The sequence below is a fragment of the Lathyrus oleraceus genome, chromosome 7 (genome assembly GCF_024323335.1).
Source record: "Lathyrus oleraceus cultivar Zhongwan6 chromosome 7, CAAS_Psat_ZW6_1.0, whole genome shotgun sequence".
NCBI lineage: Eukaryota > Viridiplantae > Streptophyta > Magnoliopsida > Fabales > Fabaceae > Lathyrus > Lathyrus oleraceus.
Window position 1 is genome coordinate 415589268 of NC_066585.1, and position 72089 is coordinate 415661356.

At 39.3% G+C, this 72089-nt stretch overlaps 2 non-coding genes and 1 pseudogene across 2 annotated transcripts; 2 read left to right on the top strand and 1 right to left on the bottom strand.

Moving 5' to 3' along the window:
• The first annotated feature begins 13792 nt into the window (after nt 1-13792).
• On the top strand, nt 13793-13899 carry LOC127109994 (small nucleolar RNA R71). Its single transcript, XR_007797234.1, has one exon. It is a non-coding gene; the product is annotated as a small nucleolar RNA R71 (small nucleolar RNA).
• An 11770-nt stretch (nt 13900-25669) lies between these two features.
• Nucleotides 25670-25776, top strand: LOC127109221 (small nucleolar RNA R71). Its single transcript, XR_007796558.1, has one exon. It is a non-coding gene; the product is annotated as a small nucleolar RNA R71 (small nucleolar RNA).
• A 12887-nt stretch (nt 25777-38663) lies between these two features.
• LOC127106875 (G-type lectin S-receptor-like serine/threonine-protein kinase At2g19130) lies at nt 38664-41292 on the bottom strand (annotated as a pseudogene).
• Nucleotides 41293-72089: the final 30797 nt, after the last annotated feature.

Below are 72089 nucleotides of genomic sequence, written 5' to 3' on the forward strand. Positions count from 1 at the left end.
AGTAAATAAAGTAAAGCGTAGACAGAAAGTAAATAAAGTAAAGCATAGACAGAAAGTAAATAAAGTAAAGCATAGACAGATAGTAAATAAAATAAAGCGTAGACAGAAAGTAAATAATATAAAGCGAGACAAGTAAATAAATAAAATAAAGCGAGACAAGTAAATAAATAAAAGCGATAAAATAAGAACCTGCTCCAAACGGAGGCTTTAAATCTGGTACAAGGAAAATAAACCTCCGACTCTGAAGATAAAGACAACAACAACTCGAAGTGACACAACTCATTCTCACTAAGGTACGATAACCCCCCGATGTGATGGATTACCGCTTTTACAAATGATAAATATAGTCTTAGTGTTGTAAACTAAGTTGGATGATTTGAAAATGAAATGGAACGAACTATTTATAGAGGATTTCAGCAGCTTGCAAAGACCATGGTGCCCTCCAACTTCTCCTTAGGTGGAACGTGATTTGTAAAGGTGGTGCCCACCATCCCTTCATGGCGCCCGCCATGTGTGGAAATGGGAAAGATCATGGGAACGTGGCGGTTACCTCCTGGTTGAGGGCTGATGAGTCATGGCTTTTCCTATAACGGCCACCATGTGCAACGCCATGTGTACAATATTCGCCGAAAAAACCCTAATTTTAGGTCTTTTTGCTTCGTTTCTTCTAAAAGGGTCCCGAAAGAGCTAAATATCTGAAAACAACATAAAAGAGAGCATAATACACACAAAATGATAATAAAGTCCTAATAAACATGTGAAATCCGAGTCAAAAACACGGTGTGAATCAGTGTGATCAAGGATGCACAAGGACATTTACTTGGTTAGTGATTGTGAGCATGGCCATGATGGTTGTGCTATTTGTAGTGTCAACCCTAGAGGTTGTATGATTGTGAAGAGAGACATCTAGCGGTTGATGGATGAAGGCTTGATCCAGATCGTTCAATCCCGTCACATAGATGACGATGTCAATGTTATAGTACCGACTTTCAAGAATTCTGAGAGAGTGGTTATTCAGTATGACAGCAGCAACAATAACAGTAAGAGATCGGTATCAATGTTGGTTTTATGGTTGGTGAGTTCAGTCCTGTACGCATCCGATAAAGCTATTCCTTATCAGTATAATGCAACTATGGTGAAAGATGGTAAAGAGGTTCCTTTGCCGACGACCAGTTCTGTCGTAAGCATTGCTGATGTTACTAAGGTGACCCGTAGTGGTTGTGCGTTTGGGTCGGTGTTCCCAAAGAACATAGAAGATTTGATTGTCGGTAAGAAGGTGGATGTGCCTGTTGTAGAATCAGTCAGTGCTCCAAGGTGTCAGTCTGGTGAATCCAGCGGCTTGAAGCCTAATGACAATGATGAGGTACTCAGGCTGATTAAGAAGAGTGAGTTCAATATAGTGGAGCAGCTGCTCCAAACCCCCTCGAAGATCTCAGTACTGTCTCTATTGATGAATTCTAAAGCTCACAAAGAAGCACTGCAGAAAGTTCTTAAGCAAGCCTATGTGGAACACGATGTTACGGTGGATCAGTTCGATCATATTATGGCTAACATCACTTCCTGTAATAATCTCAGTTTCTGTGATGAAGAACTCCCCGAGGAGGCTAGGAATCATAACTTGGCTTTACATATCTCCATGAAATGCAAAGATGACGGTTTGTCAAATGTGCTATTTGACACCGGATCTTCGTTGTATGTGTTTCCAAAGTTAACATTGTCCAGGCTATCATATCAAGGAGCGCCTATGAGATATAGTGGCATGATCGTCAAAGCTTTTGACGGTTCGTGTAAAACTGTGATTGGTGAAGTGGACCTTCCGGTGAAGATAGGTCCGAGTGACTTCCAGATTACTCTTTAAGTAATGGATATCCACCCGGAGTATAGATGTTTTTTGGGAAGACCATGGATTCACGAGGCAGGAGTTGTTACCTCCACGTTGCATCAGAAGCTCAAGTTTGTTAAGAATGGAAATCTAGTTATTGTTGGCGGGGAGAAGGCACTGTTAGTCAGCCACCTGTCATCTTTCTCTTATGTTGAAGTTGAGGATGAGGTTGGAACTCCGTTCCAAGCCTTATCTATTGATGTTGAAAAGAGAGTTGGGGCACCTAAGTCCTCATTCAAAGATGCAAGGAAGATTGTTGAAGATGTAAATGTTGATCAGTGGGGGCAGATGGTAGAGGTCTCCGATAACAAGAACAAAACCGGTTTGGGTTTCCAACAAGGTTCGTCAGCTGTCAGCTCTGAAGATACACAACTTAGCTTCCATAGCGGAGGGTTCATTCATGGAAATGAACAACACTTAGTTGCTGTGCTAGAGGATGACGAAGAGGAAGACTGCACCAATTTTGTGACGCATGGAAAAGCTTGCAACAATTGGACTGCTATTGCTATTCATGTTATTATGCATCAATCTAAATAATTGCTTTTATTTGTTTTTGAAAATCCTTCTCCTAATCCTAAGGGAGAAGCGAACATTGTTTGGGCATTTTCAATTTGATCATTAATAAAATATAATTCTATTCATCCACATCTATGATGTTTTGTTTTTACTTTTTGCTTTATTCTGAAAATGGTAATCACAAAAAACATGAATAAATAATATAATTGTCCATCTACATGATATTTGGTCATAAATTCACTTCTCTAAAAATAAAATATCAAATCATTATGCAGGTTGGTTTCTAACCCCATTGAATACAATGATCCTTATCCTTCTCCAAATTTTGAATTCCCTGTATTTAAGGCTGAGGAGGAAAGTGATAAGGAAGTGAGTGATGAATTGCCTCGTCTTCTTGAGCATGAAGGAAAAGCCATTCAGCCATTTGAAGAGCAGATTGAGCTAGTCAACTTGGGTTGCGAATATGATGTGAAGGAAATCAAGGTTGGGTCTCGACTGTGTCCTGAAGTGAAGAAGGGGTTGATTGATCTTCTCCGGGAATATTCAGATGTGTTTGCTTGGTCCTATCAAGACATGCCTGGTTTGGATTCTGAGATAGTAGAGCATAGATTGTCGTTGAAGCCAGAATGCCCGCCAGTCAAGCAGAAGTTGAGGAGAACTTATCCTGATATGGCAGTGAAGATCAAAGAAGAAGTGCAAAAGAAGATTGATGCCAGTTTCCTTGTAACTGTCGAGTATCCGTAATGGGTGGCCAATATTGTGCCTGTTTCGAAGAAGGATGGAAAAGTCCGTATGTGTGTTGATTACCGAGATTTGAATAAAGCCAGTCCGAAAGATGATTTCCCTCTGGCACACATTGATATGTTGGACGACAATACAACTAAATTCAAAGTATTTTCATTTATGGACGGATTTTCCGGATATAATCAGATCAAGATGGCACCCGAAGATATGGAGAAGACCATATTCATTACATCTTGGGGAACATTCTGTTATAGAGTGATTCCTTTCGGGTTAAAGAATGCTGGTGCAACATACCAGAGAGCAATGACTACTCTTTTTCATGATATGATGCATAAAGTGATTCAAGTTTATGTCGATGATATGATTGTTAAATCCATCGATGAAGAGGAATATGTTGAGAATTTGTTGAAGCTATTCGAGCGTTCGAGGAAGTATAAACTCCGCTTGAATCCCAATAAATGTACTTTTGGTGTTCGTTCTGGTAAGTTGTTGGGCTTTATTGTCAGCGAGAAAGGTATTGAAGTTGATCCTGCCAAGGTCAAAGCAATACAAGAGATGCTTGCGCCTAAAACTGAGAAGCAAGTCAGAGGTTTTCTCGGGCGCTTGAATTATATCTCAAGATTCATTTCACACATGACTGCCATATGTGTGCCTATATTCAAGCTTCTTCGGAAAGATCAGTATTGTGATTGGACCGAAGACTGCCAGGAAGCTTTTGATAGTATCAAAGAATATTTGCTTGAGCCTTCGATTTTGTCTCCACCTGTTGAAGAAAGACCATTGATCATGTATTTGACTGTTCTTGAAGAGAGTATGGGTTGTGTTCTTGGTCAGCAAGATGAAACTGGAAAGAAATAATTTTCAATTTACTACCTTAGTAAGAAGTTCACCGACTGTGAGACTCGGTATTCTATGCTAGAGAAGACTTGTTGCGCATTGGCTTGGGATGCTAAGCGTTTGCGTCAATACATGTTGAATCATGCCACTTGGTTAATATCCAAAATGGATCCAATCAAGTATATATTTGAGAAGCCTGCTTTAACTGGGAGGATTGCCCGTTGGAAGATGTTGTTATCAGAAAATGATATTGAATACCTATCTCAGAAAGCGATCAAAGGTAGTGTCTTGGCTGACCATTTGGCTCACCAACCGATTGAAGATTACTAGTCAGTGCAGTATGATTTTCCTGATGAAGAGATCTTGTACTTGAAAATGAAGGATTGTGATGAACCATTGCTTGAAGAATATCCAGAACCTGGTTCCTGTTGGGGCATGGTATTTGACGGAGCTGTTAATCAGTATGGTAATGGCATTGGGGCGGTGATTATTACTCCTCAAGGCACGCATTTTCCATTTACAGCTAGATTGATCTTCAAGTGTACAAACAATATGGAAAAATATGAAGCTTGCATTATGGGGCTTGAGGAGACCATTGATCTCAGAATCAAGTATTTGGATGTCTATGGAGATTCAGCTTTGGTTGTAAATCAAATCAAAGGTGAATGGGAGACGAATCAACCCGGTTTGATACCATATAGAGATTATGCGAGGAGGATTTCAACTTTCTTTACAAAGGTTGAATTTCATCATATCCCTCGAGATGAAAATCGGATGGCAGATGCTCTTGCAACGTTGGCTTCCATGATTATGGTGAAATATTAGAATGAGGTTCCCAATTTGACTCTGATGCGTCTTGATAGACCATCTCATGTGTTTGCTGTTGAAGAGATCAAAGACGAAAAGCCGTGGTATTATGATATCAAGTGTTTCCTCCAAAGTCAGATTTACCCATCTGGGGCATCGTTGAAAGATAAGAAGACTTTGAGAAAATTAGCCGACAATTTCTACCTGAATGGTGATGTTTTATATAAGAGAAATTTCGATATCGTTTTGCTCCGATGCGTGGATAGACACGAAGCAGACTTATTGATGACTGAAGTCTGTAAGACCCCAATTTTTGCCCTAAGATCCCTCATGGCATCATAACATTGCATTTGCAAAGCCTCAAGGATCATGAGCATCTTGGTTCCCTTTGCCTTTGGGTGGGACCTCTTGTGAGTGGTTTGAGATCACCAAGCATGCTTGAATTGTATATAATTGCTTTTCTCATTTTATTTACTAAACAAAAGCACAAAAATATGTCACTAACATTTCTTGTTTGTAGCTTGAGCAATCACAAGGTCTAAAAAGCTTCTGGGAGATCCTTTGTACAATGATATGGTCAAGAGAAGATGAAAGAAAGCATGGTAATGGTTCCCAAAGCTCTTATCCATCAAATATGCCTCCCAAGTATCTCAATTCATCATTTTTGATTAAGCAAATCAAGGGGTTTGAGGTTTGTTTCCCAAGGAAACCCTAATTCATCTGATCATCAACAATGCCTTGCTCATGAAGAAACCCCGACCCATGGTCAAATACAATCAAGGGAAGTTCTTTAATTCATCATCTCATGCATATATGAACTTATTTGAGTGCCCTCAATCATAAATTCATCAAGATATGAGTTGTGGACTTGAGAAGTTGATCAGTCAATTCATCTGACTATTTTGAAATCCACTAAGACCTACCTTTTTATGTGTTGGTCAAATGGAGATGATCCCAAGATCCAAAATGTTCTTAAGGACAATATGAACAACTTTCATGTTCATAAAAACTTGATTTGAAGCTTGGAAGGTCATCATCTATTCCAAGACATTATAGGTCATTTTGACTGAAACCCTAATTTTGGGTCAACTTCCCAAGAACATAACTCATTCATTTTTCATGATTTTGAGGTGATACTTAATGAATTGGAAATATTATTGTGTCTACTTAAAATGTTATGTTGAGAAAAATTGCAAAATCTCAAAAGAAATACATGTGATAATGCAAAGCATTATAGGTCACTTTGGGCCAAATGCATTGAAATGTGAAAAAGTCCAACTTCAAGTGCCCATAACATATTCATTAAAAATCCAAATGATGTAAAATTTAAAACCAAATTGGTTGTCTTGAAAATATCTATAACTTTCCTGTTGAAGCTTTTATCATTTGGAGCTTTCATCATTGAGACAGAAGGGCTTGAACATTGGCCAAATTTGGAAACTTCACATATGCATGTTTTGCACCCTACACTTCAAGCTCAAATTTCACTAATTTCCAAGGCCCAATTGGATTTTTGATCAACATAGCATTTGTTCCTTATGCAACAAGCTTTCTAACCATTACTCATAAGGTAGCATTTAGAGTTTGGAAGCATCATTTTCGAAGACATGAAGAATTAAGTGCATTTTGTGAAAGCTATTCCAATTGCCATGCATGAGCTGATTACATTAAATGTACACGTCCATTTGCATTTCACATGAACTAAGCAAGTTGTTTCAGCCTTCATTGGACCTTCCACATGCTTACACAGACCCATGCAATTCAAAATCCATTTGCCATGCACACGAGTTAGCTCATGCATTCAGCTCTCTCCATCTATAAATACCATGCCTTGCCTTCACAATTCTTCAACCTAATGGCGCCTAAATCCCTGCTGAATTGAATCCCCACCCATACCAAAGGAACAAAGTTCATTTTTCTCCAAAAATTCAGATCTGAAATTCAATTACATTTTGTTGAATTTTAAGATCTAAAGTTCCTAAACCTTCATCATTTGATCCATTGAAGCTTCTGTTTGCAAAAGGAACCAAAGAGAGTGACTCAATTCTTCACAATTCAAAGGTTTTGCTCCACTGAAATTTGCTTCGAATCTCATCATACTTTGCTCCATTTGTCTTGATCTTGTGTTGTTTGAAGTCCTCTCTATAGAGGCATCATTATTGTGTGTTTAATTGTTGGAATCGAGTAAGTTTAGTTGAACACCACCAAACTTCCATCTCTGATTTCTCTCTTAATAGGAATCTAGAGTGGAATTGGGTGGCATAGGAGTGATGTACATCACTTCACCTTTCGAATGGTGCCTGGATCGTGCATTTTAGTTAACATTTGAAACTCTGCATTTTTTGGTCTCCAGCGGAGCTCACCGGAGAAGACGGTGGCGTTGGCCATCATCTGTTTGCCAGATCCAATCTGAGCCACACGATGCATTTTCCAGATTTAATCTCCATGCTCCAGTGTTATGACTTTTTCTTGGTATCCATGTGATTGCATTGACTGTGGACTACACTAGGCGCGCGCTTGTGGAGCCTTGGATCTGCCAGCTCAATTAATGAGCTCAGATCCAAGGGCTCGTGCTTTTTCCATTTTTAATTCTGATTTTATTTTCTATTTCATTTTTTTAATTACATTTCATTTTCTAATATCCATATCTCTTTTATTATTGGTCCAAAAAATATGGGACCAATTGCATTATTTCTCTTCTAATTTCTAGTTTCTAAAAATGATTTTTAATATTTTTTATTTTATCATTTGCTATTTTTTAATAATTTTCTCTTTTCTGGTTATTTTTAATTCATTTTAAATAGTTTTTGATATTCAAAAAATACAAAAAATATTTTTCTAACTTCTTTGAATGATGATGGATCTATGAAAAGTATTCTCATCAATTTATTAATTGATTTGAGATTTTAGTCCAATTAGGTTATTTTTCTTCATTTTTAACTGATTAAAAATAGTTTCTGACTTTTAAAAATGCTGAAAATTTTTGTCAAACTTTGTTTGACCTTGTTGAACTTGGGATAATTCACTTGGACTTTTCAAAGTTGATTTGAAGTGAATTTGAAGTTTGACCTTTCTTTAATATTTTAATTCAAGTTTATTTTCAAATATTAAAAATGCCAAAAATATTTTGTTTATTTCTTGACTTCCAATCTTCATCTCACTTCTGTTTTTTATGGTTTGACCTTGATCTTCCATATCGTTGGTCAACATATGTGGATTGGTACATTCCATTTCACTTAATGCACTTTATTTTCTTCATTTCAATTATCCATCTTCTTCTTCTTCTTTTCTCTTTGATCAATGAGTTAAAGGTTGATAGTTAGCATTGATTAGGGAGGTTTAATCTTCCTTGATTCAAATCTAATTCATCTTGATCAGTTGATCAAGTGAATGGCTTTGCATTAAGGATAGATTGCTTCTTAAATCATGCAAAGGACTTAAACCAATACAAGATCATTTCTCATCTTCTTTTTGGCATGGCAAGTTGTTGGAACTTGGTTCACTAATCAAGACTTCTAACTTGTGTTGTTGCCTACATTATTATTGACCGGCCTCAGATAGTTGTGACTTCTACATAAGTCCAATTACAATTGCTTAACATAGCGCTAAATTTGCCTTATGGCACACTAACCACTAACACTAATCATTAACTATTAACATTTACTTTTTTGCTCTTTACATTTATGCAATTTATTATTCTTGTACATATTATTCATTTGATTTTTCCTTTGCTCACTTGAGCACATGATTATGTTAATGCAATTTTCCTTTTGCTCACTTGAGCACATAATTGTGTATATATCATTGTGTTTGTGTTTTATTTTGATTGTTGTGGATAAAATGCAAAGAAATGGACAAATGGACTTAGTTTCTAGGACTTTCCCTATGCAAATTGGAGTAAAAGGACCTTAATGTTGAAGATGGATTAGAAGGACCAAACCTCTAAACTCACTCTTTTCCATTCTTGATTTACTTCATGGAACTTTTGATGTGTGTGCTTTTGTGCTAGGGAATCCCATGAGAGCTCAAATTGAAGAACCATTGCCATGTTCACCCAAAGTGAAAGATACAAGATGCATTGAGGATCTCTTAAGAGGCTTGTTTGATTGTTGCTTGAGCTTACTATTATTTTGCTTGCATATTCCAAAGGATGGGAGCTACTTGGATCATCAATGTGATCTCAAGAGAGGAACTCCATTTGCGGTCTTGTTTCTTATCCCTTATCTCTTGTATGATTAGGACTTTTGCCATTGTTCTTCTTCCCTCCACTCTAACCCAAGCCAAAACTTTTGTGCAAACATTTAACCCTTGTTTTCAAACATTAGAAACCTAAGCCTTATGCTTTTGATTTTCAAACTTTCTTTTCATAACACTTATTTTGAATTGAACTTTTAAGTCAATTTTGACCATATTTTGTACATACTTTTCATGGGTAAATATAATTCATTCAAATGTCTTTTTGTGGTTTCAATGGCCACTTTCTTATCAAAACTTTTCATAACCTTTAGCTATTAGGTTTGAGTTATCCTTGAGGTAGATGTAATACTCTCCTGTATCCTTAGTGATGGACAATGAGTCTTCCATGCTTATTATAGGGTTAACCCCTCACTAGCATGTTGAAGCTATCCCCACATGGTGGATTTGTGGTTTTAGGTTGAGTTTTCTCTCTTGGAGAACAAAAGACCTTAAGGCTTTTGGACCAATCAATTCACCAACTCATTTTTGAGATTTTTACCCCGAACTACGTGGTTTTGATCCTAATCATTTTTAAGATGGTACGTAGGCAATGGGTTTATCCATTCAAACACAAAATTGTAAATAACTTGTACATTCTCTTCTCATCTCTTTAATCATGTTTACACAAACAAATTTTCACAAAATACCAACCTTACAACAAATGTGAAAAGGGCTCCCTAGGAGTACCTAGGATGTTTTGGGTGCTTAAAACCTTCCCATTGCATAACTAACCCCCTTACCCAGATCTCTGACATTTTTACTAGTTTTTCATTTGATAAAACTTTTAGGTTTTTGTTCGCTTTCTAACCATTCCTTTGGATAAATAGAAGTGCGGTGGCGACTCGACTTGTATGGTTTACCTTAGGTTTAGTCAATATCTCTAATGGTAACGAATACCCCGCTACAGAAAAGTGGCGACTCTGCTGGGGAAATGATCGTTTGCCTAGTGGGTTTTGCCTACTTTTCATATTGTGTTGTATTGTATTGTATATTATTTTGTGACATATTTTTGTGCAATTTGGGATTACTGTATTGTATGTAATGATTGAATTGCTTGAATATTAATTCCTTGAATGCTTGGTGATCTTTGTGAGATGAGTTCTATACCCGAACTCGAGTGCACTTAGGATAGGAGAATGGCATAGTTTTGTTGACTTGTGTGGAGTTATTCCTTAGCAAGTTGACTTGCAAGTCCATTCACTTGGTGGAGGTCATGTTGGGATCAATAATGTCACACAAGTAGTTGTGGTTAGACATTACTCTTTCCAATATAGACCTTAGAAGCCAAGGACCTTAGTTTACCAAGCCCATCTTGGCCTATTCTTAGGATGTAGTGCGAAAGTCGTTCAAGTGTAAGATTTGATATGATTGTTATGCGATACTACACTCATAAGAATCTCTCTTAAGAATATTTTTGGAATACGAGTAGTCGTTTATCCGATAATATCTGAAAGATGGGATGATGACTATGGGAACCTCTTGTAGAACATGTTTGGAAGGTTTAAACCCTAGTACACTCCCTTTGGGTGGTTCTTAGCCGAGACTCCATGCTCGTGACTTGCAACAAACCCTTGATTCATGGTTGATCTGTTCATGTATCCTTAATATCAATGGAACTTGGGTGTTGATAAGGTGTAAACCATAATCCACCAAAATGGATGATTGATATTAAGGATGACATGATCCATCCCATGACCTTTGTTTGGTGTGCTTTGCTTGATCCTTGAGTGTGATTGTTGCATTCATGCATTCATGCACCCATTTGCATCCATATCATCAAAACAATAAGAAAATTTTCAAGGAACTAAAGGGGTCTATTTGCAAATTTTCAGACATGGAAAGACAAAAAGGAATACAAAGAAGTACAACTTCAAACAACCAGACCTGAAAGAGCTAAGGAATTTGACATTCTATGTATTAGATCCTTTGGGTTTCAAAGCTCGTTTTGAGAAGCTTCTTTCTCTTTTGACTACTCAGGTGGACGAAGGATTGATGAGTGTATTGGTGCAGTTCTACGACCCTCTGTATAGGTGCTTCACTTTTCCAAATTTCCAGCTTTTGCCTACACTTGAGGAGTATGCCTACCTTGTGGGTATACCTATTCTAGACCGGTTGTCGTTCAGTGGCTTAGAGATCATTCCTACTTCTCAAGATATTGCTGATCTGTTGCATATAGATGAATCTCTGGTTGGTACTCATATGACTACCAAAGGTGGAATTCAAGGTCTCCCTTCTGAGTTCCTTATCGCTCAAGCTACTATGTATGGGAAGGCCATGAGTGAAGACGCCTTTGAGGCCATATTTGTACTTCTCATCTATGGGCTAGTATTGTTCCCCAACATCGACAAGTTTATGGATGTGAACGCTATTAGGATTTTCTCTACTCTTAATCCCGTTCCGACTCTGTTGGGTGACACTTACTTTTCTTTGCATATGAGGAATGCAAAGGGTGGTGGTACCATTGTGTGCTGTTTGCCTATGTTGTACAAGTGGTTTATTTCGCACTTACCACAGACGGTCTCCTTCAAGGAGAACAAAGGATGGCTACGGTGGTCCACAAGACTTATGTCTCTCACTAATGATGATATCTTCTGGTACAACCGTGTGTACGATGGTGTGCAGATTATCGACTCTTATGGTGAATTCTCCAATGTGCCTCTTCTTGGTACATGTGGTGGGATTAACTACAACCCTGTTTTGGCACGTCGTCAGCTTGGGTTCCCCCTAAAGGATAAACCCAATAACATTCTGTTAGAGGGTGTGTTTTTTCAGGAGGATAAAGATCCCCAAGGCTTGAAGGGCAATATGGTCCGCGTTTGGCGCAAGATCCATAAGAAAGGAAGGAAGGAGCTAGGTCCGAAGAATTGTATCGCTTTGGAACCTTATACTTCTTGGGTTAGGAGGAGAGCTTCCGAGTACCTCATGCCTTACGAGTATCCGAAACCTACACCTTTGATTGTGGTTGGCCTTCAACTCTCCCTGACCAAGGAGTAGAGGAGTTGAGAGATGAAGATCGTTCACGTGCTTGGATTCGTGAACGAGAGGAGTTGCTTCAGCAAATCAAGGAGAAGGATGCTTTGATTGAATTCCTTGAGCATCAAGTCATTGATGATCCTGATGATGCATGGACTTCTCTACTTCCTCAATCTTCCAAAATTTGGAAGAGGAAGTACGATCGGCTCGCCAAGGAGAAAGCAGATATGGAGGCAGCCTATGAGGAGGAGGTGAAGAGGCTTCGTGCATCTTATCTTCCAGTCTCTCGAGCTTTAGATGATTGTTTCTAGGGATCCATAGGATGATCATTTTCCTTCTCTCTTGTATTATATTTGGTTACCAATGTTGTGCTTCTTTGGTGTAAAAGCATGTCCCAGATATTATTGATATTGTATTTCCATATGTGATAAATGTTTAATATTTGCAAATAGAACTCTAAAGTTCCTCTGATATAAAAACAAATCATATGCACAAGCATTGCATGCATCATGCACATAAGCAGGTTTTGCTCCAGGCTTCTTGTCCTATGGTCTAACTCTGTGTTCTTCATTTATTTCAAAGGCAAGCTGACTCACCGGTACTACACCAGAGCCAACTCATCGAAATTGATGGATCATTTGGAACAAGAGAACCGCGAGCTGAAGGAGGAAGTAGCCAGATTTACTGCCCTGATGGAGTCATTCATGGCTGCCTAGAGCCAGTCTTCTCCGACACCCTCAACTCCTCCCCAGAGGACGGTCATTTCTGAGATCGCAACTTCTACTGTGCCTGCTGCAACAGCCCACTTTGCGCCATCTATGTCGGCCGGGTTCCCGTGGGGAATGCCCGCCAATTTTGTGCCAGAGGGTTTTACTCCTACTCTTGCTTCTTTGCCGGCATCTAGCCCGGTCCTTTTAGTGCCACCTCCCGTTATGCACACATTACCAAGAGTTGAAGATACCATCTACCATTTTGAACCATCTGAAGGTCCAGATGTTTATGAGAAGATGGATGACATGAAAGACCAATTCCTTGAGCTTCGCAAGGAACTGAAGACTCTGAGGGGGAAGGACCTTTTTGGTAAAAGTGCCGCTGAGTTGTGCCTTGTGCCCAATGTGAAGATCCCTATTAAATTCAAAGTACCTGACTTTGAGAAGTATAAGGGAAACACATGCCCTCTCAACCATCTTGTGATGTATGCTCGCAAGATGTCGACGCAAACTGATAATGACTAATTACTCATCCACTATTTCTAGGACAGTCTGTCCGGTGCCGCTCTCCGGTGGTACATGGGTCTGGAAAGTTCGAACATCCGCTCTTTCAACGATCTTGGCGAGGCCTTCGTCAAGCAATATAAATATAATATGGATATGGCTCCTGATAGGGACCAGTTGAGGGCAATGTCCCAGAAGGAGAAAGAGACCTTCAAATAATACGCCCAGAGGTGGCGTGAGTTAGCAGCTCAGATAGTGCCACCCCTTGAGGAGAAAGAGATGACCAAGATTTTTTTGAAGACCTTGAGTTCATTCTACTATGAGAAAATGATAGCCAGTGCTCCCTCAAGCTTGCATCATGTCTATAGAGCTTAGTTCATGCACTCCTCCTTGGGCTTCCTTCTTCTCAATTGTCGCTCGTTCGACTCCCCATGATTGATGGTTTTGGGCCATATCTTCGATGAGGGCACTAGCTTTAGGATAAGGTTTGTTCATCAGAGCACTGCCTGCGGCAGCGTCGATGGTCATCTTAGTGTTATAGTGAAGTCCATTATAGAAGGTTTGAATGATTAACCAATTTTCTAAGCCATGATGTGGGCATGCTCTTAAAAACTCTTTATATCTCTCCCAAGCTTCGAACAGCGGTTCTCCTTGGTTTTGGGTAAATCTAGTTATATGGTTTCGAAGAACGGCGGTCTTACTCGGGGGAAAGTATCTAGCAAGGAATACTCTTCTAAGGTTATCCCAAGTCGTAATGGAATTGGGTGGAAGGGAATCTAACCATGATAGGGCTTTATCTCTGAGGGAGAAAGGGAATAATCTTAAACGGATTGCCTCAGGAGAAGCTCCATTGGTTTTAAAAGTATCTGCTAATTGAAGAAAGATTTTTAAATGTTGGTTTGGGTTCTCAGTAGCGAGACCTGCGAATTGTCTCTGTTGCACTAGTTGCAACAGGGAAGGTTTAAGTTCGAAATTATTAGCTGGTATGGTTGGGTTTACTATACTAGAACTAGGTTCTTCGTTAGATGGTTGAGCGAAATCCTTAAGAGGTCTTTGGTTTTGATCTTCGGCCATAGCTCTCATAATTCTATGAAATAATAAATGTGCGCGAGCATAACGTTCAGGTTTCACTAGAGGGTATACTAAGCTTATGGTGCTGCGAGTTCTTCGCATTGACCGGCGGGTAATAACCTAAGTCTAAACGATATAACAACAGGGTACAAAATTTGATGAAATTGGTCGCCGGCAACGGCGCCAAAAACTTGATGCGGTGCTTTTCGCAAGTATACGAACGCGTCAGAGTAATATAAAAGATTGTCGAATCCATAAAGACCAAGTGTCAATCTATCGTTATCTATTGTTATGGTATTTATCAAAGGTAATCAAAATAAAGGTCTTAGAGTATGCAATGAAAAGTAAAGTGTTGAATAAATTTCAATTAATAAAGACAGGCTCGAATGTAATTCACATAATCAATTAATAATCCAAGTACTTGCTAATAGAACTACTTATGGGCAGTGTTTCCTACTTTGAAAAGAACCAATTAAATAGGAACTGTCGCTTTCGCGTATTCAGAACCGAGTTGTACTCCATAATCAAAACCTCTTATTGTCACTTATAAAAAGGCGCGCATTGCGTTAGAGTAGTAAACCTATTTTTAAGAAATATAGTATCTTGACTAAGTTGAGAAGTATTTTAACCTGGATTTCTTAACCAAAAGAGGTTCTCAAGAATCAGACTCTAAACTTATAAACGCGTCCAAAAATAGTTTTAAAAACACTTTTCTTCTTAAGTTAAAAACTCCTAATGAACTAAACAAAGCACTTTCGTTGTATTTGAAATAGTTAAAAACAATTAAGTTTAAAAAGACGTTGGACGGCTTTCGATCTTACCCAACGGAAATTAAGTGCGGGAAAACTTAAGTTGAAAGTCAAAATAGCCCTTAAGCGTTTCTACGAACAATTGTACGGATTATCGGTTCAATTACGATCCTTACATTCTAACCTTATAGGTTTAGTTAGACATGGTAAAGTAAAGGTGCATTTAATTTAAATAAAAGTAGTGCGAGTGCGGAAAGTAAATAAAAGTAGTGCGAGTGCGGAAAATAAATAAAAGTAGTGTGAGTGCGGAAAATAAATAAAGTAAAGCGAGTGCGGGAAATAAATAAAGTAAAGCGAGTGCGGGAAATAAATAAAGTAAAGCGAGTGCGAGAAATAAATAAAGTAAAGCGAGTGCGGGAAATAAATAAAGTAAAGCGAGTGCGGGAAATAAATAAAGTAAAGCGAGTGCGGGAAATAAATAAAGTAAAGACAATGCGGGAAAATAAAATAGATAAAGGCAAAGTAATAAAAACCTGCTCCAATCAGAGGGTTGAATAAAATGCAAAGCGGAAATGAAAATGACGACAGGATTAACTTCCTTCCAAAGTGCTCCAAACTCGATTACAGACTCGATCACAAAACTCAATTACACAATTGTGGTAACACCCCAATGCGAAGCGATTACCACTTTAAAATACTGAATATATGCCTAAGTGAAACTAAATTTGCTCTGGATCTTCCTCTGCTTTAAGTTTGGGTGATTAAACAAATGAATTTGAGTTTCTATTTATAAGCAAGTAAAATGATGGAAATGACGAGGATGCCCTTCAGTTTAAAATTGGGAGGGAAAACTTTTCCTCTTGTAGCGCCCGCCATAAGTCCATGGCGCCCACCACAAGGCCAATCTGTGGCGCCTTAGTAGAAGTAGTGGGAAACGTGGCATTTGAGGGAAGTTGAGCTAGGACACGTCATGGCAAGGTCTATGGCGCCAGCCACAGTGGGAGCCACAAGTGTAAAATGCTGAATTTTAGGGTTTTTAGCTCATTTTCACTCCTTTTCTCGATCGGGGCTCCGATTAAAGTAAAAACCTGAAAACAAAGAAAAATATAGTAATAACACAACAAAATAACAATAAAACTACTAAAATGCATGCGAAATCGGAGTCAAAAATATGGTGAATTCCAGTGTCATCAAACTCTCCCACACTTAAGCCTTTGCTTGTCCTCAAGCAAAACACTAAAAAGCTCATAAAAGAAGAACAGGTGTCAACGATTGATTCGGGCTAGAAAGATTTTTAAGTTCAAGTCGGGATGCAGTGATAGGTACTAACTGAGTGAACTAAGGGTATCATGATGACACTTATCCGCAAACACGGACATAAACTTCATTCCTATATTAACCAACCCCATATTATCCCACAATACCTAGGCCTGCCTCTTCATCTCTTTTTGTGTCCTTTTCATTCAGGCGCAATCACATTAAGCCCGTTATCCGTACATGCTTCATAGCAGAGTGACCTGTTAGTGATTATGATCCGAACATGGGGTTCCTGGCACATAAATATGTGTAAACTCTTTTATTTGTCCCAACTGTAGTTGTGGGGGATTGGATCGTAATCCGTTCTACCGAGTTCAGCGCCAAATACCTCTGAACCAACTAACAGCGGGTAAGTTTTTTTTCTTTTTCTTTTTCTTTTTCTTTTTGTAGCAAATTTTTACAACTCTAAGGTTTAAATGACTTTGTGAGGGTCACCTATATCGGATTTGCCTTTTTGCTTTCTTTTATTTATTTCACTGGATCATTCACTTATTTTCATCGGTCCCGTACGTAGAGGATGCGTAGGCCGGAGCTGACTGCTGGGATAAACTACTAAGGACTTATACTGAAATGATGATTAAGGCCATGGTATATGGGGTTTCGGGAATGCTTCCTATATTTACGAAGTCTATGGTGCTAAGACAATACTGATGTGTCAAAAAGTTCTCCCAAGTCACCGCATCCTTACTAAAACTCATCTTTAAAACCCAAAAACTTTCAGAATAACATTGTTTTCTTTTGCAAAAAAAAAATTGTTTTGGTAGGGCTCAAGTAATGGGGAGATTAGACTGTACTAAAGATACACTATATTTGGTGACTCGTCAGACTCATGCATTATCTAAGACACTTAAACTAAAAGCGAAATAAAATAAAGTAAACAAAAAGCAATAAATAAACAAACTATCTAAAAACAGCAAAGAAAATAAACAAACTAACTGAAAACAGCAAAGAAAAGCGATAAAGAAAAGACGATAGAGTCTCCTCCCACACTTAAATCGAACATTGTCCCCAATGTTTCGAAATAAGATAAGGGGAGAGGTACCTGACAACCTACTGCTGACCACTGGTGCCTTCACCATCCTGAGGTGGACGACTGGATCGGGTACGACGACGGTCTCTCTGATCCATCCTGGCCTGTAAGGCATCCTGAGCAGTCCTCACCTCTCGAAGGTTACCCAAAATGGAACCTTGAGTGGCTTCGATGAGTGAAATATGTTGACGGTGGTATTGTTGCTGACGGGCTTGCGTGTCTGTGATCGTTTGCAGGGACTGTAAAACAGTGTCATAGGATCTATCTGTCCTCCGCTGCGATTCTTGCATGAAGCTCATGTTATTCGCCAGTTGTTGTTGGATGGTAGAGAATAGGTCGTCACACCTTTGCTCTCTAGCCATATGGTCACGCCACATCTCTTCTGTAATATAAAAGCCAGGAGCAGTACCTGCAAAAGAAGAAGATGGTGCGGTGTGTGGTGGTGAAGGATGATGGGGGGACACATCAGGTACGGGAGATCTCTCTCTCCGATCATATTCTTCATCAGTGTCATGTCCCGCCTCATCAGGAACATTAGGAGGAAGAGGACCTAAAATAGGTGGAGCATCTAAAACGTAGGTCCAATTTCTTTCATCTCGTACATCAGTACGTCTAGTGCATGGTAAAACAACAGATGGGATAGCTACACCATGAACCATAAGAACATAGCCTCCTTCTCTTCTCAATCGGCACAATTTCATATCTCTCAGAAATTTTAGGTTAATTGTGCAAGGAGGTAAGGGATCTAAGGTAGCTATCTCATTGTTCAGGTTAAGCGCCCGAGCAATAGACGTAATCAATCCTCCAAAAACAATCGGTCCCGCTTTATTTAAAGTTAAAGCCATATGTGCGAGCATGAACGGGACCGAATTAATTCTTCTATTTGTGAGGCTTCCTTGCAAAAATAGAAAGCTCTCTAGTTATGACCTTATTTGGATTCTCCCAGCCAAAAACAATACATGCCAACAGATATCTGAAAACTCTGATGGTCGGGTTATGGATAGTCGAGGCAAGAATTCCTTCAAAAGAATTTATGGAAGTGTTTGACAATCTCTGCCAGAAGGAAAACACCTCGACTGACCAATCCGTATCCAAAGGAGCCTCACAAATAGCACCGTCCCCATGAGGGATTCCTAACAAGCCTGCTAGTTCGTCGGTACTGAATTCATATTCAACAGCAAACATTCTAAATCGGATTGACAATATAGATTAAAGAACTTAAAAATTTGATTGTCAATCGCTCATAGGTAGGTTCTTTGATTGAAAAGATAATATGTAAACCTAAATTATCTAATAAATAAAATATGCTATGGTAGATACCCAAAGTGTAGAGACAATTTTCATCAACATACCTTGTCGGGAGGATCTCCCGATTTTGCAACCGTTCGATAATCTTCCTTTGCCTATCTCCCGGTTTCCCTCCTCGAAGAATGAATCCATTAAACTCCATTATGTAGCTCTTGCAATGTGGTGAAGAAGATGGAATGGGTTTGTAAAAAGGTTGGATTTTTATGAAACTCGACGGATGAAAATGAAAATGGAAATCGGAAAAATGATTTGTATGGTATGAGGATTAGAAAGGTGGGAGCTTTTGTGGGGTTCAAGGACATTTTTGCAAGGTGAAAAAATGGGTTTTGAAGGTTTGAAGGTGTAAAAATGGTGAAGAAAAGGAGTTTGCCCCGAGTTTATACAGACGCTGTGGCGGGCGCCACAGGGTCTATGGCTGGCACCACAAGGCAAAATTCGGCTGGGCCGGATTTTGGTCCTTTGGCTTGGGCTTCTCGTTGTCTTTTCGGTTGGGGGGTCCGGATAGCGTTTGTCTTGTAATTTCCTAGTAACATGAAGCTTGCATAAAAAAAAATTTAAATATTAGACTAATAAATAAATAAACAACTAATATAATTAAACTATAATAAAAATATAAATAAAATAAACAAACATAAAACATGAATATATAAATGTGGAAATATCAATATGCTGACATAGTCAAGAAAAATATCCCAAATGCAATGATATAAAATAAGTTATGTAAATGCGAGAAATATAAGCATAAAAAGAGATAAAATAAAATGAAATGGTCAGATCATATAGTAGGGGATTCGTCTTCCTGAGTAGATCCACGGAGCAAGGCTATCTCCTACCTAAGCTCTGCAATCTCCTGGTATAAACAGTCGGCCTCAGTAGCGTGTGTGAGATCAGATACTCCCATCTGTAAGGTGAGGTCAGCCACCTCCTGTCTAAGCTCTGCGATCTCTCTACGATACTCTGCAATCTGGGTGCGGATGTCTGGGGTCTGCAATGATAGATTGTTAGAGAATACAGTGATCCTGGGAGAAGGTGGTGTAGGCGTATACTCAACAATAGGTGGTGATCTCGGCTCCTCGATAGTCTCTCCCTGGCCCTCCAGAGCATAACCCCAGTTCGCTGGATCATGCACACTAGTCATCATAGGATCAGGTAGTGTAAAATAATGAATCGCCTCGCTTTCGACTAGCAATCTGAACTGACATGGGTGGAAGGAGGCTCTCCTCATCAACCCTCTGGTCAAACAGAAGTCGATATCCATGGTAGTGTACCCACAGTAGGTCCGGAGATGTAACAGCTTACGAGATAGACCTAGAGCGATAGCAATCTGTGTGATGATCCCTCCTACATGGATGACTCCCTCGTTCGATCTGGAAACACCGTTGAGGCCACATAACAGAAAGTTCCCACATGCTACTGGGCGAGACTAGGATGCACAAAATAGTAAAAAGATCTCCTCTTCACTCAGTAATGTCTCAGCATCCGGTCTTCCTAGGAAGGAATGTGCCAGTATCATCTGGAAGTATCTAAAAGCAGGGTTATGTATAGCCTGAGACAACTGCGTAGAAGGATTCTGACTCCCTCCACCTGATATATCACTCTAGAACTTTTCCCCCTTCTTACCTAGAAAGTATCCCATAGGTGTCTCGGGGGTAGCGTTAGGAGTGGTCTGGAAACCCAATAGGTCACCGAACTCTTTCTGGCTAAAAGAGTACTCAACTCCAAAAAGCCTGAAAGTAGCATACCCATCCGGTCCAGAGTACGAGTCATAATCAAATGAACTGAGGAACTCCAATGTCAAGTTCCTGTAGGTGTTACTCAGGTCGTTAGCGAACTCGTCCCAATGAAGCTGGTGGCTCAGAAATCGGATACTCGGCTCAATGCCCAATGCCTCCATGCAGTGTTGATCTGGATAACGTGTGGGCGCCATAGGGCACTGATAAAGAGCGATGTAGCGCTCTCTCTGAGCATCATCTCTATAGGCTACGTGCATATCGTCGAAATCCTGCATCCTGTAAAAGTTAGGAAAGGGATCCTGAAAATACAAACCATTCAAATATTTAGTCCCGGTGAAAATAAAAATAAAATAAAATAAAATAAAATAAATACGAAAAAGTAAAATGAAAAACCATGGGTTGCCTCCCACGCAGCGCTTGTTTAACGTCATTAGCTTGACGATCAGAATTTATACACTTGTAGTAGTAGGAATCGGTGGATCAATCAGAATGTGGCTTGAGTAGTATGCTAGAATGCCTCCTCCTTCGTAGAGCTTCAGTCTTTGTCCATTTACAATGAATGGACTACAGGTTTCGTTCTTGATTTCTACGGCTCCGGATCTCAGAATCTTGGATACTTCGAAAGGGCCAGTCCATCTTGAGCGTAGCTTCCCAGGGAAGATTCGTAACCTAGAGTTAAAAAGGAGAACAGGGTCGCCTATATTGAAGTTTTTCTTTACTATTATTTTGTCGTGTCAGGCTTTTGTTCTCTCTTTGTATATTTTTGCATTCTCGTAGGCAGATTGCCTAAGTTCTTCTAGTTTATGAATGTCAAGGATACGCTTTTCTCCGGCGGTCAGGTAGTCTAAATTCAAAGTTTTAATGGTCCAATAGGCCTTATGCTCTAATTCGAAAGGTAAGTGACAGGATTTTCCATAGACTAGTTGGTAGGGAGTTATTCCTATAGGGGTTTTGAAAGCGGTTCTATAGGCCCATAGTGCTTCTTGAAGCTTCTGAGACCAGTTTCTCCTAGATATAGAAACAGTTTTTTCTAGGATTTATTTTATCTCCCTATTGGATACTTCTACTTGGCCACTAGTCTGTGGGTGGTATGGTGTTGCTACTTTATGCCTAACTCCATATTTTCTTAAAAGTTTATCAAATATCCTCGATATGAAGTGTGATCCTCCATCGCTTATGACTAAACATGGTGTTCCAAATCTAGGGAATATATAGTTTTTAAATAGCTTGATCACCACCCTAGTGTCGTTTGTGGGTGCAGCTATAGCTTCAATCCACTTAGACACGTAGTCTACAGCTACTAAGATATACCTGTTTCCTAAGGATGGTGGGAAAGGTCCCATGAAATCTATACCCCATACGTCGAAGAGTTCTACTTCCTGAATGTTTCTTAGAGGCATTTCGTCACACCTTGAAATGTTTCCAATGCGTTGGCATCTGTCACATTTGACAATACAAGCATGGACATCACGCCACATGGTAGGCCAGAGTAGGCCAGCTTGAAGAATCTTAGCGTATGTCTTAGAGGTGCTCGCATGTCCACCATAGGGTGCAGAGTGACAATGCTCAATAATACTCTTTACCTCCTCTTCTGGAACGCAACGGCGAAAAATGCCATCTTTACCCAAAAGGAGCGGTTCGTCCCAATAAAAGTTTCTCACATCGTTGAAGACCTTCTTCTTGCGGTGGTAGTCAAGATCAGGGGGTACGATATCAGCAGCTAGGTAATTAACAAAGTCTGCATACCATGGTACGTTACTTACTGCTAAGGAATTTTGGAAGTGCTCATGAGTGCCTAGGTTATCGTCTTCAATGGTTTCTAGTCTAGCTATCAGTCTATCATAGGCGAAATCATCATTTATGGGTACTAAATCTAGTTTTAGATATTCTAGCCTAGAAAGGTGATCAGCTACTACATTTTCAGTGCCTTTTTTATCTCTTATGTCTAAATCAAACTCTTGTAGTAACAGAATCCATCGGAGTAACCTGGGCTTGGCATCTTTTTTACTTAATAGGTAACGAATGGCAGCATGATCGGTGTAAACTATAATTTTTGCTCCTACTAGATAAGATCTAAATTTGTCTATAGCGAAGACTACAGTGAGTAATTCCTTTTCAGTTGTTGTGTAGTTAAGTTGGGCAGCATCTAGGGTTCTACTGGCATAATATATTGCATGTAATTTTTTATCTCTCCTTTGTCCTAGAATGGCTCCAACCGCATAATCACTAGCATCGCACATTATCTTAAAAGGTTCTGACCAATTAGGTGGTTTCATAATGGGTGTAGATACTAAAGCTTGTTTTAAAAGATTAAATGCATCATTACATTTTCCATCGAAAATGAATTCAGCATCTTTCATTAAAAGTCCAGTTAAAGGTTTAGTTATTTTGGAGAAGTCCTTGATAAAACGCCGGTAGAATCCAGCATGTCCAAGAAAGCTTCAGACTTCTCTGATGGTTTTTGGTGGTTTTAGGTTCTTTATTACTTCTATTTTAGCTCTATCTACCTCTATACCTTTTTCGGAAACTATATGTCCTAAAACATTTCCTTCGGTCACCATGAAATGACACTTTTCCCAATTTAGCACGAGGTTCACCTCCACGCATCTTTCCAGGATTTTCTCAAGGTTAGAAAGACAATTGTGGAAATCAAATCCGCAAACCGAGAAATCATCCATAAACACTTCCATGATACCATCTAGGTAATCTGCAAAGATTGATATCATGCCGCGTTGAAAGTAGCTGGGGCATTACAGAGGCCGAATGGCATTCGTCTATAGGCAAAAGTTCCATAAGGGCATGTAAAGGTAGTTTTTTCTTGATCTTCAGGGTGGATAGGTATTTGGGAGAATCCTGAGTATCCATCTAGATAGTAGAAGTAAGAGTGTCTGGCTAGACGCTCCAACATTTGGTCTATAAATGGTAAAGGGAAATGATCCTTCTTGGTTGCTTTATTTAATTTTCTAAAATCTATACACATCCGCCATCCTCCTTCTAACCGTTTTGCTACATGTTCGCCTTTATCGTTTTGCACGACTGTGATGCCTCCCTTTTTAGGTACTACATGCACAGGGATCACCCACTTACTATCTGAGATCTGATAGATTATACCTGCCTCAAGTAACTTAAGAACTTCTTTTTTAACAACATCACTCATTATAGGGTTTATTCTTCTTTGATGTTCTCTGGAGGGTTTTGAATCTTCTTCGAGCAAAATTCGATGCATGCATACAGATGGGCTTATACCTTTCAGGTCAGAGATATTATATCCTAAGGCTGAGGGATATCTTCGTAAAACGTCTAAAAGTTGGTTCGTTTCCTCTTGGCTCAAAGTAGCACTGACTATAACTGGATGGTTCATCTCTTCATCGAGGAACTCATATCTCAGGTTCTTAGGTAGTTCCTTAAGTTCTAAGGTTGGTTTCTTAGGGCATGGCATAGGATCTGGGGTAAGGGATAAACATTCGTAAAGGTTATCATCGATGTAGGGTTTTCTAAAGTCATCATCTTCCAATATGAGGGTTGATGGTAACTTAATTGTTTTTATGATTTCTTCTTGTTCTAATTCCCTAAAAACGCACTCATCAATGATATCTAAGGCATAGCATGCGTCTCCCATCATAGGTGCCATAAGAAATTTCGAAAGTATAAATTCTATTTTCTCGTCACCTACCTCAAAGGTCAACTTTCCTCTCTTGACATCTATTATGGCTCCAGCAGTTGATAAGAATGGTCTACCTAGAAGGATTGGTATATCATTGTCCTCTTTGATGTCCATGACAACAAAATCAGTAGGGGTAAATAACTGACCTATCCTAACAGGGACATCTTCTAAAATGCCTATCGGATACTTAACAGATCTATCGGCTAACTAAAGTGACATCTTAGTGGGCTGTAATTCTCCTAAATTTAACCTCTCACAAATCGCTAAAGGCATTAAGCTCACACTAGCTCCTAAGTCTAGAAAAGCTTTTTCGATGACATGACTACCCAAAAGACAAGGAATGGAGAAATTTCCAGGATCTTTATCTTTTTTGGCTAACTTATTCTCGGAAATAGAATTGCATTCCAAGGGCTTCAGATCGTCAAGTTTACGTTTGTTGGTAAGGATGTCTTTGAGAAACTTTGCATAAGAAGGTATTTGGGTGATGGCTTCTGTGAAAGGGATTTCTACGTGAAGTTTTTCTATAACTTTAATAAATTTTTGATATTGGTTATTGATCTGGGTTTGTTTGAGTCTTTGTGGATATGGTATAGGTGGTTTATATGGCGGGGGTGGTATGTAAGTTTTACCTTTAGGTTTTTCTCCTTTTTCTTGACTTTTCTGGTTTCCAGATTCCTCTGGTTCCTTTGCTTCGTCCGGAGGTTCGGTATATTCCTTAGAAGTTTTGGGTTCACTCAATCTTGGGTTTGGTGGCTCATCATAAGCGTTCCCACTTCGTAGGGTAATGGCAGTGGCTTGTCCTCTCGGATTCTGTTGAGGTTGTCCAGGGAACTGTCCTCCAGGTGTGGTCTGGGGGGCTTGGTTTAAAGCTACCTGAGAGATCTGGGTTTCAAGCATCTTGGTATGAGTAACTATTTGGTCAACCTTGGTTCCTAACTGATTAATTAGTTCATTAACGTGAATGTTTTGGTTCATGAACTCCTTGTTTTGTTGGGTTTGAGCAGTGATAAAATTTTCCATAATGTTATCAAGGCTTGGCTTTGGTTGCATAGGTTGCATAGGTTGATTTCATCTTGGGGCTTGATAACTAGGTCTCGGAGGTGCATTATTTTGGATTGGGTTATTGTTCTTATAGGAGAAGTTCGGGTGATTCCTCCATCCAGGGTTATAGGTATTCGAATATGGGTTCCCTTTGGTGTAGTTCACTTGCTCAGAGTGGGTTTCGTTTAATAGACTGCATTCTGCAGATTGGTGTCCTTTGGTTCCATATATCTCACAATCCGACAAAACTGCGGCTACAGTATTCGGGTTTATGCACATATGCTCGACTTTGAGGGCTAATGCATCCATTTTGGCTTGCATCATGTCTATAGAGCTTAGTTCATGCACTCCTCCATGGGCTTCCTTCTTCTCAATTGTCGCTCGTTCGACTCCCCGTGATTGATGGTTTTGGGCCATATCTTCGATGAGGGCACTAGCTTTAGGATAAGGTTTGTTCATCAGAGCGCTGCCCGCGGCAGCGTCGATGGTCATCTTAGTGTTATAGTGAAGTCCATTATACAAGGTTTGAATGATTAACCAATTTTCTAAGCCATGATGTGGGCATGCTCTTAACAACTCTTTATATCTCTCCGAAGCTTCGAACAGCGGTTCTCCTTGGTTTTGGGTAAATCTAGTTATATGGTTTCGAAGAACAGCGATCTTACTCGGGGGAAAGTATCTAGCAAGGAATACTCTTCTAAGATTATCCCAAGTCGTAATGGAATTGGGTGGAAGGGAATCTAACCATGATAGGGTTTTATCTATGAGGGAAAAAGGGAATAATCTTAAACGGATTGCCTCAGGAGAAGCTCCATTGGTTTTAAAAGTGTCTGCTAATTGAAGAAAGATTTTTAAATGTTGGTTTGGGTTCTCAGTAGCGAGACCTGCGAATTGTCTCTGTTGCACTAGTTGCAACAGGGAAGGTTTAAATTCGAAATTATTAGCTGGTATGGTTGAGTTTACTATACTAGAACTAGGTTCTTCGTTACATGGTTGAGCGAAATCCTTAAGAGGTCTTTGGTTTTGATCTTCGGCCATAGCTCTCCTAATTCTATGAAAGAATAAATATGCGCGAGCGTAACGTTCAGGTTCCGCTAAAGGGTGTACTAAGCTTCCGGTGCTGCGAGTTCTTTGCATTGATCGGCGGGTAATAACCTAAGTCTAAATAATATAACAACAGGGTACAAAATTTGACGAAATTGGTCCCCGACAATGGCGCCAAAAACTTGATGCGGTGCTTTTCGCAAGTATACGAACGCGTCAGAGTAATATAAAAGATTGTCGAATCCACATAGACCAAGTGTCAATCTATCGTTATCTATTGTTATGGTGTTTATCAAAGGTCATCAAAATAAATGTCTTTAGAGTATGCAATGAAAAATAAAGTGTTGAATAAAGTTCAATTAATAAAGACAGGCTCGAATGTAATTCACATAATCAATTAATAATCCAAGTACTTGCTAATAGAACTACTTATGGGCAGTGTTTCCTACTTTGAAAAGAACCAATTTAACAGGAACTGTCGCTTTCGCGTATTCAGAACCGAGTTGTACTCCCTAGTCAAACCCTCTTATTGTCACTTATAAAAAGGTGCGCATTGCGTTAGAGTAGTAAACCTATTTTTAAGAAATATAGTATCTTGACTAAGTTGAGAAGTATTTTAACCTGGATTTCTTAACCAAAAGAGGTTCTCAAGAACCAGACTTTAAACTTATAAACGCGTCCGAAAATAGTTTTAAAATCACTTTTCTTCTTAAGTTAGAAACTCCTAATGAACTAAACAAAGCGCTTTCGTTGTATTTGAAATAGTTAAAAACAATTAAGTTTGAAAAGACGTTGGACGGCTTTCGATCTTACCCAACGGAAATTAAGTGCGGGAAAACATAAGTTGAAAGTCAAAATAGCCCTTAAGTGTTTCTACGAACAATTGTACGGATTATCGGTTCAATTACGATCCTTACATTCTAACCTTATAGGTTTAGTTAGACATGGTAAAGTAAAGGTGCATTTAATTTAAATAAAATTAGTGTGAGTGCGGAAAGTAAATAAAAGTAGTGCGAGTGCGGAAAATAAATAAAAGTAGTGCGAGTGCGGAAAATAAATAAAAGTAGTGCGAGTGCGGAAAATAAATAAAAGTAGTGCGAGTGCGGAAAATAAATAAAGTAAAGCGAGTGCGGGAAATAAATAAAGTAAAGCGAGTGCGGGAAATAAATAAAGTAAAGCGAGTGCGAGAAATAAATAAAGTAAAGCGAGTGCGGGAAATAAATAAAGTAAAGCGAGTGCGGGAAATAAATAAAGTAAAGCGAGTGCGGGAAATAAATAAAGTAAAGACAGTGCGGGAAAATAAAATAGATAAAGGCAAAGTAATAAAAACCTGCTCCAATCAGAGGGTTGAATAAAATGCAAAGCGGAAATGAAAATGACGACAGGATTAACTTCCTTCCAAAGTGCTCCAAACTCGATTACAGACTCGATCACAAAACTCAATTACACAATTGTGGTAACACCCCAATGCGAAGCGATTACCACTTTAAAATACTGAATATATGCCTAAGTGAAACTAAATTTGCTCTGGATCTTCCTCTGCTTTAAGTTTGGGTGATTAAACAAATGAATTCGAGTTTCTATTTATAAGCAAGTAAAATGATGGAAATGACGAGGATGCCCTTCAGTTTAAAATTGGGAGGGAAAACTTTTCCTCTTGTAGCGCCCGCCATAAGTCCATGGCGCCCACCACAAGGCCAATCTGTGGCGCCTTAGTAGAAGTAGTGGGAAACGTGGAATTTGAGGGAAGTTGAGCTAGGACACGTCATGGCAAGGTCTATGGCGCCAGCCACAGTGGGAGCCACAAGTGTAAAATGCTGAATTTTAGGGTTTTTAGCTCATTTTCACTCCTTTTCTCGATCGGGGCTCCGATTAAAGTAAAAACCTGAAAACAAAGAAAAACATAGTAATAACACAACAAAATAACAATAAAACTACTAAAATGCATGCGAAATCGGAGTCGAAAATACAGTGAATTTCAGTGTCATCATGCAACAAAAACGATTTTAATTCGAAATTGTTGGCAGGAATAAGGGGGTTTACTATACTCGAACTAGGTTCCTCGTCAGAGGGTTGGGGAAATTCCTTAAGCGGTCTCCGGTCGCGATTCTCGGCCATAGCTTTCCTAATTCGGATGAGTAAGAGGCATGTACGAGTGTAACGTTCGGGTTCCGCTAAAGGATCTACTAAATTTCCGGTACTACGGGTTCTTCGCATTTACCTGTTAATAATGCCTTAGTCTAGACGGTGTAACAAAGGGTACGAAATTTGACGAAGTTGGTCCCCGGCAACGGCGCCAAAAACTTGATCGGTGAATCCGCAAGTGCACGAATCGCGTCAAAGTAATATAAAAGAATATTGATCCCACTGAGACCAAATCGTCAATATATCAATTACTATCATTACGGTGTTTATCTAAGGCGGTATAAAAGAGGTATTCGTGTTGCAAAACAACGGTAAATAATAAATGCAGTGTAGATAAAGACAGGTTTGAATGTATTTCACGTCAGTTAAGTGATGTTTCGATTGTCTAAATAGAACTACTTATGAGGCAATATTTCCTACTCTTGAAAAGAATCCATTTAATAGGAATTGTCGCTTTCGCGTATTCAGAACCGAGTTTATCCTTAAATTAAGGCCTTTTATTGTCACTTATAAAAGGTGCGCAGAATGCTAAAGTAGTAAACTTATTTTTAAGAAATAAGACTCGTAAACTTAGTTCAAAAGTGATTTTGATTTGGAAAGTTTATCCAAGGAGTTTCCTGATTTTAAATCTATCAACGCGTCCGAAAACAGTTTCAAAAATAGTTTTTCCTTAAAGTGATAAAAATTCCTAGTTACTAAGCCAGGGGGATTTCGCACTCCTTGAATAGTTAAAACTAACCAAGTTTGTTTCAGAAAACTCAAGTTAAAAATCACAACAACCTTTAAGTATTTCTACAGATTCAATATGTGAAACATCTCTTTAACCGCGATCCTTACATTCTAACCTTTAAAAGATTTAGCCAGACATGGTAATACCAACAAACACAACGATATTGATCATGATGAAAAGTTGTTTTAGAATGTGAGGTGTAAGGGATAAGTAAAACGTGTAAAAATAAAGCGTGGACAGAAAGTAAATAAAGTAAAGCATGGACAGAAAGTAAATAAAGTAAAGCGTAGACAGAAAGTAAATAAAGTAAAGCATAGACAGAAAGTAAATAAACTAAAGCGTAGACAGAAAGTAAATAAAGTAAAGTGTAGACAGAAAGTAAATAAAGTAAAGCGAGACAAGTAAATAAATAAAAGCGATAAAATAAGAACCTGCTCCAAACAGAGGCTTTAAATTTGGTACAAGGAAAATAAACCTCTGACTCTGAAGATAAAGACGACAGCAACTCGAAGTGACCCAACTCAATCTCACTAAGGTGCGATAACCCCCCGATGTGACGAATTACCGCTTTTACAAATGATAAATATAGTCTTAGTGTTGTAAACTAAGTTGGATGATTTGAAAATGAAATGGAACGAACTATTTATAGAGGATTTCAGCAGCTTGCAAAGACCATGATGCCCTCCAACTTCTCCTTAGTGGGAACATGATTTGCAAAGGTGGCGCCCGTCATCCCTTCATGGTGCCCGCCATGTGTGGAAATGGGAAAGATCATGGGAACGTGGCGGTTACCTCCTGGTTGAGGGCTGATGAGTCATGGTTTCTCCTATAGCGACCGCCATGTGCAACGCCATGTGTATAATATTCGCCGAAAACACCCTAATTTTAGGTCTTTTTGCTTCGTTTCTTCTAAAAGGGTCCTGAGAGAGCTAAACATCTGAAAACAACATAAAAGAGAGCATAATACAAACAAAATGATAATAAAGTCCTAATAAACATGTGAAATCCGAGTCAAAAACACGGTGTGAATCAGTGTGATCAGTTGCTAAATATAATTGAGGGGAAAATAATTCAGGACATGCTTTTAATCCCAGTAACAATAGTTTATGCTTTTACTTCTTTAAAAATGGTTCCTTTCTTTTTATTTTTATTTTTTAAATTAATGATCTATACCTCCGGTTATACTTAGTAACTGAGAGATTAGATTATCATATTTTACTATAAAAACACTTGTTAATCAGATTTTACCCTAAATTTAATTTATATGTAACCTCTCCAAAGTTTTACGCATTATTCTTTCAGATGGATTGCAAGATAGAAAAAATCTTCAATGTTGTTAAATCTTGAACAAAATATTTTTTTTCTGCCCATGCAATCTATCTCGCATAATGATGTTCATGTTGCTGTTGTATTTTTGTAATAACCTTCCTATGTCGTCAATCAAAGAAAATATTGGGAAATTTATTGTTTTCCTAGGTTGACAACATTGAGAAATTTATTCCTAAACACAATCACCCATTTCTCTTTCATGTTTTCTATCATGTAAAGCATTTGTCACGAGAACACTTACACAAGATAATGAAATCTCTCTGGGATGGATTGCAAGTACAAAAAAAAATTCTCTTAGTTGGAACAGATAACTTATAAGAAATTTGAAAAGATATTTTGTTCTCCAAGAATCCATTGTCAAAATCTTGATTTGTTTAAACAATTTATTTTAATATTCTGTGTAAACAATGTAGATATAAAAAACTGTTTTCCCCTCGATTTTTAATAGAAACCGAGAGGTATGTGGTACTTGGGGTGAAACATATTTTATTGTATTTTTTATCTAAAAAGAAATGCATTTTACATCGGTTTTGAGTAATAAATAAGGTAAAATATAAGTGTATTTCTTCATCATCCTTAAACAAATTTTTATCGTCCATTTAATGAGTATCAACGCTCAAGACACTATCACTAGTGACCCTCCTGAAACCTAAAACTCTCATTATAAAAGCATTCTGAATATTAAAAATTGATAATGAAACATTTAACATGAAAACTTTGAAACTTAAAAAGGCATTTATTTTGTTTGGGAAAAGTTCTCAAGGATGGATTGCAGGAGCAGAAAATTATTTGGGTTTAAGTTTTGTGTTCTTAAATAATCGTATAACTGAATATTTATTTAATTTATCTAAATTTTTTATTTGTTTTATATCAGACATTTTATCTTCCTCAAGATCAATGAAACGAGGATCCCCAACTTTAATCTTCTCCAAGATATCCAACATTTGTTCTTCACCGACAGCGATGATGATGAATCAGATTCAACATTTTTACTTTAATATTACGTGTAAACAATATAATATTATGTGTAAACAATGTAGTTTGCAAACAAATTAGTTTATTAATATTATGCCTAAACAATGTAATGATATTTTAAAAAAAAAGAATATATATTTCCCCTCGGCTTTGTTATTAAACCGAAAGGTATATGGTACTAGTTTGGAGAATATTAAAAAAGCTATTGCTGGGGATCAAATCCATAACCATTTCAACTAACCCCTCGGTTATTCTTAAACTGAGGGGTAAAGTGGCAGCTTTTTATGATGCCCTTCAGTACCTAGCCTCTTTAATCGAGGTTAAATCAACTTCGCGTCCGAGGTTACATGTGTTTTTTGTAGTAGTGAAAGACCATAAAGTTACATACCTTATTAAGGGGGCGTCGAATAGTGACTCCCTTAGAGATTTCTGAATAACATTCTGAATAGGATGGTCCTTTTTCAACCTCCATTATTTTGGAAGATCTTGATGATCAAAAGGAGTATCTATATTTTGATCTTTAATTGGTTCTTCATCTATGACTTGATTCCGACTTTGATCTTATTCTGCTTGATCATTTTTTTTTTCAGATTTGTCTTTTTCAGAATACATGCACAAGTAATAACTTTTAATTCTAATCGTTTGGGGTTAGTTTCATCAAAAGTAACCTGGATCGATTCTATTATCAGGTTTCTTTTGTTAAATACTCTAAAGGCTTTGCTCGGCATGGAATATCCTATGAATATCCCTTCATCAGCTTTTGTGTCAAACTTTTCGAGGTTATTTTTCTTGTTGTCAAGGATAATAATTTGCATCCAAAGACTTGTAAGTGATAAATATTAGGTTATATTCCTTTATATAGTTCATAGGTAGTCCACTTTAAAATTGGTCTTATCAAAACACAAATCATGACATAACAAACAGTGTTTACTGAATTAGCCCAAAAATATTTAGCAAGGTTTTTCTTATTGAGTATTGTCCTTGCAAGCACGTCTAGAGATATATTTTCCTCTCTACTACCCCATTTTGTTAGGGGAGTCAATGAAGTGAAAAAAGTATGCAAAATACCGTTCTCGTTACAAATATTTTCGAATTTCTTATTTTATAATTCTCTACCATGGTCCCTTCTAATGGACGTAATGATTATTCCATTTTCATTATGGATAACATTCGATAGTTTTCGAAATACAGAAAACACGTCTCTTTTCTGAGATAAGAATAATGTAGGGGTGTAGCGAGAGTAGTCATCCACAACTACATGGGCATAGACATTTCCACCAATACTTATAATTCTGGATGGGCCAAAAAGATCCATGTGAAGAAGATGTAAGAGTCAATAAATTGAAATATATTTTTTTGCTTTACAAGAGGTCCTTACTTGCTTACCATTTTGGCATGCATCACATAATCTATTCTTTTTAAAATGCAAGGTCGTTTGTCTACGAGATCCTTGCGGACCAACTTGTTTAAGTGGTTCATGTGGACGTGAGCTATTCTCTTATGCCATAACCAAGATTTATCCTCGTTACTAAGGAGACATATATCACTTGAAGGGATTTTATTTAAGTTTATTGTGTAGATATTTCAACTTTTTGAGCTTATGAATAGAATTTAATTTAGATTTAGATTTTATAACCATGCATTCAAAAGAATCAAAGGTTGTACTATTACCTTTATCACATAATTTACTTATACTAAGCAAGTTATGGTTTATCCCTTTAACTAAAAGAACTTCCCCAATCGTTGGATTATGGAACTTACCACCGGTACCAAAACCTAATATTTTTCTCTTATTATTATCACCATAAGGATAAAAACTCCATTCTAATGAGAGTGTAGGTTTTATCACCAGTTATATGCCATGAACAGTTTCTATCATGGTACCATTTAGCATTCGAGACTATAAATCACTCATTCAATAAAATACTAGTTCTTAACTTTAGGTACCCGTATCATCTTGGGTCCTCTATTGTTAGTTTCATAAAAAATCTTATTATTGGACTTTATATTAGAGACACAAGTATACGATGGAGCAAATGAATTTTTCATTTTAGGATCACAATGTTTTTTATAAAAGTATGAAGGAGGATGTCCTTCTTTTCTCTCATGACTTTTCTTAATAAAATAGAACATGGCAATATAACCATCTTTATTATAGTAGTTGCATTTTAAGGTTTTGCAATGTGAGGTGGATTTTGCAGTAAATGTTACTAAAGTTCTTACTATTATTGTTGGCTTCACATCCAAGGTTGGCTTTATTGTAGCATGCTTTTTGGTTTCCCAAAAAAATTCAAGTTGTCTCTTCCTTTGGTGAACTTGACAAGTGTCTTTTGAAGATCATAAATTTCTTTTTTTGAAGTATCACATTCATTGTACTTGATAGGTTCATCTTCTTCGTTAAAAGTGAAAGAGTTTTGGACTGGATCATTTGTCTTTCTCTAAGAATTTCTATTTATTTCTCAAGTTTTAAATTTTAAGATTCAAGAGAAGAAATAGTATCCTTGGATATAGAGGCAATTTGTTCCAATTTACTTGATTCTTTTGTTAGCTTCTTACAAATGCAAAAAATATATTGATAAGAAAAGTAAGAGGTTACCTCATCATCTTGATGATTTTCCATGAGACAGATGTTGATTTCTCCTTCATCATTCTGAAGATTCCATATCGCTATCCTCCCATACGATGTAAGATTTTTTGCCCTTTTTTGAGGTTTCTTAGATTTCTTCTGATTTTGATTTTCACTTTTTGCTAAAGGACAATTTGGCCTGATGTTCCCTTTCTTTCCATATAGGTAGCATTTAGGAGTGAATGAAGCTTTTTCCTCCTCTTTTTCTTTTTCCGCTTTTTTGTTTCCAATGTCTTGGGAATCTTTTGAATTTTTTAACTATAAGGGTCATGTTACCTTCAGAGTTGGAATCTTCATCTCTGAACGCTAGACTCTTTCTTTTCTTTTATCCTTCCTCATCTATGGAAAGTATCTTCAGTTCCATCTCGTGTTCTTATAATTTTCCAAAGTGTGTGTGTGTGTGTGTGTGTGTGTGTGTGTGTGTGTGTGTATGTGTGTGTGTGTGTGTACTTAGTTGATAAATCCCTAGATTCATAAATAGTAGTGATTTTAAGTTGCTAGTTATGGTTTTAGCATTTAAAAATTTTCCTAGCTAATTTCTCATTTGAAAAATTCCCCCCAGAGTTCTCATATGACTCACGATATGGGTAAATCGTGTTTGCATCTTATTTATGTTCTTTTCGGGTTTTATTCTGAAAAGTTCATACTCATGAGTTAATTTATCCAATCTTGCCCTATTTAGATCAATAGTTCCTTCATGAGTAATTTGGAGGATGTCCTGCATTTCTTTTGCAGTCTCATAGTGAAAAACTCGCAAAAATTAATCACTATCAAGGCCGAGAGCGGTAGTGATAATGGTTGTTTCCTTCAAACTGCACTGCATGTTTTCTTTATCATCTTTGGTCTAATCCTTTTAAGGTATGTTTACTAAGACACCATAGACTTCGTGTGTAGGAACAATTGGACCTTCCTTCACAGCATCCCAAATACCACGGTCCATCCCTTCTATGAAAAACTTCATTTTCTCTTTCCACAAACTATACCCTTATCCATTGAAGGACGGGGATTTGTTTAGTGAATATATTGAATTCATTTTTCTCCCGGGATGGTTAGTCTTTAATGGGAGTTAGGCTTTGTTGCCACTTGTTGGAAAAATGACTCTAAGTACAATAGACGAGGTGAATTGTACTATTCAAAATTCACGATTAATTCTGAGGTTTTATTAGTTAAAAGGAAAATTGTGTTAGTATTTTCAAGATCATAAATAATAGAAACAAAAAATAAAACAATAAAGTAAATAACATGAATTTAAAAGAAAGAGATGACACTAGAGAATTATTCAAGTTTGGCCAAACGTTGGCCTAGTCCTATCCCAAGAGATATTCTTGAGATTTCACTATAATATTGAGTTTTTATAGGTTAAGCCCGCGAACCTTTGATACAAGAGAATTAAGATATTTTACATTGGCTTATCCCAACCAAAAGAGAGATTTTATAGGTTGATCTCAATAATCAAACAAAACTTTTTAAGGCTGAGTTATATAACAAAACAAAAGTTTTCAAATGGATAATCTCAACAATCAAACTCAATTCTTCAATAGTATCGCAGTCTTGAAAATATAAACAGTAGCACAACACCAATACAACTTTTTTCTCACAAACTATTATCACTCACAAGGCACTAAGGAAGCTTTAGTGAGGAGAATGTTTAAAGGGAGAGAAGAGAGAGATAAATTGTAAACAATTAGGAAGACTCTGAATTTTCGTGTGAAATGAAGTGAAGAGAGACGTCCTTTATATCGGAAAAAAATTGGCTCAAAATGGAAACAATATAAGGAACGAATTAATGGCCTAATTGACTAAATAATTGATTAGGTGCATCTAATAATTGATTATTTGGGCCGAAAAATGAAGGTTTTGATATATATAATAGTTACCAATCATTAAGAGAATGTCATAATTGATTATGGACTCAATTAGACATCATCTGATCTATTAGGCATATAATCTAATCGATTAGACAATTTAAAAAATTGTCCTAATCAGGAAGACAGACCCCTAATGAACTAACTAGACCTTGAAAATATTTTTAGGTGATTTTGTTAAGTGAAGAGATGCCTTAAAAATATTTTAAGTGTTTCTGTGTGTATGAGTTGTCTTAGTATCTTAGGAGTTACTTTCCTACTTACTCTAGTCTCTTAGACAAACACGACCAGTCGAGCTTTTACACTTCCTCTATTTCAAAAGTATGAAGCTTTCAAGTTCCTTTTCCAGATGTACTGCTCATATAAACACTTTAATGGAACCTTGAATCTTATACTTGATACGTCCTGAGATATCATCAACTTAGTCACCATCATCAGAGAGTTGATATCACCACAAACTTCAACATTCATTAGCTTTGTCATCATCAAAACATTAGGAAGATTGTCCATAGAATCATCAGCTTCACACCTACAAACACATAGATCTACAGAGCGGTTGGACGCAGGGATGAATCTGCAAGGTTAGCACTCCAATTCCCAAGTCAGTGGATGAATCCATAAAAAAGTATAGTGAAGTATGAAAAGTGTGTGTGTTTTACCTTGAGCCTTACGCATGTGAAAGTATATATATATATATATATATATATATATATATATATATATATATATATATATATATATATATATATATATATATATATATATATATATATTTTGGGCCAAATAGTCATGGGCTTTACTTTGTAACAATCAATGGGCCTCTTTTATGGAGTTTTAACCGGTCTAGAACCAATACAGATGACGTTCTTAGAACATCCCTTTCCATTTAGGGATAATGATCTGGGTCGGCAGAAAGCTCGAGATCGCGCAATCCTCTTTAAGCCATCTCATTTTCACTGTTAACAAATAAAAAATCACGACTATGAGTTATAAACTTTCACAAGATTCAAGGTACTTATCGTTATAATCACTAGGTTCCTTGTCGTTCAAGGTCCTTAAGTCTTTGATTTAAGTCCTCCTCAACCATTTCTAATTTTAACGCAGGTACCTTTGGGAAAGCAAAGCCATAATGAACCTCCTTAATATCAACCATAAATGGGTTGGCTCCCTTATCTTCCTCTACGGGAACTTCTAGGTTCTTGTCGCCTTAAAGACCCTATGTTTATCACCATCATCATCAGAACTCCTCCTAGAATCAGAGTTATCACTAATTTCTATAAAATTTACAAGAGGAGACAAATCTACGGTCAAAAAATACAGGGAAGTCTTAAAGATGAAATAAACGGTTGAAGAACGAACTCGAGATCAACACGTCATTTGAGTGCACACAAGTGTTCTAAGTGCATTGTCACTCCCTACCCTAGGGACCTAGGGGCCCATGTAAGGTTTGTGCTGCAAAACTTTTCAATTACAAGACAAGCATTTAAGGTGCATGTACCTAAAGCCACCTACTCCCACACAACAAACTCTTTTGCTCCCCTTCTCCAAACCGAAAACATACCTTGGAAACCCAGGGCAGTGAAGATGAACGGCCCAGAGGCCAACCCTAAATTCTCTAATGCTATCCCCGTTTCACTAGTGGTAACAAGGTCTTAAGGAGAAACTATTTTGGGCTGACCAAGGACCTAGTAAAACAGTCCCAATTACAAAGGCCCAATCCATAACATCATTTCAAAACACTGGACGAACAAGTGGAACCTCGCCACAGAGTCAGATACTAGATCCATGCTGACATCAACCATCGTCAGACCCGATCAGACGACTCACCGCGACACATGCTGGATCAAACAATGATGATTTATACAGTTTGTCATATATAAGTCCTGCAACGCGCTATAACAAGTATTATCCACACTCTTACAAGTTACTTTGCTATTACCTCACTGATTTTTAGGCGTTGGAGTGCTAACTTTGCAGGTTTACTCTGCTCCACAGCACCAGAGGTTATTGTTGTCATACCGGAAGGACTTTCTTCTTCGTCTGACCAATCTCTTGTTCTGTGACCAAAATAATTATTTATAAACAAACAAACGCTTCTCTAACAATGTGATTTTCATCATTTATATATTAACAAATTATTGCTTGATGTACCTAACTTAGATACTTTGTCTGATATCCCAGTGAAGCGTTGGCAAACAAATATAACGCAGATATCAATTCTCATTTGAGATTATTTAGGATGAAAGCCACGTTGCAATAGTTCATCTAAAGAAACTATGCATTGCAATTTAATACGATTTTTTTTAAAATAACCATATTTTTCAAATTTAATACTGAAATAACCATTTTTTCAAAAAAAAAACGAAAATAACCACCTTTCCAAACAGATGCTCCAGTTGATCTGACGCATCCATTTAATATTAAGAGGAGGCGCCAACTCCCTTGACGCATGCTTCTAAAACATTGCATGGAGGCGTCAGGATTGCTGACGCATGCATGTGTCTTTAGCACATGCGCCCATGCATCTGGCGCATGCATGTGGTTGTGTGTTTGACACCTCCTCTTAGGGACATTTAAAATTTTAAAAAAAGAGAATTAAGGTGTATGCGCCAAATACATTGGCGCATACACCAATGCATAGACACATGCGCCAGCAATACTGACGCCTCCATGTAATGCTTTAGAAGCATGCGCCAAGGGAGTTGGCGTCTCCTCTTAATATTAAATGGATGTGTCAGATTAACTAACGCATCTGTTTGAAAAATTGGTTATTTTCGTATTTTTTTTGAAAAAATAATTATTTCAGTATTAAATTTAAAAAATATGATAATTTTATAAAAAATTCATTTAATACTTTAATATCAAAACTATCGCACAACTTATTGTAACACAAGCAATTGACAGAAACCCCTAAAACGTGTCCTGATGTGTGCTATGAGTGGAGTTTGATTTAGTGACGAAAATACTGTCCTCATGGTCATCAACAAAAGCTAGAAATAATCTAGGAATTGGAGGCAAATCCACATCCAACACCCCTTCAAGTATTTGAACTACTTGACCCATGGATGGCCTATCAGTTTCGGCATCTTGAACACACCAAGAAGCAACTTTTATGACTCTAGTGATCTCCTCAACATCACCATCACCCTCCAATCTTGAGTCTAATAGGGAAATCACATTCTTGCCTTGGTGTAATATGTTTGCAGCCAATGTAGGAAAGAAACTAACTTGGCCATCTTTATAAGGATCGGAGTTTCTTCTTCCCGACACAAGCTCAAAAAGCACCTTTCCGTAGCTGTAAACATCGGCTTTAGCAGTTATAGCCACCCCTGAAATCCATTCTGGAGCTAAATAGCCTAATGTTCCTCTGATGGTAGTTAGGACTCTGCTGAAGTCCCTTCCAACAAGCTTTGCAAGGCCGAAGTCTGCAATCTTTGGGCGAAATTCAGAATCTAAGAATATTTTCTGGCTTCACGTCGCAGTGAATGATACATTCTCTACACTTTTCATGAAGATATGCCAATCCTCTAGCTATTCCAAGAGCAATTTCGAATCTAACTTTCCAATGCAACACCTTGGAGTTCTTAAACAGATTTGAATCCAAAGACCCATTTGGCATGTAATCGTAAACCAGAAGCCTTTTGTCGCCTTCGGAACAAAAACCGCGAAGCCTAACAAGGTTGACATGTTGAACAGTTCCAATGGTACTGACTTCTGTTCGAAACTGCTTCTCGCCTTGGCTAATGCTTTCAAGTTTCTTCACTGCTATGACACTTGAATCAGGTAATATTCCTTTGAAGACAGAACCAAAACCTCCTCCTCCTAGTTTCACTGAGAAATTCTTTGTTGCATTTTGCAAATCTCTGTATGCAAATGCTATCAAGGAGCCCTCAACTGAAGTTCTTGCTCCAGTTAGTATCTTTCTTCGCCTAATCACGAGAATTAGAACAAGAGCAAGGAGAATCATTATACCACCAACAGCAACACCAGCAATACCAATGGTTGTTCCATTATTGCTTTTCGAATCATGAAACTCAGATGCTGCAAGTTTGAGAAACAGTGTTTGTCCATTTCTGTCATCTTCAGAAAGCTGTTGCAGGTTCAAGAATTCTCCCCTCCAAATGAAACAACCACTACTGTTAAAAGCATATGCGGTGCAGGAACAGTTACTCAAACACGTCGATTCACATTCCTCTCTCAAACCAGCTTCCACAACACGCCGTGCCTGTTCAGGCAAAGCCAAATTCACTTTGGTTAAGAACCTATCTTTGGCTCCACTAGAAGGATCAGAAGATAGCTCACATTGAAATTTGTTTGTTTTCACACACCCATTTGAGTAATCACCAAGATCCCAACCAGATTGTAACTTTGGCTCATAACCATTCAAACAATTGCAGTATGGCTTTGAGATCTCATTGCAGCTACCAAATGCACCACAGAAAGCATAAACCTGACACTGTCCTCTTGGTTGTGACCAAAACAAATTCCATTGCTGAGTACTTTCCAGCCAAGTAAATTGCTTGACCTGCCCCGACACATCCATCACGAAACGGGATATAGTAGAATTGTTCTGCAAAGAGAAGGTAAAGTAGCTCTCGTTATCGTTTGACACAAAGGCGAAATTGAAGACATTGTTTGACCACATTATAGGAACCATGACGAATATCTGCCCATTCCAAGAACCACTTGTCCAATACTGTTGCGTGTTATTCCAAAATATCAAATATGAATTGGTTCCATTAGGATCTAATTTAAGAGAGAACAAACCAGTTGCTGGATCTTCGCTGTTCTTCCATGCAGTAAGATGCTGAGTCTTATTTGTTATCTTATCAAGTTTAAGTTTGGCACCAGGAAGCCATGTATCTGTTGGAAAATCAAAACTATGCCACAAAGCTTGTGATGCTGATGCATGAGGCCTATTACTCAATATAAGATTACCAGTATCTAAAAGGACAGCAACTACAGAATTTGAACTAGTAGAACTCAAATTTGTTGACCAAACTAGATTTTTAGACTGATCTAAGAGAACTAAATTACCATCAGATATAACTAACTTAGATGATGTTTTATCAGAAACTGGGTAATCTCTATTTGCTACCCAAACATATGTCCTTGTAGATATCTTTTTGTACCACATGCCTATGTAGTAGTTAGAGGAATTACCAATATTAAAGAAACCCAATTCAAAGTTGCCATCTTTGGAAACAAGAGTTTGATCACCAGAGAGAGGTTGGGTTGATGAGATGATGGTCAAAGCAGAAAGTGGAGGGAAGGTGTGCAAAGAGAAGGAGATGATAAGGAGAAAAAAGGAGAAAAGTGGTTTTCTCTTCATGATGTTAATGTTGTTTATCATTGCTAGGTGGAGAATGAGAAAAGATGTGATTCAAAAATTGGTCTAACGAATGACTTGGTCTTGTTGAAGTGATGATAATAGTGACTGAATTTGACCGCAATATATACCATTTGGTGTTTTTTTCATGATAAAATATTTTAGGATCTTAAGTCTTAAAGTCTAGAGTATTCTAGTTATATACTCATGAAAAATCAAGCAAAATTTTGCACACATTTGAGGTGTAATAAAATACAAGCAAAAATTAGTTTATTTTTTCATTATACTTAATGATAATATATCAAAGATGTCATTTGTTACAAATGACTTTTTTTAACACATTTAGATGAGACCATAGTTTAGATAGACGATGGTTCTACAATTATCAATGTCTCTATGATAGTAGAGAAAGCTTATGACAAACTAAATTGGAAGTTTGTTAATCAATGTCTATAAGGTAGGTTTTTCAAAGAATTAGTTAATTTAATTTATCTTTGTATTTTCTTTTCGTCTTTCAAAATTTTAGAGAATGGACACAAGCTTGATAGCTTTACTCCATCAAGAGGTATTCGTCAAGGCGATTTCCTATCTCCTTATCTTTTTGTTATTTATATAGACAGTTGTCACATATTATTGTTAACTAGGATGATAACAATTATGGAAGTATATGCATGTGTCGCATTACGCGAAAAAACCGGCGGGAAAAGAAAGAACAACAGAGCCGCCACCGTGCGTTATTTATCCCAGAAGAGGGAAAGGAAACGCTCAGAGTAAACCTGGAAAAGAACATGGTCTCGCGACCAAAGAGTATGGGTTCGGGAGTCGGTTATGCGAAGGGAAGGTATTAGCACCCCTACGCATCCGTAGTACTCTACGGGATCCACGCACACTAGAAAGGAAATTGGTTGCTAAACACTGCTCAAATATTCACACACACTGGCTGAAAGAAACGAAAGAGACTGACTGAAACTGGACTCGGCAGGATGTCGCATCCTGGGCCTACTTAGTCTATCAGGCATAGACATCAGAGTCAAAGTAGTTCGGACTAGGGAAACGACACATGCTCGCTAGGGTGTCGCATCCTATGCATACGTATCTTCTCGGACGAGAGAAGAATCAGAGCATTCGTAGCTCGGCTGACACGCACACAAACAAACAAACACGGGCAAACATGGAGCCCGACTGCCAATCACTGGACTTATGTCAGCATCCGAACCTAGACACACGCAAAGAGGCAAACGTGGAGCCCAAATGCCAATCACTGGACTTACATTGACATCCGAACCTAAACAACACAACAGATAGATAGGGAGTCGGGGACTCAGCCTATAACTGTCAAACACACACAAACAAGACAGACAGCAAATGCTAAGGAGTCACGGACTCGAGCCTAGCAAAGGTCAGACAACACAAAAAAAGAAAAAGGGCGCCCGGAGAGATCAGCTCAATCTCCTGCCTACATACTTCATCTGGTATGAAGATCAGGGCGATGTAGTTCCCCTACGCAGGGACAAGGATCTAGCCTAACCAGATAACAGAGGGAGACACAACTCTAGGGAGACTACGACTCGAGCCTAGATGTTGTCATGCAAAATCAACCCTAAGTTATGGTTTCTAGCTAAACGGCACGCGGGCCAACCTATCCTAAGCATGGCTCACACAGGAAGCAAGCCACACACACACTTAACTTGCACAGGGAGCAAGCCAAGTAAAACCTACTTGCACAGGAAGCAAGTCTAAACTAATCCTAACTTGCACAGGAAGCAAGTCAAACAATCCTATCTTGCACAGGAAGCAAGTCAAACTATCCTACAAGCACAGATAGCACACGCTATACACAAACAAGTGGCTCAAACAAGGGTTGGGTTTTAGTCAAGGGGTCATATCAACCTTGACAAACAAACCTCTGGAATGGGGTGAATGTTGCTCTTAACCTTGCCATTGAGAGACTAAGGTGAAGCAGATGAAAGGATGAAGTGAGGATGAGACCTCACAGCTCTTATCCCTGGCCTGGGAGAGCTCAAGACAAGAATGTGTGGGTTCAGAAAGTGGGAACCCTTCTACACATTAAAACTGACTCAACTGTACAGTTGTACAAGATCTTGGGTTTGTATCTGCAATGCATCAACACGATGGTGTGAGCAAAGCAGATGACACACTGAATAGTGGGGGATAGATTGCATATCCCTACCTTCCACCAATTGCCTCTTCACTTAGGAGGTCTTTGACTCTATGCAAGGACAAAATTAAACAGTCACGAACATTGCCTCTTAAGGAGGACTTCAGACAGTTGCCTGGCCAAGTAACAGGCCAGGTCTTCCAGACTACATGAAGTAAAAGAGACATACCTCAATGCAAATTGCTTATACAAGCAAAGCAAAGCAAAAAGTTCACAAAGGAACTAAGCAACTAAAGCACCTGAAACAGTCAAGCAGATGTTAGTATACAACTTCAAACAAAACAAACAGAAACAGAAACCAACAGTCCATTAGAGGCACATGGATGTGCAAGGCACAAGGCTTAAGGCATGTGAGCCAAGCCACCTACAAAACAAACAAGTTAGACAATGATATTTAAGCAAGCTCAATCAAAAGAATTGGTCTCAATGGCCCTTTGATGGTCAACCTGAAATCACAGACTCAAAGGTGAGTAACAGGACCACTAGGGCAAGCCTAGGGTCAAGGATGGAAAAAAGTCAAGGCAGCAAGGATAAATCAACTCAAAGTCAAAGTCAAACAATTAGAAAGCAATCACAATTGGGCCCACAATCATATCATGCATCATTATCATTTCATGAACATTTGAAATCAAAGTAAGGCAAAGGAAAGCATACAAAAGTCAACAGAATGACTTGCATCAAAAGTCAACCTAAACAATCCCAAAAATCATCAAATAAATCACACTCAATCCTAACATCTAACATGGTAGACATGTAAAATTTCATGGCATTTGGATGAGAGGAAGGCAGTCAATGAAAATCAGAAAGTCAAAGCAATTTTGAACATGCTTAAGGAAGTCAACCAAACATGCATCAACTTAGAAAAATCATAAGTCAATAATGGTGTATGATAAATGAATGGGACTAAAGCCATGGCAAAGATGAGGATGTCTAGTTATCTCATGCCAAATTTCATGTCCACCCAATAAAGTATGAGAATTTCACAAATGAAATGGGAACATGTGTCACACAAAGTCAACATTTGACTAGGCAGAGAAAGAAAATCTCAAACAAATGGAAAATAGTTCAATTAAATCCCATAAAAATCACAAGTAAACTAGACATACAAGAGTAGGCTCATGCAAAATTTGGGGTCATTTGGATGTAAGGAAGTATGTGAACAAAAATTGTGAAAGTGTATGTTATCCATGTAGCAACAAATGTAACACATGACTTCAAAAAATCATAACTCTCAATCCACAAATGATAAATGCACAAACTTTATATGGAAATGAAGGTCAATGTGTCTAGTTTCACCACAAAAAATTTCAAGCTCATTGGATACAACATGACAATTTCACAAAAGGAATGGCTCCATGTATCATTTTAGCATACATGTTGGGAAATCATTTATCATTTAAAATCCAGGCCATGGAAAATTAATTAAAAATCATGATTAAATAAAAGACACATTCATGAACATGTGAAAAAAAATTCATAATTTTGGAATAAAAATGAATGAGAAATTAAATGTGGAAGATGGATGAAATTATGGGTGAAGTATGAACAAACTACAAGGCAAAGGTGGTCAACGCAAGTCAACGGATGGCAATAGTATAAATATGCGCTTCATTTAGCAAAGCGCTGCGTTTCAAGGCCAAGTGATGAAATGTTCTGATTGGCTCCTAGCCAATAGAACAGTGGATATGCAGGAAATTCAATCAAAAACAAACATCAACCAAGTTCAACATTCTGGGCAATGGCTAAGGTTCATGACTCGACAGCATGCATTCAACATCATCAAACAATCATCATCAATCATCCAAACAATCATCAAGCAAGCAGCATGGTTTTAGCAGCCACATTGTGTGTTCATCATTTGTAAAACAAACTTCCAGCAAAAACATAACAACATGGCATTGATAAAGCAGTTCATGCATCAACATCATGCAGCATTAGGGTTTGGCTTCATGCAGCAACACGATTCAGCATCCAACATCATAAACATGGAATCCAATCAACATGAGATAAAAGGCATGGCACACAGTAAGTTCATGCAACACAATGCATCAATCAAGAGACCACAAACAAACATGACAAACACAAATCAATGTAGATTTTCTTGGATACTCAAAACAGCAGCAGGGCACTAAAACTTCATTGAGACTCATCACCAGTCTGCAGCATGGCTGACAGCATAGCAACAACAGTAGCATTCATCATCCACATGTTATCATCATGAACAAAAGCAAGCAAACAGTATGGTATTCAACATGGTATCACCAACACCACCCTCAATTGAAATTCAAATAAACAACTAACATGGCAGCATTTAAACATGTTTTACATGGATTTCTAGGCATGGTCATGAGGTTTCAATGTAACAGCATGGCAGCACATGTTATCACCAGCATCAAAACAGAATGACTAGCACACAAACAAACACATTATTCAGCAATACACAAACACAAGCATGAAAAATTCTGGACAATTTATGGTTTAACAGCAGCAAGGTTATGCATCAAGTTCATGGTATCAACAACATCAAACATCATTAGAACAAACATGCTCATGGGAAATCCTGTACAGCTTAAGGTTTCAAAATAGCAGCCTATGTTCGTCATACATGTAATCATCATCAATTGAAATTCCATCATGGCAATCCTCATGGTAGCTAAACAACATCATTATGCACCATTAACAACAAACCAACAAAATCTTGAGAAAATTCTGGGCAGGACAAAGCTTAACATGAGCAGCATTCACTATCATTATCCATGCTCATCATTTAAATCACCAACACATAAACAACAGTGTCAAACAAAAATCCTGGCCATGAAATATCATCATGAAGCATCATTAATCAATAGCAACACACAGTATGGTGTCCAACATGGTATCACCAACATCAACACAAAACCACTTGGCATGGTAAACAAGGTTCTTCACGCAAAATTATAAACAAACAAAACAACAGCAATCAAGAAGAATTCTGGGCAGAGTGTTTGGTTTCAAACAGCAAGGCAACATACATTCATCATCATGTATCTCAAAATTTAATGTGTCCAGAAATTGCAATCCAAGGCACCAACAGCATCATTAAACATCAGGTAACACAAAATATGGCAATGGTTTTCACTGAAGCAACAACAAACGAGCAAATCGAAGGAAACTAGGTTTGAGCATGCAAAGTGAAATCCAAATTTTTCATGATATGTGTAACCAATCAGCATGACTCAAGTTGCACAAGAACAAGCATGGAAAGACCTTTTAACAAACATAACATAGCAAGGCAAAAGAAAGGATTCAAAAGCTTACTTGGTTGTGAAGAAAAATGGATGCAGGGCTTTTTCATTTCTTTTGTCAATTTTCAACAAAGTTGGGATCTGCAGGATGCTGTCTTTTTGATGCTGTAGGATGTTGGTTGATGTTGGTGAGGTTTTTGATCATCCAAGGCCAAAAGGCTAAGTCCAATTTTTAGAGAGTGTATTGGTTTGCTAGGTTTTGTTATGACAGTAAATTGCAAATGGCAAGGTTTGGTTTTGGTTGGAATAACATGGTTGGTCCTGCTATGTGGCTGCTAGCAAGCTTTTGAAACATGGCTAAAATGCAGTTAGGTGGTTTTAGAAATTACAAGGTTTTGTTGGTTAGCAAGGCAAAATAGGGTTGGCTATGCTACTGGTTTGTTTTGACAGGGAAATTTGATGGAAGTGTGCTGTTGTGGTTTCCTTCTTAACAGAAAAATCTCCTTTCAAAACCTGCTATTAGCTGTTGTTTTTTTGGTGGCAAGGCAGGTTTTTTGGATGCTGCAGGCAGTTGATTATTATGGCTAGCTGGGATTAATCTTGTTATTTTTTTTTTGTTTCGACAGAAAGATCAAAATGCAAATCATCAAGGGTTTTGGTTGGTCATGATTCTTTGAGAGAAATGCAAAGCAAGATGGCAATACTCATGACAGAAAGAAAATGAAGGGTCTGCTGTCATGATCGCCTTCTGAAATTGGACAGCAAGTTATGCTGTCTTGTATTGTGCCAAAATCCTCTCCTCTTTGGAGTTTGACAGCTTGCTTGATAAAATGCCCAAGCCAAGTCAATCCAATCCTCTTCTGCTGTCCTGCTGCTGTAGGTTTTCTAAAATGGCAGAAAAATGATGGAATGGATGCAGGTTAGGTTACTAGGGGCTTGGACAGAAAAAAATGCAAGGTGGTGTGGTTGGAAAATGAATGAGATTGGTTTTTGTTTTGTTTTTGGTTTGGTTGTTGCTCATGACAGCAAGAGGGCAAGGTGTGTGCAGTTTTTTTTTTAATCCAAGTCAAAAATGAAAATGCTGTTGTTTTTGGTGTCCTCCTTATGCTGCTACCAGCCACAGCACATTACAGCCTTGGTCTGCTGTGAGCAGTACCAGACATGGCAAGGCCCATGCCTTGGGTGCTTTTGACAGCTCCTTTGGAAAAAGAAAAGCCAAAGTGTTTTTTAGCTTCCCTCCATTTCTGTTGGTCTTGCTGCTAGTAATGTATCCAAACAATGACAGAAAGAATGCTGCTCCATTGCCACTAGATCTGCTGTTGCAAGTACAAGGTATGGTTCAACAATTGGATGTTTGAAACAATGTCCTTTTTGCCAAAATTCAAGTGAGCAAGCATGGCTATATGTACCATTGGAGTATGGCTGCACAATGAGGCTCATCATGACAGAAAAAATGATCAAGAATGCTGCATAATGGTGCTGGTACAAAGCATGGTTGTGGCAAGCAAGGACAAGCATGGTGCAATGGTACTTTTCTTGTAATTCAAGCCACCAAGCAAGATTCACATGTTCTGCATAATTTGGCTTTGCAAACACACTTAAAATGACATTTATGAGCTTTCCCAATTGGCCAAATGCTGAAAAAATGTTTGAGTCAAAAAGTCAACTCTTGGTCAAACTTTGAATTTAAATGAAAAAGGTCCAAAAATGCCATTTTGATTGGTAAGGTTTTAGGTCATGAAATTTATATTTTGGAAAGAGGATGAAAAATGTGGTTTGTAGGAAAAAACCCCACCAAATTAGGCCAAACAGTTTGGGAGATATGGCCCTTTGAAGTTCAAGATTTTTTGAAATCGATTCGATCATAACTTGCCAACCACACATGGGAATTGAGAGTTCTAGGACTTTTTGGAAATGGGAGAACAAGATCTTCAACTTTCATGTTGGGCAAAAATTCATTTGAGGCTTGTATCATGATGTAAGTTTGAGGATCAAAACTTTCCATTTATGGCAGGTTTCAGTTACAGGCCCAGTTTCCGTTTTGGGAAATTCATGATCTGGCTTCAAATTCTTCCATGATGGTGTTTGGCATGATGTATGATGACTATTTGGACATGAATGAACTCCCACAAACCAATTCCAATCATCCAATCACTGATTAAATGGACAGTTGACCAACAGTTGACTTTTAGGGTTTCTGACTGATTGTGCATTGACTGATGAATTCCAAACCCTGATTCCTTGAGAACTTGACTTCAAATGATGTCCCAAGTGGCATGAACTCTTGATTATTGACCATGGTGCCCAAATTCCACAAGAATGACCACCATCCACTGCTTTGACTGACAGTTGACTTTTCTAGGGTTTTTGACTGTCTGGGCACGAACTGCTGACCTCTGAGCCCTTAACCCTTGACATGAACACTTCAAATAGACCTCCAAACCATGTGCACTTGTTGGACAAACCCCAAGGCCTTGATTCAATGAGGAATTCCTTTGCTTGCTTGGTTGACTGATCAGGAGATTAGTTTGACCTAATTCTTGACTGCTTGCACTTGAGGCAACTGAGGAACAATGCAAATGCTATGCAATGGATCATGACATGCTATGACCTAATATGAAAATGTATGTATAATGATAGGTGCAAATTTGAGGTGCTACAGCTGCCCCTATTCAATCAGCTGGGAACCCGAATGGATGATAGCGATGGCTGTCAGACTTTCAGGGTAAACAGGGATTGAATACCAAAGAACCGTAGAATTTGCACAGACTGGATATAATACAAAAGAACCATGTCATTTACCGATGACAAACTGCATGACAGCTTTAGAAAAGCAAAACCATTTACCGATGGTTGGAGAACTGGAAACTTGATATTTACCGATATCAACTTCAGTACGACCATTTACCGATGGCGGCTGGGGAAAAACAAACTTCTGAAAGTCAAAACCATTTACCGATGGTTAGAACTTGATATTTACCGATATCAACTTCAGCCAGACCATTTACCGATGGCTGCTGGGAAAACAGATTCGATGTTGAAAGGAAGCAAGACCATTTACCGATGGTGGCTTCAAAGAAACTTGACATTTACCGATGTCAACTTCAAACTGGCCATTTACCGATGGCTACTGTAACTGGGAATTCGACATTTACCGATATCGAAGAAATACGGGGCCATTTACCGATGGCATCTCCACTTGGGGAGGAACAAAATCTTTGTGGTGATACCAGACAAGACGTTTACCGACGACTTCTGGGGATTTTGATTTTGTTGACCAGACATTTACCGATGACTGGGATGGGACACGATGTTTACCGACATCGAAAGATGATGTTTACCGACATCCAAAGAAATGACCAGACATTTACCGATGACTGGGAATGAGAAATTTATTGGGGAGATACGAATATTTGCAACTGGAAACCAGATAGGACATTTACAGATGACTCTACTGGGGATTTCTAGCTGGGGATTTATCAGACATTTACCGATGACTGAAAGAAAAACTCGATGTTTACCGACACCGAAGCAATGGCGTTTACCGACACCAAAAATGACCAGACATTTACCGATGACTGGGGTGAGACTCGATGTTTACAGACACCGAAACAATGGTGTTTACTGACACCAAACAAAGAAAACACACGCGGGTGCTGTCGTGACACTGACTGGTATCACAAAGTACAATATCTGGGATATGCTGATGCAAGGCTGATCACTTGCTGGAGGGTCTCACTGGGGAGAAACAAGCTTCTGTCATCATCGGGTGAGGAAATAAACCTCTGTCACCATCGGGTGAGGAAATAAACCTCTGTGGGGAATAAACAATTCTGAATACTGTCAAGAGCAACTGTAGCAGTCTTGCTTTGCTGATGTTGAATGAAATGAGCTGTCTCTGCCGGGGATACAGTCTGGTGCAGTTAACACATGAATGCATATGTTTGAATTTTTCTATGGCGTAATGCTCCATATTTGAATGGGGAATGCTACGCAATTTTTGAGGATGCAATGATTACTACATGCAAAATGCAAATGAACCCTGGCTAGGGGGCCGAAATGATCAGATACTCTGACTCTGTGGGGAGACTCCTCTTGGGGAAATATTCTGCGGGGAACTCTGCTTGAGGAATGGTAAAGCGACTTCACACTCATGTTGAAGAATAGCACTGCTGCTGGGAAAAGGTAAACTCCGCTGGGGATATCCTTCAGTCCACAGGTAGGATAAATACTGGAGATAAAATTCAATAAACCTGCCTCACTCGGGGAGGAAATTGGCAAATACCGGCCTGCTGGGGATAGGCAATCCTTAGATCTGCTGGGGAATAAAAGGCACTATCCACAGACGTCTTTGCGGGGGAACACAACTCTGATAGCTTCCCAACTTGCTCGGGGCAAATATCTGTTGAGGAAACGTCCTCACAGACGCCGATCTGAAAAACAGCACAACAAAAAAATGCCTCCAAGGGATACATGGACAAGATACGCTCAAGTGTCCTCAACATTCAAAATGATTTTCAAATGTTTCACATTTCTGCATGTTATTGTATAACCTCCATGTTTTTATATGCAATGCTTATCAAAAATTCGGACATTTCGCAAACAAAACAGTAAAAATAAAAACAAGAGAGCTATTTATCTGAATAACGACTTTTATTGATTGAAAATGTGCCTGAAGAGGCAAAATACATTTGGGAAGCAATTCCTAGAAAGAGGTAATTGCGCACAAAAGGAAAAATCTATCCTAATGGCAATGTGAACGCGGCATCCACTATTTCCCAATTCTGTTATAACTCATAGATCATCAGTTTTCCTCCCAACTCCTTTGCTTTCTGAGAAGAATGACTGGACCGATCACATCTTTCGAGATGGCAGACGACGAAGCGCGATGAAGTATAGATAACTCAGACTGTAGTCTTCGCTCTAATCCCTCTTTTGCCTGGATCGCCCTTTCGGGTTTTCAATCCACCGGGATACCCATTTTTGCCTAAGCCGCCCTTGCGGGTTTTCGACTTACCAGGTGTACAAATTCTTTTCAATTTTATCCCTAATTTTTGCCCGAACCTTTTCTTTCTGTTTTTTTCGGTTCGCCGGGATGCCCTTTTTTGCCTGGACTCTTTTATTCTTTTTTGTCCAGAGGGTCAATTTATGCGAAGTATTTTTTGACTACATCTGAGTTAACAGGGGACAGAAAATCTTCACCATCCATAGTTGTAAGCATCAAGGCTCCACCGGAGAAAACCTTCTTCACAACATATGGACCTTCGTAATTAGGAGTCCACTTGCCCCTGTTATCTGTACCGGGAGGGAGGATCCTCTTCAAAACTAGATCACCGATCTGATAGCTTCGAGGACGCACTTTCTGATCAAAGGCTCTCTTCATCCTTCGCTGATACAACTGTCCATGACATACAGCTGCTAGCCGTCTCTCCTCGATAAGGCTCAACTCGTTAAACCTTGTTCGAATCCACTCGGCTTCGTCCAGCTTGACATCCAATAAAACTCTCAGAGAAGGAATCTCCACTTCAACAGGTAGGACAGCTTCCATGCCATACACAAGGGAGTAAGGGGTTGCCCCGGTCGACGTACGTACTGAGGTACGGTACCCATGCAAAGCGAAAGGCAGCATCTCATGCCAATCCTTGTACGTAACGACCATCTTCTGCACAATCTTCTTGATATTCTTGTTTGCCGCTTCCACAGCACCATTCATCTTCGGTCTGTAGGGAGAAGAATTGTGATGTTCAATCTTGAAATCTTTACACAGCTCCTTCATCATCTTGTTATTGAGATTCGAACCATTGTCAGTGATGATTCTCTCAGGGACTCCATAACGACATATGATTTCTTTCTTGATGAACCGGGTAACCACTTGTTTGGTAACGTTAGCATAAGAAGCTGCTTCTACCCATTTGGTGAAATAGTCAATCGCAACCAGGATGAAGCGATGTCCATTCGAAGCAGTAGGCTCAATCTTCCCAATCATATCAATGCCCCACATGGCAAACGGCCAAGGCGAATTCATGATATTCAGAGGGCTTGGTGGTACGTGCACCTTATCAGCATAGATTTGACACTTATGGCATTTCCGAGCATACTTGAAACAATCGGATTCCATAGTCATCCAGTAATAACCCGCTCTCAACAATTTCTTAGCCATTGCATGTCCGCCGGCATGAGTACCGAAGGAACCTTCATGAACTTCTTGCATTAGCATGTCTGCCTCGGGTCTGTCCACGCATCTGAGCAAGACCATGTCAAAGTTTCTCTTATACAACACATCATCCTGATTCAAATAGAAGCTTCCAGCTAGCCTCCTCAGGGTTTTCTTGTCATTCTTCGACGCACCTTCAGGATATTCCTGAGTCTTGAGGAAATTCTTGATGTCATAATACCACGGCTTATCATCAATATCATTAACGGACTCGGCTGCAAACACATACGCAGGCCTCTCGAGTCGATTCACTTCAATATGTGGCACATGATTCCACCAATGAACTTTGATCATAGACGACAAAGTAGCCAAAGCATCAGCCATTTGATTCTCATCCCGGGGGACATGATACAACTTCACCTTCTTGAAGAACGTCAGTATTCTTCTGGTATAATCTCTATACGGAATCAAATGCGGCTGGTTCGTATTCCAATCTCCATTGACTTGATTGACCACTAGAGCGGAATCTCCAAATATGTCAAGGGTTTTGATCCTCAGATCAATGGCTTCTTCTATCCCCATGATACAAGCCTCATACTCAGCTTCGTTGTTGGTGACGTCAAACGTCAATCTGGCAGAAAAAGGTATATGAGCACCTTTAGGATTGATCAATACTGCCCCAACACCGTTACCATTCATATTCACAGCCCCATCAAACATCAGTGTCCACTTGTCATCCGGATCCGGTCCTTCCTCGACAAGAGGCTCTTCGCAATCTTTCATCTTAAGATACATGATGTCTTCGTCAGGGAATTCAAACATCATAGGCTGATAATCTTCAATCGGTTGTTCGGCGAGATAGTCTGACAGAATACTACCTTTGATGGCCTTCTGAGACGTGTACTGAATGTCATACTCTGTTAAGATCATCTGCCAACGGGCAACACGTCCGGTGAGAGCTGGCTTCTCAAAGATGTATTTGACTGGATCCATCTTAGAAATCAATAAGGTAGTGTGGTTCAACATATACTGTCTTAGTCGGCGAGCAGCCCAGGCCAAAGCACAGCAAGTTTTCTCGAGCAGTGAATATCTTGTTTCACAGTCGGTAAACTTTTTGCTAAGATAGTATATGGCATGCTCTTTTCGACCAGACTCGTCATGCTGTCCCAATACACACCCCATTGAGTTCTCAGTCACTGACAGGTACATTATCAGAGGTCTCCCTGGAACTGGAGGTATAAGGATTGGAGGTTTCTGTAAATACTCCTTGATTTTGTCAAAAGCTTTCTGACAATCATCATTCCACTTGATCGCTTGATTCTTTCTGAGCAGTTTGAAAATTGGTTCACATGTAGCAGTTAGATGAGATATGAATCTTGCAATGTAGTTCAATCTCCCTAAAAACCCACGGACTTGCTTCTCCGTTTTTGGTTCAGGCATCTCTTGAATAGCTTTGACTTTTGCTGGATCAACCTCAATCCCTTTCTCGCTGACAATGAAGCCTAGAAGCTTCCCTGATCTCACTCCAAACGTACACTTGTTCGGATTCAACCTCAGCTTGAACTTTCTCAACCGGTCAAACAGCTTCTGCAAATTAACCAGGTGCTCTTCTTCTGTCTGCGACTTTGCAATCATATCATCCACGTACACTTCGATTTCTTTGTGCATCATGTCATGGAAGAGAGTCGTCATTGCCCTCTGATAGGTAGCACCGGCATTCTTCAGCCCAAATGGCATCACCTTATAGCAGAACGTGCCCCAAGGTGTAATGAATGTCGTCTTTTCCATGTCCTCTGGCGCCATCTTGATCTGATTATATCCGGAGAAACCATCCATGAAAGAGAATACCGAGGATTGAGCCGTATTATCAACCAATACATCAATGTGAGGTAATGGGAAATCATCTTTCGGACTCGCTCTGTTCAAATCCCGGTAATCGACACACATTCTGACTTTACCATCCTTCTTCGGCACGGGAACAATGTTGGCAACCCACGGGGATAACTGGTGACAGCCAGAAAACCTGCATCCCACTGCTTCTGAACCTCTTCCTTGATCTTAGTTGCCATGTCAGGACTCGTTCTACGAAGCTTCTGCTTGACCGAAGGACATCCTTCTCTAAGAGGTAATCGGTGCATCACAATATCTGTATCTAACCCAGGCATATCTTGATACGACCAGGCGAACACTTCCACATATTCTTTCAGCATCTCAACCAGCCTCCTCTTGACAGAGTCCTCTAAAGTAGCCCCAATCTGGATTTCCTTTTGTCGTCCTCAGTACCCAAATTAATGGTTTCCAACTCCTCCTGATGAGGTTGGATGACCCTTTCCTCCTGCTTCAGCAATCTGGCTAATTCTGCAGGGAGCTCACAGTCTTCCTCACTCTCCTCTTCAGCTTGGTAAATGGGATTATCGAAATCATACTGAGCCATAACAGAACTGTTCATAGTGAATGCCACAAGATCGCTTCTGCATGTTTAATGCTTTGCTTTAGAAAAAGAGTTCAAAAAAGTCACAAAAACAAAAACATTGCCATTTTTATTGTTTTGAAAAAAGTGAAAACAGAAAAAACAGAAAGACAGGGATCACAGAATTTGTTCAAAAAATGTCCTTCATTAATGATAATCATTCAAAACATGATGAGGCCCTACAAAAATGAATCACTACGCCTTGGGCAGAACGTAGGATTTTCATGCAAAATGACAAAACAACAGAAAATTACTCTGTCAGAAGAGTAACTTGAACCACTTCTTCAGCCGTCCAGTTGTTGATAGACCCCCCTGGTGCACACGGGCGAACCCAGTTGTCCAAATCACAATCATTGTCACAGTCTTCACTACCGGTTGCAGAGACGTCGCCATGATTCATCAGTCCCAGCGCTGGTAAAGGTACTCGGACCCGCTTGACCATTCTGCTCTGCTTGGAGAGGCTCATAACCAACACCAAATTTGTCTTCTTTAACCGGCAAATCCACCATCTTGCCCCAGCCTTCAGCTTTTCCAGAATCAACAACCTCCTTAGCCTGCTTGTAAGAAGTAATTGAAGCACCTGGCCTCCTCTGCTCAGCGTACGCCACTTTCTCAAGAGCCACAGTCTCAAATGCCTGGCATAATGTTTCGTGGATCTCGCCGTCCACCTCAACATATTTGAACGAGGATAGATGACTCACCAGAATCTCTTCTTCACCGCACACAGTCACAATCTGACCATTCCAGACATACTTGAGCTTTTGATGGAGAGTCGACGAGACTGCCCCTGCTGCATGAATCCACGGACGCCCCAACAAACAACTGTAGGCAGGCTGGATGTCCATAACATAGAAGATGATATCGAATACCTCAGGACCTATCTTCACAGGCAAGGTAACTTCTCCACACACAGAACGTTTGGATCCGTCGAAAGCACGAACGATCAGGTCACTGGGAGTAAGCACGGACCCTTCCGCCTCAACCTTCTTCAAAATCTGCTTAGGCAACACATTCAGCGACGACCCGGTGTCTACCAATACATGAGACAATACTGCCCCCTTGCACTCCATGGTGATGTGCAAGGCTTTGTTATGGTTCCGCCCTTCAGGCGGTAAGTCCAAGTTGGTGAAACCCACACCATGCCTGGTGCTCACATTGGCCATCACACCCTCCAGTTGATTGACAGAAATCTCTTGAGGCACGTAAGCCAGATTCAACATCTTCAGCAAGGCATTACGGTGTGCCTCAGAGCACATCAACAGTGAAAGTATAGAAATCTTGGACGGAGTCTGATTCAACTGATCCACAATCTTGTAGTCACTCTTCTTGATTATCTTCATAAACTCCTCTACGTCCTTCTCAAATGACCCCTCGGGCGCTTCCTTCTGGACAGGCTCTTCCTCTACCACAGCTTGCTTACCCTTTGCTCTGGCGAGAGCTTCAGCGTTATTGTCCCTCAAAGGCTGCGGTGCGAACAGACGACCGCTTCTGGTAAAACCTCCTGGACCTCCTACATTATCCACAGCCGGACCAACAGTTGCAGGAACTCTATTCGGTAAACCAATTGTCACTGGAGTTTGATTCACTGGTCTTGTTTGACTTTCAGCCCTTCTGTAACTGCGGTGAGCATTATCATACTTCCACGGCACAGCTCTACTATTCTCAACAGCCCTTCTTTCAGACGCAACGATAGTAGTTGGAACACTAATGGTTACAGGCACGGGAATGGTAACTGGGGTACCATTTGCTGCAGGTGCACTGACAACCCTTTGTCCACGTTCTTCAGACGGTTTAAAGTAAATGGTGATAGTTGACGCTGTTCCACGATCTTTTACAGTCCTACTGAATTGCAAACAACCCTCATCCATCATACCCTGGATACCGGTCCTCAACTGGTCACAACCATTCTCAGATTCTGCACAGCCCAAACAATTCTCATCACAGCCCGGGTAGACACCCCCTTTTAGCAGACGGCCTTTCACAACTAGCAGAGAAGTCTGAACATCATCAACATTAACAACCAGATCTTCAGCTTCTTTCCCTTCAATATTGTTCACTCTATGCCCACCATGCTGAGGCATAGGGTTGTTCACGACGTTAGGCACTGGAGCGAAGTTGATTGCCTTGGCATCGATCAAATCTTGGACCTTGTGCTGGAGAGCTCGACACTTCTCAGTATGGTGGCCTGATGCCCCAGAATGAAAGTCACATCTAACATTAGCATCATAACCGGGAGGCAGCACTGTAGGCGGAGCCATTGTACGCAGCTCAATCATCCCCAACTTGAGTAGTTCGGGTAATAATTCTGTGTAAGACATGGGCAGAGGATCAAATCTTCTATCAGCCTGCAATTTCTGTCTGGGCTGATAAGGACGTTGCTGTTGTTGTTGTTGCGGTTGTTGAACTCTTTGTTGTTGTTGTGGACGAGGTTGAGGTGCAGGAATAGTCACTGCAGCTACTGGACGATATTGATCTCTGTTAGCATTTGTTCTGTACACACCCCCTCTGTGCTGTACAGCATTGGTCTCTCCTTCTCTACGGCGAGGTGCCCCAGAGAAGGGTTTCTTTAATGAAGACGAGGAACCAGCATCATGGATCCTACCAGCTTTGATTAGACTCTCAGTCCTCTCTCCACAAATGACAACATCAGAAAAGCTACCGAATGGGCAGCTCCCCATCCGGTCCATAAACACACCTTGAAGAGTACCAATAAACATGTCTGTCAACTCCCTCTCCAGCATAGGGGGTTGAACTCTAGCAGCCAGTTCACGCCACCTCTGGGCATACTCCTTGAAGCTTTCATTGGATTTCTGACAAAGATTCTGCAGCTGAGTCCGGCTCGGTGCCATGTCCATGTTGTGCTTGTACTGTCTGAGGAACGCTTCACCCAGATCTCTCCAGCATCGGATCGAATCTCTCTTCAATTCCATGTACCAGTCCAAAGAAGCCCCAGATAGACTATCTTGGAAAAAATACATCCACATCTTTTCATCATCGGTATATGCAGAGATCTTTCGATAATAAGCCTGCACATGGGTGCGAGGGCAAGAAGTACCGTTGTATTTGTCGAAGGACGGTGCTTTGAACTTGTGAGGGATTCTCAAACCTTCAACCAACCCCATATTGGTAACATCAAAACCGAGAGAATTCTGACTTTCCATAGCACGGATCTTCTCAGCAAGAGCTTCAACCTTGCGGTCTCTCTCATTGTTTCTTCCCGGAACATCTCCGTCTTCGCTGAGCATAGAGAACAAATCTTCTTGTCTATCAACGATCGGAACTCTATCACGGGCCGGAGCATGAATGACTCTGGCATTAGCAGCATCTGGAGCAATTGGTTGACCGTTGATTCGAATACCCCCCAACTCATCACCTACAGCATAGTTGTTGATGGCAGCAGCAGGAGTATCAGGGACTGGGTTCCCCTCTGGTGGAGCATGGTTGGGCGGTGGAGTTGCAGCCTCTTGTCTCTGAACCATAGCTCGAAGCTCTTCTTGACCTTGCGCAACCCCTTGCATCATGTTCATAAATTGGGCCATGCTTGCCCTCATCTCAGCTAACTCGGTTTGAAACTGGTCCATATTCCTCTGATGGTTGAGTCTCGTTGAGTAGCGGTGCGGACGTTGATCAGCTATCCTGCCTGAACAGGAACCAAGAGTGAGAAGTCACGATCAAGAACACCTGTTATGCAAAATGATATGAGTATGATGCTAATGATGCGTATGATGCACATGATATGCTCATTTCTCAGGCATTCAAAGAGCCTGACCCATCCTGAAAAGATGACAACCTGCAGCAACAAGAGGACAAACAGATACAGGGAAATGCTGACATCCTTATACATACATAAGGGTAAAAAGGCATACAACCAATGTCAACAGAATATCTGAATAAACGACGTACAAAGAAAAAGAATCCCATCCAACAAGCCTGGAGGTGATTCTCAACAAAAGGATCCAAGGATGGCTTACACGCAAATGAATCCCATCCAACAAACCTGGAGGTGATTCTCAACAAAATACAATCAGAGATACAAACTAAGACAGACGGTCTTCCGGAATGAGGGTCTTCAGGTAATGGCACTGGTCGATCAACAGCGAACATTCTGAGCAATCTGGTAAAGGAGTGATCTTCTCTTTCAACTGTCTTCTCAGCTCCAAGACTTCTCCTCCAAGGTGGTCCTCTGATGCCTGTCTCAAGTCTACTTCCTTCCTCAACTGGATGTCTTTATCTCTGAGTTGCTTCTCCAAGTCTCTGATCTTCTTCTGATAACCGGCTTCTGCTCTCTGCAGCCTCAAGCGCTCCCGGTGTTCTGCATCTAACATACTCTCCACCTCCTCGTAGGATCTCTTCTTGCTTCTCAGTCTGCTAGCATCTTCTCCTTGCACTTCCCTGAGTTGATGGGCCAAGTGCAGCTTATCAGCTTTGGCTTTGTACAGCTCCATATGGGTGTCTTGCTCCTTCTCTCTCAAACGACGATTCTCCATTAGGGCTTGCTTATAGTGCTCAGCAGGTACACTATCAGCAAGGATCAAGGGTGGTTGCTCTTGCAACGGCTCCATCCTATCATAGGGTAACAACAAAGTTTCCACTCTCTTCTTGACCCAATCGGTGTAATCAGGCATAGCAACCGCAAACTTCTTCCCTAAGACAGATCCATCCTTCACACCAATAGACTTCCAAGCTCTCCCTATCTGCTCCAATCTAACAGGGTCACTCTGCTTCTCAAAATACACACTTTCAGCTATCTCAGCTTCGAGCGGTCTTCCTTTCATCACAAACCCCAACTGGCGAAGAGAAAGAACCGGGTTGTAATTGATGCAACCCCTAGTCCCTACGAGTGGCACATTACGGAATCCTCCACAGCTCATAATGACGTTACGCACATCCATCCGGTACAACTGCCACCTGATGTCGTAAGAGGTAAGAGACATAACCCTCTGAGTCCACTTAAGAGTGCTCTGGGTATCCACAAATGGTCCACTGGCTGGCAGAAGAGACATGAACCATTTGAGCAGAAGAGGTAGACAACACCTGATGGCTCCACCCTTACCATGCCTACTGTGGATGGCATAGTAAGTATCAGCTAGAAGAGTAGGGATTGGATTCCCTCTGATGAAAATACTGATAGCTGCATGGTCAACAAAATTTGGCATACTGGGAAATAGGACAATCCCATAGATCATGGTGGCAAGCTGTGCGTGAAAAACTTCCCAATTCCCCTTTTCTGCTTCAACTCTGGCTACTATCAACAGGAACTTCAATGGCAGACCCACAACTTCCCCACAGGGCTTCCAATTCTCACCAACTTCCTCAACACTCAACCGGAGAGCTCTGGCAATCAATCTGAAGTCGACCTCCTTTGGGACGTCCAAGAAGGGAGTCTGATGCTGAATAGGGATACTCAACAGGATAGAATACTCCTCGAGAGTAGGTGCAAGCTGATAATCCTGGAAAGTGAAGCATCTGAGCTCTGGGTCATAAAACTGTAGTAGTGTCTGTAGAGGCACCGGATCCACTACTGTCTTCAGCACTGTCAAGATATCTCCATACTGTCTAACGAAACTCTTCAGACGATCATCTGTCACAAAGCTACCCAACTCAATCAGTGAAGTCAACGGCTCACGATGAAAGCTGTAGGAACAGGTCTTCCGCTTCGGCTCTGAGACTGTTGCCATCTCTATCAGTAGACAAGCTCTGGAATGTACCTGAGAAATGATATGCATGCAGAGATTAGTTTTTTTTCTTCTTTTTTTTTCTTTTTTTTTTGATTTTTTTTTTCATTGCGTTTCTTTTGAAAAATAAATATGCTATGATGCAAATGATGCAGACTGGACTGGCTGGTTGTGCAAACTCTGATACTAGGTCAAAGCTTCAGTCAAAATCAGAACATAAATCCAACTTAAGGTCAACTGAGCACTGTCTGAACACAAAGTCACCATCAGAACCAAGTCACCAACAGAACCGAGTCACCAACGGTACCTGTAATGAATAATCCTTCCCCACTCACGGGTGTAGTCTAGGCCAGGGTAAGGCTGAGAGAAACGCAGCATAAATAACCTTTCGCAGAATATTGTCATATACACACCCGAAGTATGTAACGACAGCATCCCACCAGGGTCTGAACTGCTCGTGATATCAATGTTCCGCTAAGTGGCGCCATACCACCCGCTTTCCATGAATCACTCTATTCCTAGGTATCCTAGGTTGCACTCATGGTCTGGGTATTGGACCTTTTACCTCGACTGACTCTTCCCCCCCACACAGAGAGAAACAAACAACCAGCCAGGTGAACAGATGAATAAATGCAAACATTAATGCAAACATAGATGCAAACAATAAACAATGAATGCAAACAGTGAATAATGAATGCAATAAATAAATACAGCACAAAGCAACCAAAACCCTAACCTAGAGAGCGCTAGGAGAGACTCGCTCAGGGAAGATGGACCAGCATAGGTCAACTTCTCTATAATCCCCAGCAGAGTCGCCAGCTGTCGCATTACGCGAAAAAACCGGCGGGAAAAGAAAGAACAACAGAGCCGCCACCGTGCGTTATTTATCCCAGAAGAGGGAAAGGAAACGCTCAGAGTAAACCTGGAAAAGAACATGGTCTCGCGACCAAAGAGTATGGGTTCGGGAGTCGGTTATGCGAAGGGAAGGTATTAGCACCCCTACGCATCCGTAGTACTCTACGGGATCCACGCACACTAGAAAGGAAATTGGTTGCTAAACACTGCTCAAATATTCACACACACTGGCTGAAAGAAACGAAAGAGACTGACTGAAACTGGACTCGGCAGGATGTCGCATCCTGGGCCTACTTAGTCTATCAGGCATAGACATCAGAGTCAAAGTAGTTCGGACTAGGGAAACGACACATGCTCGCTAGGGTGTCGCATCCTATGCATACGTATCTTCTCGGACGAGAGAAGAATCAGAGCATTCGTAGCTCGGCTGACACGCACACAAACAAACAAACACGGGCAAACATGGAGCCCGACTGCCAATCACTGGACTTATGTCAGCATCCGAACCTAGACACACGCAAAGAGGCAAACGTGGAGCCCAAATGCCAATCACTGGACTTACATTGACATCCGAACCTAAACAACACAACAGATAGATAGGGAGTCGGGGACTCAGCCTATAACTGTCAAACACACACAAACAAGACAGACAGCAAATGCTAAGGAGTCACGGACTCGAGCCTAGCAAAGGTCAGACAACACAAAAAAAGAAAAAGGGCGCCCGGAGAGATCAGCTCAATCTCCTGCCTACATACTTCATCTGGTATGAAGATCAGGGCGATGTAGTTCCCCTACGCAGGGACAAGGATCTAGCCTAACCAGATAACAGAGGGAGACACAACTCTAGGGAGACTACGACTCGAGCCTAGATGTTGTCATGCAAAATCAACCCTAAGTTATGGTTTCTAGCTAAACGGCACGCGGGCCAACCTATCCTAAGCATGGCTCACACAGGAAGCAAGCCACACACACACTTAACTTGCACAGGGAGCAAGCCAAGTAAAACCTACTTGCACAGGAAGCAAGTCTAAACTAATCCTAACTTGCACAGGAAGCAAGTCAAACAATCCTATCTTGCACAGGAAGCAAGTCAAACTATCCTACAAGCACAGATAGCACACGCTATACACAAACAAGTGGCTCAAACAAGGGTTGGGTTTTAGTCAAGGGGTCATATCAACCTTGACAAACAAACCTCTGGAATGGGGTGAATGTTGCTCTTAACCTTGCCATTGAGAGACTAAGGTGAAGCAGATGAAAGGATGAAGTGAGGATGAGACCTCACAGCTCTTATCCCTGGCCTGGGAGAGCTCAAGACAAGAATGTGTGGGTTCAGAAAGTGGGAACCCTTCTACACATTAAAACTGACTCAACTGTACAGTTGTACAAGATCTTGGGTTTGTATCTGCAATGCATCAACACGATGGTGTGAGCAAAGCAGATGACACACTGAATAGTGGGGGATAGATTGCATATCCCTACCTTCCACCAATTGCCTCTTCACTTAGGAGGTCTTTGACTCTATGCAAGGACAAAATTAAACAGTCACGAACATTGCCTCTTAAGGAGGACTTCAGACAGTTGCCTGGCCAAGTAACAGGCCAGGTCTTCCAGACTACATGAAGTAAAAGAGACATACCTCAATGCAAATTGCTTATACAAGCAAAGCAAAGCAAAAAGTTCACAAAGGAACTAAGCAACTAAAGCACCTGAAACAGTCAAGCAGATGTTAGTATACAACTTCAAACAAAACAAACAGAAACAGAAACCAACAGTCCATTAGAGGCACATGGATGTGCAAGGCACAAGGCTTAAGGCATGTGAGCCAAGCCACCTACAAAACAAACAAGTTAGACAATGATATTTAAGCAAGCTCAATCAAAAGAATTGGTCTCAATGGCCCTTTGATGGTCAACCTGAAATCACAGACTCAAAGGTGAGTAACAGGACCACTAGGGCAAGCCTAGGGTCAAGGATGGAAAAAAGTCAAGGCAGCAAGGATAAATCAACTCAAAGTCAAAGTCAAACAATTAGAAAGCAATCACAATTGGGCCCACAATCATATCATGCATCATTATCATTTCATGAACATTTGAAATCAAAGTAAGGCAAAGGAAAGCATACAAAAGTCAACAGAATGACTTGCATCAAAAGTCAACCTAAACAATCCCAAAAATCATCAAATAAATCACACTCAATCCTAACATCTAACATGGTAGACATGTAAAATTTCATGGCATTTGGATGAGAGGAAGGCAGTCAATGAAAATCAGAAAGTCAAAGCAATTTTGAACATGCTTAAGGAAGTCAACCAAACATGCATCAACTTAGAAAAATCATAAGTCAAGAATGGTGTATGATAAATGAATGGGACTAAAGCCATGGCAAAGATGAGGATGTCTAGTTATCTCATGCCAAATTTCATGTCCACCCAATAAAGTATGAGAATTTCACAAATGAAATGGGAACATGTGTCACACAAAGTCAACATTTGACTAGGCAGAGAAAGAAAATCTCAAACAAATGGAAAATAGTTCAATTAAATCCCATAAAAATCACAAGTAAACTAGACATACAAGAGTAGGCTCATGCAAAATTTGGGGTCATTTGGATGTAAGGAAGTATGTGAACAAAAATTGTGAAAGTGTATGTTATCCATGTAGCAACAAATGTAACACATGACTTCAAAAAATCATAACTCTCAATCCACAAATGATAAATGCACAAACTTTATATGGAAATGAAGGTCAATGTGTCTAGTTTCACCACAAAAATTTCAAGCTCATTGGATACAACATGACAATTTCACAAAAGGAATGGCTCCATGTATCATTTTAGCATACATGTTGGGAAATCATTTATCATTTAAAATCCAGGCCATGGAAAATTAATTAAAATCATGATTAAATAAAAGACACATTCATGAACATGTGAAAAAAAATTCATAATTTTTGGAATAAAAATGAATGAGAAATTAAATGTGGAAGATGGATGAAATTATGGGTGAAGTATGAACAAACTACAAGGCAAAGGTGGTCAACGCAAGTCAACGGATGGCAATAGTATAAATATGCGCTTCATTTAGCAAAGCGCTGCGTTTCAAGGCCAAGTGATGAAATGTTCTGATTGGCTCCTAGCCAATAGAACAGTGGATATGCAGGAAATTCAATCAAAAACAAACATCAACCAAGTTCAACATTCTGGGCAATGGCTAAGGTTCATGACTCGACAGCATGCATTCAACATCATCAAACAATCATCATCAATCATCCAAACAATCATCAAGCAAGCAGCATGGTTTTAGCAGCCACATTGTGTGTTCATCATTTGTAAAACAAACTTCCAGCAAAAACATAACAACATGGCATTGATAAAGCAGTTCATGCATCAACATCATGCAGCATTAGGGTTTGGCTTCATGCAGCAACACGATTCAGCATCCAACATCATAAACATGGAATCCAATCAACATGAGATAAAAGGCATGGCACACAGTAAGTTCATGCAACACAATGCATCAATCAAGAGACCACAAACAAACATGACAAACACAAATCAATGTAGATTTTCTTGGATACTCAAAACAGCAGCAGGGCACTAAAACTTCATTGAGACTCATCACCAGTCTGCAGCATGGCTGACAGCATAGCAACAACAGTAGCATTCATCATCCACATGTTATCATCATGAACAAAAGCAAGCAAACAGTATGGTATTCAACATGGTATCACCAACACCACCCTCAATTGAAATTCAAATAAACAACTAACATGGCAGCATTTAAACATGTTTTACATGGATTTCTAGGCATGGTCATGAGGTTTCAATGTAACAGCATGGCAGCACATGTTATCACCAGCATCAAAACAGAATGACTAGCACACAAACAAACACATTATTCAGCAATACACAAACACAAGCATGAAAAATTCTGGACAATTTATGGTTTAACAGCAGCAAGGTTATGCATCAAGTTCATGGTATCAACAACATCAAACATCATTAGAACAAACATGCTCATGGGAAATCCTGTACAGCTTAAGGTTTCAAAATAGCAGCCTATGTTCGTCATACATGTAATCATCATCAATTGAAATTCCATCATGGCAATCCTCATGGTAGCTAAACAACATCATTATGCACCATTAACAACAAACCAACAAAATCTTGAGAAAATTCTGGGCAGGACAAAGCTTAACATGAGCAGCATTCACTATCATTATCCATGCTCATCATTTAAATCACCAACACATAAACAACAGTGTCAAACAAAAATCCTGGCCATGAAATATCATCATGAAGCATCATTAATCAATAGCAACACACAGTATGGTGTCCAACATGGTATCACCAACATCAACACAAAACCACTTGGCATGGTAAACAAGGTTCTTCACGCAAAATTATAAACAAACAAAACAACAGCAATCAAGAAGAATTCTGGGCAGAGTGTTTGGTTTCAAACAGCAAGGCAACATACATTCATCATCATGTATCTCAAAATTTAATGTGTCCAGAAATTGCAATCCAAGGCACCAACAGCATCATTAAACATCAGGTAACACAAAATATGGCAATGGTTTTCACTGAAGCAACAACAAACGAGCAAATCGAAGGAAACTAGGTTTGAGCATGCAAAGTGAAATCCAAATTTTTCATGATATGTGTAACCAATCAGCATGACTCAAGTTGCACAAGAACAAGCATGGAAAGACCTTTTAACAAACATAACATAGCAAGGCAAAAGAAAGGATTCAAAAGCTTACTTGGTTGTGAAGAAAAATGGATGCAGGGCTTTTTCATTTCTTTTGTCAATTTTCAACAAAGTTGGGATCTGCAGGATGCTGTCTTTTTGATGCTGTAGGATGTTGGTTGATGTTGGTGAGGTTTTTGATCATCCAAGGCCAAAAGGCTAAGTCCAATTTTTAGAGAGTGTATTGGTTTGCTAGGTTTTGTTATGACAGTAAATTGCAAATGGCAAGGTTTGGTTTTGGTTGGAATAACATGGTTGGTCCTGCTATGTGGCTGCTAGCAAGCTTTTGAAACATGGCTAAAATGCAGTTAGGTGGTTTTAGAAATTACAAGGTTTTGTTGGTTAGCAAGGCAAAATAGGGTTGGCTATGCTACTGGTTTGTTTTGACAGGGAAATTTGATGGAAGTGTGCTGTTGTGGTTTCCTTCTTAACAGAAAAATCTCCTTTCAAAACCTGCTATTAGCTGTTGTTTTTTTGGTGGCAAGGCAGGTTTTTTGGATGCTGCAGGCAGTTGATTATTATGGCTAGCTGGGATTAATCTTGTTATTTTTTTTTTGTTTCGACAGAAAGATCAAAATGCAAATCATCAAGGGTTTTGGTTGGTCATGATTCTTTGAGAGAAATGCAAAGCAAGATGGCAATACTCATGACAGAAAGAAAATGAAGGGTCTGCTGTCATGATCGCCTTCTGAAATTGGACAGCAAGTTATGCTGTCTTGTATTGTGCCAAAATCCTCTCCTCTTTGGAGTTTGACAGCTTGCTTGATAAAATGCCCAAGCCAAGTCAATCCAATCCTCTTCTGCTGTCCTGCTGCTGTAGGTTTTCTAAAATGGCAGAAAAATGATGGAATGGATGCAGGTTAGGTTACTAGGGGCTTGGACAGAAAAAAATGCAAGGTGGTGTGGTTGGAAAATGAATGAGATTGGTTTTTGTTTTGTTTTTGGTTTGGTTGTTGCTCATGACAGCAAGAGGGCAAGGTGTGTGCAGTTTTTTTTTTAATCCAAGTCAAAAATGAAAATGCTGTTGTTTTTGGTGTCCTCCTTATGCTGCTACCAGCCACAGCACATTACAGCCTTGGTCTGCTGTGAGCAGTACCAGACATGGCAAGGCCCATGCCTTGGGTGCTTTTGACAGCTCCTTTGGAAAAAGAAAAGCCAAAGTGTTTTTTAGCTTCCCTCCATTTCTGTTGGTCTTGCTGCTAGTAATGTATCCAAACAATGACAGAAAGAATGCTGCTCCATTGCCACTAGATCTGCTGTTGCAAGTACAAGGTATGGTTCAACAATTGGATGTTTGAAACAATGTCCTTTTTGCCAAAATTCAAGTGAGCAAGCATGGCTATATGTACCATTGGAGTATGGCTGCACAATGAGGCTCATCATGACAGAAAAAATGATCAAGAATGCTGCATAATGGTGCTGGTACAAAGCATGGTTGTGGCAAGCAAGGACAAGCATGGTGCAATGGTACTTTTCTTGTAATTCAAGCCACCAAGCAAGATTCACATGTTCTGCATAATTTGGCTTTGCAAACACACTTAAAATGACATTTATGAGCTTTCCCAATTGGCCAAATGCTGAAAAAATGTTTGAGTCAAAAAGTCAACTCTTGGTCAAACTTTGAATTTAAATGAAAAAGGTCCAAAAATGCCATTTTGATTGGTAAGGTTTTAGGTCATGAAATTTATATTTTTGGAAAGAGGATGAAAAATGTGGTTTGTAGGAAAAAACCCCACCAAATTTGGCCAAACAGTTTGGGAGATATGGCCCTTTGAAGTTCAAGATTTTTTGAAATCGATTCGATCATAACTTGCCAACCACACATGGGAATTGAGAGTTCTAGGACTTTTTGGAAATGGGAGAACAAGATCTTCAACTTTCATGTTGGGCAAAAATTCATTTGAGGCTTGTATCATGATGTAAGTTTGAGGATCAAAACTTTCCATTTATGGCAGGTTTCAGTTACAGGCCCAGTTTCCGTTTTGGGAAATTCATGATCTGGCTTCAAATTCTTCCATGATGGTGTTTGGCATGATGTATGATGACTATTTGGACATGAATGAACTCCCACAAACCAATTCCAATCATCCAATCACTGATTAAATGGACAGTTGACCAACAGTTGACTTTTAGGGTTTCTGACTGATTGTGCATTGACTGATGAATTCCAAACCCTGATTCCTTGAGAACTTGACTTCAAATGATGTCCCAAGTGGCATGAACTCTTGATTATTGACCATGGTGCCCAAATTCCACAAGAATGACCACCATCCACTGCTTTGACTGACAGTTGACTTTTCTAGGGTTTTTGACTGTCTGGGCACGAACTGCTGACCTCTGAGCCCTTAACCCTTGACATGAACACTTCAAATAGACCTCCAAACCATGTGCACTTGTTGGACAAACCCCAAGGCCTTGATTCAATGAGGAATTCCTTTGCTTGCTTGGTTGACTGATCAGGAGATTAGTTTGACCTAATTCTTGACTGCTTGCACTTGAGGCAACTGAGGAACAATGCAAATGCTATGCAATGGATCATGACATGCTATGACCTAATATGAAAATGTATGTATAATGATAGGTGCAAATTTGAGGTGCTACAGCATGCAGGCGGGAGGGACCTCAAGTATCTCACCTCCTATTCGTAGATGACCTTCTTCTTTTGTTAGAGGTCACTATAGTAAAGGATTATTGTATCAAGCAGTGTCTAGATCAATTTTGCCAAGCCCCAAGTCAAAATATTAATCCAAAGAAGACGTAAATCTATTTCTCAGCCAATGCATATTCGCAACTTCGATAGGCGATTGTCCAATATATAGGTTTCAAAAAAAGCCCTCATCTTAGGAAACTATCTCAGAGCAAACATTATCCACGGTGGAAGCTCTAGAAACAAATTACGACATATTACTGAACAGGTGGAAAGGCGTCTAAGTGGCTGGAAGCATCACTACTTAAGTTTGACCAGAAGAATTATCCTATTTCAATCAACGTTAAGATATATCCCTTATTTTCATATGAAATGTGCTAAAATACTTATTACTATTTGTAATGAGTTAGAAAAGTTATAAAGAGGATTTATATGGGGAGACATAGAGACGGCCCATATGGCTCTTCTGATCAGCTTAGGTTAGTTGTATGTCTAAAGATCATGGTGGCTTAAGCATCAAACAAACTCAATTAATGAATGATGTTTTTCTGTTTAAATTAAATTTGGAATTTATTGATTAATTTTAATGATTTATAGTGTCAGGTGTTCATCAATAAGTATGGTAGGAATCAAAATTTATTGGAAAATGTGATTAACAAATCAAATGATTCCCTGTTATGAAATTCGTTAACAAAGGTGTGGGACAGGTTTTAAAATAATATTACGTGGAAGATGTGGATATATGTGATTGCAGGTACAACTGTCTGCAACCGTCAAATGACATTGGTGGTTTTGATTATGACAACGCCTAATGTCAAAAGGCGTTGGGTCAAGTCATTGGTGATCTCTGGTCCAACAACCTTTAATGATGGAATCTATCAAATAAGCTACTTCAAGCCTCATTAGTTAGAAGAGTCAAGATAAATATGAAATGCTAAATCAATGATGAATCAAGCAAGGGATCTTGAAGTTTGAAGGTTGTGAAAGAGAGGAATTGTGAAAACTCGCACAATATTGTGTTTGAGTGATCGGTCTATTATAAAGGTATATGACTAACCCTCGAGATACTAAGGAAGCTCACACCTTAAAATTTATTTGAAGTCTTTATTTTTGATAAAAAAACACTTGAAAATATTTTCATTCACATACCTAAGTGGTTAATGACTTGCTTAAATAATTAGGAGTAATTTTACACTAATTAATTGATTAAAATATTAGGGTTAATCGATTAACTCTTTTGTAACGCCTCCAAATTATTTAAGGAAACCTCTATTCTATTAGTGACTGTGGATTTCAAAATCTTCCATGTTCATCTTATCTACTTGATTAACAACTAGGGTTTATAAATTAAATCATTAAAAAATTCCATGAATCTTTTCCTTTTTAATTAAAATCTTTTCCTATGAATAAAGAGCTTATCCTCATTCTTATTTTACACCAGTTCTCAAAGTTTAAACTATATTATACAATTTTCTACTCTTTTCTTCTCTATTTTCTTATTCTGCACAAAAGTTGCATTAGTACCAAAACAGTGAAAAATACTTGTGAGAGTTTGATTATAATGGTGGGTGTTGCATTTGTTCTTGTTCAATAGCGTTATCATCTTGAGCAATATTTTTGTTTGGTTCTTGATATTAGCCGGTTGAAATCTCTATTTGGTTTGTGAGCCAAGCATGTTAACAACTTTATATGGTTTGGGGATCAACCTGTGAAAAATCTTTCATTGTTGTAAAAGGTTTGTGGGTTTATCGTTAAAACCTCAAGATTCATTTTTAGTGGAACTCTCAAGAGGTAACTCTTGAGGAAATTTTTTTGCCAAGTGGTAGGTCGTACTTGTATAAATCTCTCTCTCTCTCTCTCTCTCTCTCTCTCTCTCTCTCTCTCTCTCTCTCTCTCTCTCTCTCTCTCTCTCTCTCTCTCTCTCTCTCTCTCTCTCTCTCTCTCTCTCTCTCTCTCTCTCTCTCTCTCTCTCTCTCTCTCTATATATATCTATATATATATATATATATATATATATATATATATATATATATATATATATATATTATATATATATATATATATATATATATATATATATATATATATATATATATATATATATATATATATATATATATATATATATATACTTTCTTTATTTTACTTTTATTTTCTTCTTCTCTTATGCTTTATCTCTATTGAACTAACATAAATCATTTTTAAGAAAAAAATAAAAATAGTCTAAATTTCTAAAGAACATAATTCACCCCCCCCCCCCCTTCCCTCTTGTGTTTGGAGTCACTTGTTCAGTAGGAGCACGAGGATCGGATTTGGGTCGAACATTAGCTTGACTGTTTGAATCCAATAGAGCAACTTATTTTCTTCAATTTGATCTAAGTTGGTACCGTTTTGGATACCACCTTGATGGTTAAAGAGATTGTCAACAGAGAATGGAAGTGGAATCTTGATTTACTTAAGAACTCGTTCAATGTTGATATGGTTAATCACATTATGACTATTCCTCATCCTTTTCTTGAAGATGGTGCTAAAACGTTAGGGTGCGGTGATTATAAAGATCAATAATTTTTAGTAGGAAATTCCTATAGATATCTTTCTTCGTATACGAATGTTGAAGATATAAATATAGATTGTAATATCATTAGGAAGTGGAAAGTCCCCAATAGGAACCCTACATTCACTTAGCTTATGTTACACGAGAGACTTTTGAAAAACTATCGACACCATAATTGAAACCAAACAATCCCGATTTAGTACAAATGGTGTGCATGGAATTAGTAGACTTTGGTTCATATGCTATATGACTGGCCTTATGAAACACAAGTATGGATTAGATGTTGTGCATGGAATCAGTAGACTTTGGTTCATATGCTTCATGATTGGCCTTATGCAACACAAGTATGGATTAGATTTGTTCCTTCTAACAAAATGACTCAGTTTTACTCTTTTTCTTGCATAGATTGGATT